This window comes from Impatiens glandulifera, chromosome 1 (assembly GCF_907164915.1).
Source record: "Impatiens glandulifera chromosome 1, dImpGla2.1, whole genome shotgun sequence".
Lineage (NCBI taxonomy): Eukaryota > Viridiplantae > Streptophyta > Magnoliopsida > Ericales > Balsaminaceae > Impatiens > Impatiens glandulifera.
In genome coordinates, this window is record NC_061862.1 from 130,028,559 (window position 1) to 130,100,647 (window position 72,089).

The 72,089-nt window shown below is 33.0% G+C and overlaps 3 protein-coding genes across 3 annotated transcripts; 2 read left to right on the forward strand and 1 right to left on the reverse strand.

The window, feature by feature from the left end:
- The first annotated feature begins 21,778 nt into the window (after positions 1-21,778).
- On the forward strand, positions 21,779-28,002 carry LOC124919771 (beta-carotene isomerase D27, chloroplastic). The gene is made up of 8 exons (XM_047460103.1): positions 21,779-22,061; positions 23,396-23,535; positions 23,707-23,799; positions 23,887-23,948; positions 24,849-24,955; positions 25,355-25,447; positions 25,549-25,636; positions 27,752-28,002. Exons 1-7 carry the CDS (start codon positions 21,833-21,835, stop codon positions 25,605-25,607), a joined length of 783 nt encoding a protein of 260 aa, XP_047316059.1. The 5' UTR covers positions 21,779-21,832; the 3' UTR covers positions 25,608-25,636; positions 27,752-28,002.
- A 6,869-nt stretch (positions 28,003-34,871) lies between these two features.
- LOC124919772 (2-methyl-6-phytyl-1,4-hydroquinone methyltransferase, chloroplastic-like) lies at positions 34,872-36,950 on the forward strand. The gene is made up of 4 exons (XM_047460104.1): positions 34,872-35,011; positions 35,092-35,757; positions 36,011-36,317; positions 36,623-36,950. Exons 2-4 carry the CDS (start codon positions 35,189-35,191, stop codon positions 36,776-36,778), a joined length of 1,032 nt encoding a protein of 343 aa, XP_047316060.1. The 5' UTR covers positions 34,872-35,011; positions 35,092-35,188; the 3' UTR covers positions 36,779-36,950.
- A 2,700-nt stretch (positions 36,951-39,650) lies between these two features.
- Positions 39,651-41,704, reverse strand: LOC124919774 (2-methyl-6-phytyl-1,4-hydroquinone methyltransferase, chloroplastic-like). The gene is made up of 3 exons (XM_047460105.1): positions 40,903-41,704; positions 40,352-40,658; positions 39,651-40,030 (listed from the first exon to the last, which is right to left on the reverse strand). Exons 1-3 carry the CDS (start codon positions 41,469-41,471, stop codon positions 39,875-39,877), a joined length of 1,032 nt encoding a protein of 343 aa, XP_047316061.1. The 5' UTR covers positions 41,472-41,704; the 3' UTR covers positions 39,651-39,874.
- Between the last annotated feature and the right edge of the window lie 30,385 nt (positions 41,705-72,089).

The following is a 72,089-nucleotide window of genomic DNA, read 5'->3' on the forward strand; positions in this document are numbered from 1 at the left end:
ATTTTTATAATATATATTTAATATTAAAGAAGAAAAAAAGGAAAAAATAATATTAATAATATAATATTATTAAATATAAAAAAAATGGAGGCCCTATAAAAGTGGGGGCTCTATGCAAGTGCATTGGTTGCCTTACCCTAGGGTCGGCCCTGTCTACAAGAGATGCACAACTTTGCTGGGATGGATCAGATACCCGACGAATCATGGATGAGATACAAACAGAGATACTTGTCAGGTTTAGGGTCGAATAATAATTTAAATATCGGGTTCGGGGATGGGTACTTCATTACCCGACGAGTAGGATACCCGTTGTCATCCCTAGACATAGTATTCTCAATGGTGATGAGTTGATGACATGTTGATCACTTCGCTGGGCTTTCTTACTAGTCACAATGATTCAGCTTTATTTGTCAAGCGTACAATGACATGACATATTCTTCTATCCTTGTATGTTGATAATATGATTATTACAGGTGATGATCATGATGGTATTGAATAATTGAAGTCTGAGTTGGCACATTCATTCGATAGGAAAGATTTAAACATGCTACGTTATGTTTTGGGAATTGAGGTAGCTTATTCTCCAAAAGGTTATCTCATATCTAAATCAAAGTACATTGCTAATTTGTTTGAGTGTTCTTGATTAACCAACAACCAAATTGTTGATATACCCCTTGAGACCAATGCTAGATACTCTCTGTCCGATGGCACTCCTTTGGAGGATTCTAGTTTTTATCGTACCATTGTTGACAATTTGGTTTATCTTACTATAACTCGCCCAAACATTGTGCATGCAGTTAATGTGGTTAATTAGTTTGTCATTGCCCCTACTATAGTTCATTGGGCTGTTGTTCTTTATATTCTTAGGTATCTTCGGGGCACTCAATTTCATAGTCTCATCTTTCCTTCCACGTCTTCATTAGAGCTACGCGCTTACTCTGATGCTGGTGATCCTACAGACCGCAAGTCGACCACTAGATATTGTATTATCCTTGGTGATTCACTTATTTCGTGGAAGAGGAAGAAACAAGATGTCATCTCTCGGTCTTCTACAGAAGTTGAGCATCTTGTTATGGCTTCGACTACCTATGAAATTGTTTGGTTACGTCGATTACTTACTGATATGAGTATTTCTCTTTCTCACCTACTCCGCTACATTGCGATAATCAGAGTGCTATTTAGATTGCATGAAATTCTTTTTTTCATGAGCGAACCAAACATAACGAGATTGATTGTCATGTTACTCGTCATCATCTACAGACTCACACCATCACTTTGTCATTCGTTACTTTGTCCTTGCAGATTGCTGATATATTTACAAAAGCGCACTCGACTTCGCACTTTCGTTTCTGACTAACAAACTCTCAATGTTTATTGTTGTTGCATCGTGAGTTTGAGAGAGGATGTTAGATATATTAATTTGATTATCTTTATTAGCACTTAAGGGTAATTTAGTCTATTAACACTTAAGGGTATTTCAGTTTAGTGTAATCACTAACTATATAAACTCTTTCATTACATTAAGTTTATTTTATGATTGCTGATAAGAAACTCTAATTTCTCTCTTTATGTTCGCACTTTGATTGTTGTTGCTTCGGTTTTCCAATGAAAAATCTCTCAAAATGGATATGAAAAATGTTTTCTTGAATGGTGACCTTCATGAAGAGGTTTATATGATGTCTCCTCCGGGTGTTCCTCGTCTTTTTGGTGAAGTTTGAAAACTTCGCAAAGTTCTTTAAGGTTCCTATTACTATTGTTAATATCGATTCCTTTCGAGATCTACTATTTGCGGGGTGTAACATGGATAAAGTCTTCAAAGTATCTGATTCAAAGAGTGTGGATGCAAGAAATAGGAAGGCAAAAGAAAAGGCAAAATAAGAGTGTGCATTCAAAAGTCAAAGAAAAGGGTCTCAGCTAATCACATTCAATTGTGACATCTACCGTGTTCTCAACAATTTGTAATTCATCACCTCCATGTAGTAAATGAATTACGTGAGATCTGTTTTTCTTTTTTTATGAGAATATATGCAACCTGGTTCCAATAAAATAAAAATAAAATCCAGAATAACATGAGGAAAAAAGCCCACTTAAATTATGGATATTTTTTTATTAAAATGAAAATAACTATTCTGAAATCCTATTTGAAATTATGAGCATTTTTATTAAAATAAAAATAACAATTCTAAAATCCTTCTTGATATTATGGATAGTTTTTATTAAATTAAAAACAAAAATTCCGAAACCCGAAATAAATTAGGGGAATTCTCATCAAATGAAAGTAACAATTCTAAAATCCTAATTAAAATTTGGAAACATTTTTATTAAAGTGAAAATGATGATTCCAAGACTCTAATTAAAATTAGGAAATAATTTTATTAAAATAAAAATGATGATTTCAATAATCCTAATTAAAATTAAGAAACATTATTTTAATAAAATAAAATGATGATTCTAAGAATCCTAATTAAAGTTAGGAAATAGTTTTATTATAATAAAAATAATGATTCCAAGAATCCTAATTAAAAATAGGAAATATTTATACTAAAAAATGAAAATGATATTCATTATCTCTAATTAAAATTATGGCCATTTTTATTAAAATAAAAATAACAATTTTTATTTATTCTCAGTACTTGAAATTAGGGATATTTTTATTCTAAAACCCTAATTAAAATTATGGATATTTTCATTTTCATTAAAAATTTGGAAATCCTAATTAAAAGTAAGGAGTTTTCATTCAAGTGAAAACAACAAATCCTAAATAAAATTAGGAAACATTCATATTAAAATAAAAATGATATTCTAAGAAATCATATATAAATTAGAAAATATTTTTATTAAAATAAAAATGATGATTCCAAGAATCTTCATTAAAATTAGGAAATATTTTATTAAAATGAAAATGATGATTCCAATAATCCTCATTAAAATTAAGAATATTTTTGTTAAAATAAAAATGATAGATTGCAAGAATCCTAATTAAAATTAGAAATATTTTTGTTAAAAATAGAAATATATTCCAATAACCATAATTAAAATTAGGAAACATTTTTGTTAAAATAAAAATTCTTTTCTTAAAATGGAAATGACAATTTTAAAACCCTAATTCAAATTAAGAGCATTTTTAGTAAAATAAAAATAACTAATTCAAAATCCAAGACTGTAATTAAAATTATGGGAATTTTCATTAAAATGAAAATAATAATTTTGAAATCCTATTTGAAATTAAAGATGTTTTTATTAAAATAAAAATAACGACTCTAAAATCTAATTAAAATTAGGGACATTTTTATTAAAATGAAAATAACAATTCTGAAATCCTACTTAAAATTAGTGATATTTTATTTTATCAAAATGACAGTTTCGAAACCCTATTTAAAAATTATGGACATTTTCATTAAAATAAAAATGACAATTTTTAAAACCCTGATTAAAATTAGGAACATTTTTTTATAAAAATTATAATTTTAAAACCCTAATTAAAATAATGAAAAAATAATTCTTAAGCCCTACTTAAATTATGGACATTTTTTATATATAAATGACAACATCAAAAACCCTACTTAAAACTAGGAGTTTTATTAAAATAAAAATGACAACACAAAGGCCCGGCATTAAAACTATGGATAGTTTTATCAAAATAAAAATGATAAGTTTGATTATGATCGCATTGAGACGAGTGCAGACCTTTTAATCCTTCTAGTGAAGAGTGGGTAAACAAAGAAACATAAAATGTGAAACGAGAATTTATAAAATAAGTAAGGATAATGAAATGTTAGTCAAAAGGACCCAAAACAATTCTTGAAATTCGATTAGAGTACTATACGATTGAGCTCACTCAAAAGTCTTACGAAGCATCCGAAAACTTATTAAAATGGGATCATGGAAAAGTTAAAACTCCCAAACTCGGAACCAATGTTGCCAACAGAGGTATTTGATCTCTAATGGAGATTATGTATGAGAACTCAAGGACTCTAAAAGGAGAAGATAAAAAGATAAGGACTTGCATCAAATAAGACTGTGTTGGTTGAGATATTGAAATCATCACTTGTTGTTAACCTTAGACTTTTGTCTTGTTTGTTAAATGCAAAACAAAAGAGTATCGATTCTATGAGATATAACTAAGTATGTTTAGAATGCAAAGGAAGGAAAAGAACTTCGAGGCCTAGAGTTTGAAGTACATAACTTCTAAGGAAGAAGTAGAATCTAACATCGTGGTATGTGGTTGAAAGATTAATCTTCACGCAAACTTCAATGTCCGAGCACAAAAAGATCCCTCAAGATAATTCGAAGCTATCGTCTATACTAGAGTTTGAATTCATAAGTGATAAACTCTATATCGAAAAAATGTACGTATAATTGGTCTCCTTCGGATACAATCAAAAGATGATATACATAACCAATTCTTCAAGATGTTTTGATCCAATGTCACCAAAAATGAATGGACAAAGACGCTAAATACTTGGAGGGTTAAGAATATCTAAATTTTGTTTCTCAAATGTGGTTGACTAGAAAAGTGATCAGAAAACGACAAAAACATACACTAAGGGCATTTTTATTAAAATAAAAATGACAAAAGAGTTTTCTATTTATTAGCTTGATTCAACAACTAACCGGAATTAAAATACTACACAGGAAACATTATCTCAGATAGTCATCGGCAATGTGTGACTGTTCAAAAATGATTAATAGTCATCCATGAATGTTAAAATATTGAGTATTTCGATAGTCATTGGCTATGTATGACTGCACGAAATGTTTCAAAATCACACGAGTATTTACTCAGAAGTAGCGCTTTAAAATACCGACAATCAAGTGAACCAAATGTATAACCATTGTGATCTGAGTTCTCCAATAAATGTCAAACATGCATCAAGTTAGAAATGTCATGAAAGCATCATCATGTTTTATATTTTAATTTCTTTCAATAATAAAAACAAGTTTGAGAAAAAATAATAAAATTGGGAGATTCAAATGAAGTGTCTATTAGTCAAGTTTGGATATGCATTTTACTAAAATGAAAATTCTCTCCAAATTTGTCTAAGAGGGGCATTTTATACACTCATATTCGATCTCCAAATTATAATTTTTAATAAGCAAATTCCAAGCCTATAAAAGTATTTTTATTTTTAAATCAAATATGGGCTTGTTGCACGGGAATTGGAAAATAAAATTATTTTATGAAATAATGTAGTATCGATTAGATCCCAAAATTGTTTTTATGAGGCCACTTTTAATAAAATAAAGTGTTACACATAAAAGAAATAACAATTTGATAAATAAGTAGAATTTAAATAATTTAATCTATTATTAATGTGTGTTATTTTGTAAAATAAAATAAATCAAAATAAATAATAAGTTGATAATTGGGTTATGCTTAAATGAATTATTATATTATTAATGTGTTATTATTTTGTTTTATAGGTATTGGAGAAAAAAATATATATTATAAGTTGAAGTTCGCCGGAAACTGTAGTGCACTATCGTGCACGACAGATGAAGCAACGTCGAGGACTGTGCTACTGGTAGACCCCGACAAAGCCACGACATCACCTAGACATAAAGGTATAGACGTACAACAACATCCAATCCCATGTGTGAAAGAGGCCCTGCAAAGGTTAAAGGATGCACTAGTAGATATAGAGTTTTTAATGACCAACATTAGCGACGACGAACATACGCCGTGATTGATAAATATTATTAGTGTCGGCGATGTAACACCGTGGTTAATAATATTTATCAGCCACGACTTTCGTTGTCGATATCGTGGCTAATATTTTGGATTTCCCGCCACTCTCCCGCCATTATTATCAGCCACAGTTTCATCATGAACGCTGTGGCTAAAAGTTAAGTTTCCCTGCCTTTTTCTCTTCATTTCTAAAAATATTATTAGTCACGGAGATAGCATAATTCTGTGGTTAATAATCGATAATATCAGCCACAACAATAACATAACGTCGTGGCTGATATTAAAAAACTATTAGCGACGATGATAGCATAATGTCGTGGCTAATAATATATATTATTATTAACGACATTAAATTATCGTCGTCCCTAATAATTGTATCAATGTCACACCGACGAATGTCGCTTCTGATATTCTTTTCCAAATAATTTTTAAGGTCTATAAATAGCACGCTCCTCTCTCTTTTCTTTCTTAAGGAATTTGAGATTGCCAAATAAGTAAAACTATTAATTTTCTTCTAACTAATATCAAATCGGGGTCCTTTCAATCTCTTCTAAGATATCTCTATCTTCAATTTGTTAAAAGGAAATTGAAGATTTCTCAAAACACCCCGATTGGATATTGGTTAGAAGCACATTGATTGAAGATCACAAGAGAATATTAAAATATTATTAACATCGACAGAATGAAAACTAATTTCCTTCTAACCTATATGCAATCGGGGTTCTTGTGAGATATCTCTATCTTCAATTTGTTAAAAGGAAAATGAAGATTTCTCAAAGGATCCCGATTGGATATTGGTTAGAAGCACATTGGTTTAAGATCATAGGAGAATATTAAAATATTATTAACGTCGACACAATGAAAACTGATTTCATTCTAACCAATATGCAATCGGGGTTCTTCTGAGATATCTTTATCTTCAATTTGTTAAAAGGAAATTGAAGATTCCTCAGAGGACCCCGATTGGATACTGGTTAAAAGCCCATTGGTTGTAGTTCACAAATATAATATTAAAACAATATTAACGTTGGCACAATGAAAATTGATTTCCTTTTAACCAATATGCAATCGGGGCTCTTCTAAGATATCTCTATATTCAATTTGTTAAAAGAAAATTGAAAATTTCTCAAAGGACCCCGATTGTATATTGGTTAGAAGCACATTGGTTGTAGTTCACAAATATAATATTAAAACAATATTAACGTCGACACAATGAAAACTAATTTCCTTCTAACCAATATGCAATGGGGGGTTCTTCTGAGATATCTCTATCTTCAATTTGTTAAAAGGAAATTGAAGATTTCTCAGAGGACCCCGATTGAATATTAGTTATAAGCACATTAGTTGTAGTTCACAAATATTAAAACAATATTAACGTCGGCACAATGAAAACGCAGACGTTGATTTGTCTTCGGTGCTCTATTAGGGACGACGTTAGCATAATGGTGTGGCTAATAACCTTTTTATTAACCATGACATTATGATAATGCCGTCCCTAATAATCAATATTCAGACTATTAACAACCCACCAACAAATGTCGTCGTTAATAGTCTTTGCCAAATAATTTTCAAGGCCTATAAATAGAACGATCCTCCTTCGTTTCTCTATAAGTAATTTGAGATTCTCCTAAACTACTGATTTTCTTCTGACCAATATGAAATTGAGGTTCTTTTGATATATCTCTATCTTCAATTTGTTAATGGGAAATTGAAGATTTCTTAGAAGACCTCGATTGTTTATTGATTAGAAGCACATTGTTTGAATATCACAAGAAGAAATCAATTCTTGTAGTCACTTAGCACGCTCCTTCTAAGGAATTTTCTCAATGATCATAAATCACATCTGAGATATCTCCATCTTCAGTTGTTTAAAAATAATTAAAGATGAAGATATCTCAGATGAGCTTGATTGTCTATTGTCTATTCAAGTCGTCCATCAAGTGTTTAATTATTATTCCAAAACAAATAATTGAGGATTGTGAGGTGTACTACTAACATTTGATCTTGATCATATTCAACAAAACTCTTCTATTTTTAATTTGAATAATCTATCATATTCAACAAAAATCTTATATTTTAAATTTGAAATATCTATAATATTCAACAAATAAGTGAGAATTGTCACAAAATTTCAATATTTAAAACAATTCCATTTTCATTAAATTTTAATAAACGAGAGTTACTGAAAATGAAACTTTGTTTTGGAGATGATTAGTAGCGTCGGCTTTACCTTATAGATGACATTAATTTATTATAATTTTTAACGTCGGATCTAGAGGAAAACTGACTTTAATAAATGATAGCTACTGGAAAATGAAACATGTTTTTTGTAGATAATTATAGCATCGACTTTACCCTATAGCCGACGTTAATAATTATATTTGTAACGACAATTTTACCCCTAAAAACGACGTTCGACACACGCTAATGTCGACTTTGATAACCTGTATAAATCAAATACGCTTCTTTTTTTCCTTCTTCTTTCTTCCTTCTCTACAGTCCTCATTCTCTCCTCTCTCTCTCAATTCTTATCCTTATTATGTCGTTCTTTCGTCGTCTGCGATTCAACCTTCTTTAGTCGTTCGTCCGCCACCCGCCGTTCAACCTTCTTTCTTCTTTTGTCGTTCGTTTGTCGCCCGTCGTTTGTCTGCTATCAGTTCTCTCAATAACCCAGCAACAATCCAACAATCAACATCAGGTATTGATCTTATATCTAGTTAGGTTAAATTGTAAATTGTCATATCTATTTAGTTTATTTGACATTGAAGCTTACTAGACATTCTACATGTATTGAATCATTAAATCATTGTTCAAAATGAAATATTGAAAGTTCTTAATGTATGATTTCATAATGAAATATAATATTATTTTTGCTTTTGAATACAAAGCAAAACATAGATATTATTGATTTAGGTTTGAATGTTTAATCTATTTGATATGTTTGTTGATTTTTGTTGATTTAGGTTGTTTTGATTTATGTTTGTTGATTGATTGCTATTGTTTTTTATTTTCAGTTTTACCGATTGGAATCAATTCAATATTCGATATTTACTCTTTGTCGGCATTCTCTATTTTGTAAGTTCTAAAAATTTGCCTATTTTTTATGATTAGGGTTGCATGTTTATAGAAATGACTTACTTGGATTGTTAGAGTTGCATGTTTAGAGAAATGACTTACTTAGATTATTAGGGTTGAATGTTTAGAGAAATGACTTTACTTGGATTGTTAGGGTTGCATGTTTAGAGAAATGACTTACTTGAATTATTAGGATTGCATGACTTATTTGGATTAGTATGTTGATTAATTGATTATAGGTAGATGATAATTTCATTATTAGTTATTCATTCTTAGTTAAAATGGAAGTCCCCGATAAAAATTGGATGACTCTACGCTGATATGATCCAAATTATATTCAAGGGTTGAAATGTTCATAGACTTCACGATTAGGTATACTAACATAAATTCAATTGCTTGTCTGTGTGTAAAATGTGCAAATCGAACCTATGAGAATAGAACAATGGTGAAATATTAATTGTGTTTGGAATCCTTCAAAATTAAAATTTTCGGTTCTGTCATGGAGAAACGAGATCTTCAAATGTAAGGGTCGACGATGATGAGGATGATGAATTAGATGACCTTAGAGATGAAAATCAGGGTGGAGTAGGAGATAATACCGTTAATGATGAAATGAACGAAGAAATTGATCAAGATAATGATCAATTTATGGAAGACATCATAAATAATTTGTATCCAACCATTGAAACCTCAAATAATGGATGCCTTTTTAACGATGCTAAGGCATTCTACAGGTTGTTGAATGATTCAAAACTTTCATTGTACGAAGAATCTCGAATTTCAAAAGCCTCCACCATACTTAAATTACTCCACATAAAAAATGTTGATCAATGGACCAACACTTCATTCGATTTGTTATTAAAATTTCTCAAAGAGGAAATATTACCACCTAATTCGGAGTTGCCAAGTTCATACTATGAGTGCAATAAATTTATTACAGATATCTGTTTAACGTATGACAAAATTGATGCTTGTAAAAATGATTGTATGCTATTCCGTAAAGAAGTTAAAGATTTGGAAGAGTGTAAAGTTTATGGTATGTCTAGATAGAAGATCAACCAATCAAGTGGTAGGCTTTGGGAAAAGGCGAATGGAAAGTTCATTCCAAATAAAATTTTGCGATATTTCTCACTTGCATCAAGGTTGTACATGTGCTCTAAAACTGCTCCTTAGATGACTTGGCATAAAGATAATATTAAAGTTGATGATAAAGTCTTAAGGAATCCATCTAATTCAATGACATGGACGTCCTTCAATGAAAAGTTTAAAGATTTCTCCTCCGAGTCTCGGCATGTAAGACTTTCTCTCGTAAGTGACAGGTTCCAATCTTTTGCAAATGGAAAGACTTTTTATAATATTTGGCTTGTTGTTATTATTCATTACAACGTTTTTCCTACAATTTGTATAGATAAAAATAACTTCATTCTTTCCATGTTAATTCTTGGGTCAAAAAGTCCCGAGGATTTGATTGACATGTTTCTCCATCCATTGAATGACGAGTTAAAATAGTTGTGGCATACTGGTGTTATGACTTACGACGTGATGCGTAAAAAATATTTCAATATGCGGACAACTATGTTGTGGACTATTAAAGATTTTCCGGCATATACAAATTTATCTAGATGGATTTCGAATGAAAAACTTGCATATCTGTGTTGTAATAAGGATACAACTTCACTGAGATTGGTACACTTCAAGAAATAGTGTTACATAAGTCATCGACGATTTCTTCCACCTACTCATCGTTAGGGCAGTGAAAAAGATTCTTTTGATGATAATACAGAGTTAAGACTGCCACATAATCTTTTATCTGGAACCGAATTAATAATGCATGCAAGAGATTTAAAAGGCATGTGTTTGACTAAATACCTTTCCAAGAAGGTAAAGATTAATCATTAATCTTGTGGTGATAATTGGAATAAACTCAACATATTTTTTGAACTACCATACTAAAAAACATTGTTATTAAGGCATAATTAGGATGTGATGCATATTGAGAAAAACATTTGTAATAGCGTGTTGGGAACTACAATGAATTTCAAAGAAAAAATGAAGGATGGACTCAAAGCTCGTAAACATTTAGAATTATTGAACATAAAGTATTCATTACATCTCGTTAAGGTCAATAGTGCTCTTCAATATCTGATAACCACATACACACTTTTCTCGGATCAGAATAAACAATTATGTAAGTTTCTTAAAGATATAAAAATGCTAGAAGGGTTCTGTTGCAATATTGGAGGGTGTGTAAACATAAGTGATAAGAAAATTTCCGGATTGAAGAGTCATGATGTCACATCCTATTATAGTATTTGATTCATTGCCACATGTGTTTTACTTTCGGATGATGTGTACGATTCTCTAGTGCACTTGTCTAGGTTCTTCTGATTTTTGTGGCAAAAATCCTTAAATCGAGATGAATTAAAAGAGTTGCAGGATGATATTGTTTTAACCCTTTGTAAATTGGAAAAAATATTTCCACCTTCATTCTTTGATATAATGGTATATTTCTCTGTACACTTGGCCTTTGAGGCTTTTCTAGGAGTCTGTCTAGTATCGATGGATGTATCCAATTGAAAAATATATGGGTACCTTGAAACCTTCAGAACAAAACTTTTTTGAAGGGTCAATTAGTGAGAGTTACCTTTTGCATGATAGTATGAGTTTATGTGCTCGATATTTAGAAGATCAAGAGTCAATAGAGACATCGATACAACCAACTTTAACACTTTCTATATTCTTCGCAATGAAAAATTTATCGATTGCAACACTTTACACATATGAACCAGTGATCGGGAGTGTGCTCACGTATGCATTTTTAGAAATTGTATCGAAGCCGAACAATATTACAAGTAAGAGTTAATAAGCTGATTAATGATTAAGTGTGAATTTTGTAATTCACAAATTACAATTAAATTTCATTATGTGCATCAAATTTACGCAAGAGTTGACCGATACAGGGCAACTCAATCTTTATAATCTTGAACGCGATAAAATTTACATAAGTTTTTTCAAGACGAAAGTGGCGCAATTGAATGATGAATTAGATCGAACTTTGATTTTAAAGATTCTTGGTAGTGATCTGATAATTATGCTAAGATGTATAACTCCTATAAAATAAACGGGTACAAGTTCAACACCGAGAAGAATGACGAAGGGTTAACCACGTAAAATAGTGGTGCTTATGTAATTGACAACAATGGGGCCAAAACGATATATTACTATAGAGTACTAATAGATATCATAGAACTTTAGTATTTTGGTGGTAACCGAGTAATTATTTTCAAGTATAGATGGTTTGATGTACATTCTAAAGACCGTGGTATAAATGTAGATAAATACGGGTTTCTAAGTGTTAATTTGAATAGGACAGTGAGAACTCAAAGTCATGATCCGTTTGTAATGGCAAATCAAGCACACCAGATTTTTTAGGCTACGAATATAGCATCTAGACATGGATGGAAAATTATCACAAAGATAAATCCCTATTATTCAAACATGTAGACATGTTTTATTTGTGTGAGTCAAATATGATGACTTATTTAAAATTTTAACTTTAGTTTTTTTGAAGATATCATGGAACCTAAACGGGTTACTATACAAGCACTATGGAGACATTTAGACGAACTCCGAGCTTGTACAGATGATGTAGAGTCCGATGATTTTATTCACTTTATGGGATCATAAATTCATGATATTGAGAGATAGGATAATCACGATTCTAGCATTCCCAAGTAGTCTGTCACCCTAGAGGTGGATTCTCCCATTCCTGAGACTACCGGTAGTTAATAATAACTTATACGTGATATTTAAATGATTATATAAGTTTTAATAAATGTCGTTTTAATATTATTTTGCGAGATCTTCATCGAGGAGGGGACGGGGGAATAATAAAAACACGGTTCTTGCGAAAGGAAAGCGAGGAGAAGATGAGGTTAGAGTTCAGGGACTTGGATGGAAAGCCTATATGCGATAACGCCTGTTATTAGTCTCGCATTGTCTCAAAAATTGGCAACGCTGTCCGGAAACCTAAGGTAGTTCCACACCATCTCAAAAATTGTCTGATCTGTCCCAATCTCAATAAACCATATATGGCAGTCCATCTCCGTGAGTTTGGTATTTTTTTTAATGTGTTATCTAATAATTTGACTTTCACAATCTTAAAATATGTTGTTATTTTTCAGGATCTTTCCGAGTCTTCAACAACCATTCCCATTGACTCCTATAAAAATAAGGTGATTCCACAAGAAAAGAAAGAATGAGATATGTGGAAATATACAAACAAGAGGGATTACATTAACCCATATATTGAGGACGAAGACAGAATTAGATTAAATCCTTGGGATTTTTTTTTCGAAAATTGGAATTATTTGCTTAACAATCATTACTTCAGGTCTAAATTTAAGGTATAATACGTAGTCATTTATATTTCATTATATTTTTTTCGACTATTAACTAACCGCTACTATCTTATAATTGCAGAAAAAAAGTAAGATTAACGTCGACAAGATAAAAAAAGAAATTGATATACCCCCCCCACCACATAGACAATTAACCATTTTCGCAGATGGAGCGGCATATGGTAAGTTTTAGTAAGATTATTAAATTTTAATAATATCTAATAGATAATATGTATGTTATTTATACATGAGAGGGAGATTGGACACCCTTATAGTCATGCAGACTTCTTCCTACACACGCATATTAGGAGAGTGACCATCGAGGATCCGACTTCCATGTCTTCTCCCCAAGTTTAGCATACTACCGTAAGTTGTAATCATTTCTATCGTTTTAGTTTGCATGTCTTATGAAGTTTAAATTACTAACATTAATGTTGTATATGATTGTAGCATGTGATGCGTGAGCGCTAAAATCAAACCCTAATATGTCGTCGCTTGAGGTCTATGAGGCTACTTTAGAACGACAAGGACATGGAGGGTGACCGGGATGGGATCGGGAATACGTCCAACTCATTTTAGACCCGATCAACGGAAAAGTTCTTTCTTGAGCGTCAACATCTCACGCGTGTCAGAACAAACATTGATCGAGGAAAATAGAATCCTACGAGAGGAGATGGAGAAGATGCGCGCACATTAGGAAACTCTAAAGGCGCAAATGCGCACACAGAAGGAAGCTGAGGCTCTAAGGGTAACACATTAGGAAGCACAGAAGGACATTATACGGGCGTAGATGCACGCACAACAAGAGGCTATAGAGGTGCTTATGTCTAGGATGCCCCCTCCTCCCCTAGTAGTACTAAATTGACATATGATTTGAGATTTTTGTATTACGATTTGAGATTTTTGTTGAAACTTGGATTATATCTTAATTTATGAATGGTCAATATATGAAACACGTTTAATAAAATTCAAAACAATTTCAAAAACCTGAGAGCAAGCATTATCAACGTCGGCGTTAAGGGAGTGTCGACGTTGATAAAGAACAATATTAACGTCGGCATTGGGGAATACTAACATTAATAAGAGAACTATTTAAGTTTCAAACAACCCAAGAGCAAGCATCATCAACGTTGATTTTAAGGTAAAACCGACGTTGATAAATAATGATATCAACGTCGACGTTACGGTAAAGCCGACGTTGATAAAAGAATGATATCAACGTAGGCGCTCTTAACGCCGATGTTAATATCATTATTTATCAACATCAGCTCTCCTCCCCTAACACCAATGTTAATAGTCGAATCAGAAAATATTATGAACACCGACTTTAGGAGAAAATCACCGTGGTTAAAAATTAAAAACTTTTAACGTCCAAATCTTTAACATCGACGGACAACGGTTTTAGTCGCCGACGTTAATAAGTATTAACGTCGGTATTAGAGATTTTAATGACGAGTTTTTTTGTCGCAAATTGTATAATTTCCACTAGTGGAGGAGGCCACGATGGAAGTCACTTGAATTTCCACTAGTAGGAAATAAAGCAATACTGGTACGAAGGTTGGTGAATCTGAAGTACATTGATAATAAATCAATTGTTGAGCACTTGAATGAATTTAAAAATATTTTGAATCAGCTGGGTAGTATAAAGATAAACTTTGATGATGAGGTGCAAGCACTTTTAGTCCTTGGATCTTTGCCTAAAAGTTGGGAGACACTTATTATCACTCTTAGAAACTCAGCACCAAATGGTAAAGTGAACATGACATTTGTCACCAGTTCCTTGCTTGATGAGGAATATCGAAAGGGGGATAAACCCTCTAAGTCTGATATGTTGGTGATTGATAGAGGAAGATCAAATTATAATAGAAGTGGTTCGAGTAGGGAAAAGTCTAGAAATAAGTCTAGAGCTTCAAAGAAGGATGGTGCTTGTCATTACTGTGGAAAAATGGGTCATTGGAAAAACGATTGCTGGAAATTTAAAAATGATAGAGTGAAGGGTACGGTGAAGCCCAAAGAAAAGAAAGAATAGAGTGTAGATACACCTACTTATGCTTCAGATGGTGAACTGACATATGCTTCTAACTGTTAAGACTCTTGTCTTAGTACATCTTCAAATGAAACAACATGAATTGTTGACACAGGTGCCTCATTCCATATTAGTCCACACAAAGGTTACTTCTAGTCCTACAAAGCTGGTGATTATGGTGAGGTTCGCATGGGTAACAATGGTGTATCCAAGATAGTTGGTCTTAGTGATGTTAGAATCAAGACAAACATGGGTTGTTTACTGACATTGAGAGATGTAAAACATGTTCTTGATTTGAGAATAAATTTGATTTCAGCAGGTAAGATCGATGATAGAGGCTACCATAATGTTTTTAGTGGTGGAGCATGGAATCTAAGCAAGGGTGCATTGTTTGTTGCATGAGGTAAGAAATGTTATTCCTTATACAAGACAAATTTGAAAATTGTCTATGATGCAGCATATTATGTCATGATGGAGTCATCCTCTGAATTGTGGCACAAGAGACTAGGTCACATTAGTGAAAATGGGCTGAATGTTTTGATCAAGAGGAATGAGTTGCCGAATCTCAAGGATGCTCATCTTGAAATTTGTGAGAATTGCTTGAAGGGTAAGTAAAATGGAGTCTCCTTCAGTAAGTCGAAAGTGGAACTGAAAAAGAATATCCTTAAACTGGTCCATACAAATGTTTGTGCTCTATGAAGATTAAATCCATAAGTGGTGTTTCCTATTTGGTAACCTTCATAGACGATGCATCTAGGAAGGTTTGTGCATATGCTATAAAGTCCAAGTATGAGGTTGTAACAAGGTTTGAGGTCTTTCACAAGCTGGTTGAAAGAGAGACACGAAGAAAACTAATGAGGGTGCAGTCAAATAATAGGGGAGAGTACATAGACTCATTTGATGATTATTGCAAAGAGCAGGGTATTCAACATGAACAGATTGTGCCCAAGAATCCAAAACAAAATGGAGTGGCAGAGAGGATGAACAAAACCATATTGGAATGGATGGGGAGTATGCTCTCTCATGCCAAGTTGGCTAAACATTTCTGGGATAAAGCCATGAGCACTATAGTGTATGTGATCAACCGTTCTCCCTCAAAGTCATTGAATAATAAGTGAGTAGAAAGCGTGTGGTCAGATAAAGATATTAATTATGAATATTTACGTGTTTTTGGTTATAGAGCTTTTATGCATGTTCCAAAAGACGAGAGGTCTAAGCTAGATGCAAAAACCAGGCAATGCATATTTTTGGGTTATGGTGATGAAAAGTGGGGATATAAGTGTTATGACCCAGTTGACAAGAAGGTTTTGAGAATCCGATATGTGGTATTCCTTAAAGATCAGAGTATTGAGTATTTTGAAGATGGTGAAAAGTTTGATGCATATATACATGATCTTTCTAGTATTGAGATGTCTCATGATGTTTATGAGACAAAGCCACATGTAGCTTCAGACTCAGATAATGATGATGATGTTCCTCAAGATCAAGCTGTAGGCCATGAAAATCATACAGAAACTGATTTTGGTGATAATATTGAGGCTAATTTTGAAGTTCAACAAGAAGATGAAAATCAACAGAATCAACAAATAGAGGTACTTAGGAGGTCTACTAGGGAGAAAAAATAAACTTCTATGTACCCTGCTACATAGTATGTCCTTTTAACTAATTGTGGGGAGCCTATTAGCTATAAGGAGGCTATTGAGGATGCTCATAAGGATGAATGGCTAGCTGCCATGGATGAAGAGATGAAGTCATTGCTGAAAAATGGCACATATGAACTGGTTGAAAGACCAAAGAACATGAAAGTATTACAAAATAAATGAGTATACAAGATCAAGCAAGAAGGTGTTGATAGAATTGTCAAAGGTTTTGGTCAAAGGCATGGAATCGATTATGATGAGATTTTCTCACTAGTAGTGAAGATGACTTCTATTTAGGTGGTGTTAGGTCTAGTTGCTTGTATGGATCTTGAGGTTGAACATCTTGATATCAAGACTTTATTTCTCCATGGTGATATGAATGAAGATATTTATATGGAGCAACATGAAGGTTACAATAAGAAAGGTGAGAAAAGCAATGTGTGCAAACTTGTCAAAAGTCTGTATGGTTTGAAGCAAGCACCAAGGTAGTGGTATCTTAAGTTTGAATCATTCATGAACATCCATGGGTACTTGAAGACGTCTACAGATCACTGTGTCTTTGTGCAAAAACTTTCTTCTAATGATTTTATTATACTTCTCCTATATGTTGATGACATGTTGATTGTAGGGAAAAACAAGCTCAAGATTGTCAAGTTGAAAAAAGATTTGGCTAAGTCTTTTGAGATGAAAGACTTGGGTCAAGCAAGACAAATTCTTGGAATGCAGGGCATTTGTGATTGGGTGAATAAAAGACTATGGTTGTCTCAAGAGAGATATATTGAGAAGATTCTAAAACGATTCTGTATGAACAAGGCAAAGCCAGTTGCTTGTCCATTGGTTACACACTTGAAAATAAATAAGACAATGTCTCCCAAGTATGAAGAGGAAAAACAAGAAATGTGTAGTGTTCCATATGCTTCAACAATGGGAAGTCTGATGTATGCAATGGTCTATATAAGACCGGATATAGCTCATGTGGTTGGAGTAATTAGTCGTTTCCTTTTAAATCCCAGTAAGACACTGGGAAGTGGTTAAGTGGCTAATGAGATATCTTCGAGGGAACTCCAAATACACTTTGTGTTATGGTACTGAAAGCCACATGTTAAAGGGTTTTCTAATTCATATATGAGTGGTGATATTGACACAATGAGATCAACATTAGGGTATTTGTTTACTTTTGGAGGAGGAGCTGTATCATGACAGTCTCGTCTACAAAAATGTGTTGCTTTGTTTACTACATAAGCTGAATATATTGCCATTACTGAATATTGTAAGGAAATGAGATGGATGAAGGAATTATTGAAGGAAACAGGTATGACATAAGACAAGTTCGTGGTGTTTAGTGACTCACAAAATGTTATACATGTGAGCAAGTTTCCATTCACGTTCAAAACACATCCAAAGAAGGTACCATTGGATCTGTGAAGTGCTCGAGAAGAAAGAGTTATACTTGGAGAAAGTGCATACAGATGAGAACGGATCAGATATGATGACAAGGGGATTTCCAAGATGCAAGCATGAGATATGTTGTGCCAAAGCCGAAATGGTTCTGGCAGGAGCGTCAAGTCTGATGTATGCAATGGTCTATATAAGACCGGATATAGCTCATGTGGTTGGAGTAATTAGTCGTTTACTTTTAAATCCCGGTAAGACACTAGGAAGTGGTTAAGTGGCTAATGAGATATCTTCGAGGGACCTCCAAATACACTTTGTGTTATGGTACTGAAAGCCACATGTTAAAGGGTTTTCTAATTCATATATGAGTGGTGATATTGACACAATGAGATCAACATTAGGGTATTTGTTTACTTTTGGAGGAGGAGCTGTATCATGACAGTCTCGTCTACAAAAATGTGTTGCTTTGTTTACTACAGAAGCTGAATATATTGCCATTAATGAATATTGTAAGGAAATGAGATGGATGAAGGAATTATTGAAGGAAATAGGTATGACATAAGACAAGTTCGTGGTGTTTAGTAACTCACAAAATGTTATACATGTGAGCAAGAATCCAAGTTTCTATTCACGTTCAAAACACATCCAAAGAAGGTACCATTGGATCTGTGAAGTGCTTGAGAAGAAGGAGTTATACTTGGAGAAAGTGTATACAGATGAGAACGGGTCAGATATGATGACAAAGGGATTGCCAATATGCAAGCATGAGATATGTTGTGCCAAAACCGAAATGGTTCTGGAAGGAGCGTCACGATGATGAATTTTATAGCAACATTCTCCTATAGCTCGGAAGGGGGAGAATTATTGAGGTGTTCCTTGCCATTGCGGGCAGGTTTTAAATTCCAGGTAAACGGGTCAGGGTTTTCTGTTATGAAAACGGGTTAGAGTATAAATATTTTTTTTGGATATTTTTCTCATAACATAGTAAGGTTGAGAGAGAGTGAACAGATCTAGGGTTTTCTGGTTTCCTTGTTGTTCTTTGGCTAATCTAGAAAGAAAGATTGGGGAAGTTGTTGATTTTGGAGTATTCCAATCATTCCTAGTGTAATCACTTCTTTCATTTGAGAGCATGACATGTTTGATTTCTAAAAGATCCGTAGTTTTGCTGTTACAAAACCCAACACTGAAAGCCTTCTAAAGCTTCAGATTTCGATTAAAAATCTATTGTAAGTTTGGTTTCGTTCTTTAATTCTACTTGTCGATTAAAATTGAAATTGTTTGAATCATTTTTGTGTTTATATTCAATTTATGTCTGAATCCTTAAACTATTTATGGAAGGAATTATCGAGACGAAGTCAATTACATATTTTTACTTATCACGTTAGTTGTCTCTACTACTGAGTTTTTAAGATTTGTGCCTAATTATTGATTCCTCACTTTCGATTAAGAACAAAGTCTTTATAGAACCAAATTTGGGTAAGTTGTTCTTGAGACTCAGTTCAAGAATGACGAACCCAAAATAGTGATATAACGCGTTAGGGACTTTAGGGAGTGACATGAGATCAATCCATGTTGAGTCTGGATGTTGTTTGGCGAAGTTCCCCTTTAAGCTTTCTTTAACTGTATTAATTATTAGAATTATGATGTTTTGGATTTGTTTATGGTTGGTCTATCATGAATCGAAATGGGATAGGGAAGGTTTCTTCTTAAGAAAAAAATATCGAATTTTGGTATAGTGCTTTGTGTTTTATTTATCCAGTCGAGGATTGTGTTTGTCTGGTGAGGCTCTGTCGGGGCTGTTGGGAAGTGTTCCTCATGTTGTGAGGAACATCTCTGTTTGTTTATAGACGAAGATGGATGTCTAAAAACGAGACCCCAATAGCCTTACTTAATTGGTGTTCTTTCTCTTAGAGCATCTTTATCAATAACCAATTTTTTTATCATGATTATAGTCATGATCATGAAAAGAGCTTTATGACCAAGATTTTGGTTATGGTGCTTATCCATGACCAAAAAAATCTTGATCATGAATTAAAAAATATTATTTTTATTTTTAAATTAAAAAATAATAAATAATAAATAATTTTTAAATATAATAATAATATTTAATTGTAAATAAAGGAGGATAATTAGTAAGAAATGGAGAAAATGGTGATTTTTTTGTGCTCCAAAATATTGCAAGAGTTGTCTCTATTTATAGATCTCGAAAAATTATGAATTTTGGTATATTTTATTTATTTCTTTAAATTATAAATAATGCTAAAATTGGGTTTTAAAGATAAGAGATAAAAAAAATTTGGGCAACCAATCAGAGGCCAACAAATGGCAGCATTTTATTGGATGAGTTTGGTTATGATTTTTGTCAAAATTTGACAAAAAGCAAGACGCAATGAACTGATTGTGGTTTGGTCAGGATAAACCCACACAATCAACGACAACCGGCATCATGACCCATTTTTGGGTCATAGATAGCCATGCTCTTATGGCGTTTGAAAGAAGGAAATGAAGGATTCGTCCTTGTTTCATGTCTGAAATCGCAACCTAAAAAGCTCACCCGCGACCCTGGCCTAGAATCAGGCCCATACCCGTGACCCATGTTTGGCTGACCCAATCCAACATCTGAAGACAGGACCCAAAATGAATTGACCAACATGCCAAAAGCCTAGGAACTGGTCAGGGTTGATTTGTTTATGTTTAAATTTTTAATTTGCCTTTATAGAATTTTTTTTTTAATTTTCATGTTAAAGATGCTAGATACATTAGACCGGTAGGAATTTATATGTCAACATGCTAAAATAAGTGTAAAATAATTTTAAAAAATAGTTAAAATATTAAAAGTAAATATCGTTTTTAACGAGCACGTGTAATATAGCATTGATGTCCTTTTCACATGTAATTAAGCACTTAACCCTAAGAAATCTCTTTTCAATTACATAATCGTTTTACACGTCAAAAAAAAAATATTCTGTGGCGACCTTTTAAGTCACAAACTAATTTTTAACAAATTTTTTGTTTTTATTTAATTTAATTTATTTCAAAGAGATTTATATATTTTGATATTTATTTTTAAAATTTAAAATTTGCAAATATTTTCTAACAGACTTTTTAAACGCCTATAACATTGCATATGTTATCCTCTTGCTATAGACAGTGTGTACTAAGTCCATATAGCAACTCATAACCCAACACTTAATGAGACCTTTTTTTAATTTAATTTAGGATTTGCAAATTAAAACTATATTACAACTATTAAAAGCTCAATTAAATGGTTAACACACTAAAAACTTTTGAATCTGTTAAAACAAATTATTTAGCCACAAAACATTACATGTTTCACTTTTCTATCTAAGACAACATAAAAGCATGACAAGAGAAATGAAATTGTGGACATAATCATACAATTTAAAATATAAATTATTATTTAATTATTTGGATTTTGTAAATATTATTTATAATTTAAAATATTAAAAAATGAAAAAAAAAAACCCAAAGTATGGCATCTTGAATAAATGATATACCCATTAGTATGGGACAAATAGATTTGTATAAATATGTGAGCATATAAGAATTGTGGACATTTCTCTCTCTCTCTAAGAAACATATCGATATGGAGGCCCAACTTATTCATGGCCAAGGAAGCCATTTCCTTAGTAGGAAAATAAAGAAAACCCGGATTCCAGTTCTTTGTGTATTGGCGAAGCCAAATGAAGGAGAAATAGCCATGGCAAGAACCTGCAACTCAAAGATAAACAACCATGGTAGAATTGTATACAAAGACAATTTCCTTGAACGTTTCGCCATTAACCATCTCTCTCTCTCCGTCCAGTCTGCAACAGGTCTCTCTCTTTCTCTCTTTCTTTCTATCTTGTATTCATAGAGATAACTTTCTAAATCATTTTAAATGGATGTCCATTTACTTTTATATATTTATTTACTTTTTTTTAAAGGAATTGGGTGTCTTTAATTTATGTTGGTTTTTCAAAACATTAAATATTAGTTATGGTTTAAAATCGTGGTTGAAGGGTGGATATCTCAGACTCCTTGAGAGGTTCTGGGTTTCCTAGCGTAGGGTGCTTGGCCTATTTCTTTTGTAGTAGAATCCCACTAAAGTGGGAGCAAGGGAGGGGAATCTGGTCGGTAAGTTCTGAATCTGGTTAAATGATTAAGTGTATTTGCGGGGTAGCCACATTTTTTTAAGCGTTTTAAGAAACTTTTTGAATTTGAAATACAGTGAGTTCATAAATAATAAATAAAATTTGTCATTAAATTGATAAGGCTATCGAGATTTAGCAACCACATAAATGTTACTCCATTAGGGATATTTATATGTTGAATATAAAGAAAAATTGCAACAAAATCCAACAACAGATTTATTCATTTTTAGAAGGAACATTAATTAGAACCACACAAATTATATGATTTTAGAGAGAAATTACCCTGTTATAGAATATTGAGTTTATTTCCTAAAAATAATATATTTTATTAAGTCATAAATCAAAACCTATTATAAAAAGTTATCAAAATTCCTTTTTTTATAGCTTGTTTTCAAAATTTATGTAAAGTTGGTCAAAACTTTCTATTTTAACAATTTAAAAAAGTAATTATAATTGTAATTGTTAATATCATTCTTATTTTATTGTAAGCTTGTCTGATATCATAATAAAATTTGAATCATTTTTTTTTAAATAACATTTTATTTTATTTTATCTAACAAATGATACTAGAAAATAAACATTTACTTATTCAAATTTTGGGCGGCTTATACCCGATAAAAATAAAAGTTTTTTTTTTGTTGCCCTAGGTATAATATTAAAAATTGATAAAAAAAATTATTTTTTGATAAGATTAAAATTTTATCTTAAACCACTCAACTAAAATATTTTATATTTAAAACCATATAAATTTATATAAATATCTTATCATCAAAAGTCTTATCCATGCTGACTTTATTCATACATTTTGATGTTGTATTTCTTTATAATTATTTAATAAAATTTAAAAATAACAAAAACTAATCAATACTAGATATTATAATAATATTAATTTTTATGTGAAGACTCAACACAAACTACATAAGTAATTTGCAAGTTATGAGTTCAATTTTTTATATCTTGGTAATTAAAATAAATAATAGATTAATATTTTGTATTCATATAAATGATTTAAGCAGGATTTAAAGTAAATAAAGAAGGATACGAAGGGCTTGTAGAGGCAGCCAAGACTACGTCGGTTAACTTCAACCCAACCCAACAACATGACCTGGTGTTAGATGCTCTTGATAAGGCGATTCCTAAATTTGTTACATTGATGGTAAGTTATTCTTTTATTTAAATGTAACAAATTTGATTATTATTTAAAACGTTTTAAGTTAAAGTAAATGTGATAACTTACTCTATTTAATCTAATTTTAAATTTAAAAACAAAAACATATAAATAATAAATCTTCGATTAAAATTAATTAATTTTTTATATTGATAACAGATAAGAACAGTTCTAAGAGATACCAAATTTTCAAGGGAACTATTTTCTGCCATTACAGCTGTTTGTTTCACTTGGCTAATAGGGCATTGTGAGGTAAGAACCAATAATTTTTTATTTTTTTATTTTTTAAAGTTCGTTATAAAAATAACAACTAAAAAATTATCATTTTTTTATGACAAGGTGAGAGAATCAGAGATGAACAATGGAAAAGAGAAGAATGTAGTCCACATTAAAAAGTGCAGGTATTGATTATTTTTATATAGAAATACTTATTTAAAACTAATTTAAACAAAAAGTAAGATGACTTTTATTTTATTTTTTAATGGGATAAATTTTCATTGACTTTATTTATTTTTCTATATAAAGGGTTTTTTAAGATGTAAAATTTTAGTAGATAAGAACAAAACAAAGATCTAGTTTAATTTGAATTATTCTTCATGTAATCTTGATAAAAACTAATCAAGTGACATGGGTAAGAAATTTGGGGAAGAGATCGAGAAAAGATGTGACATCGCCTCATTGGTTTGGTAGAAAAAAGAAAAAATTTTGAGTAAAGAGAGAGAAATTGTTTGTTTTTTTTTTACCAATTAGATTGCGATAAATTCCTCTCATATTTTTTTAGTCCAAATTTCCTCTCCCAATCATTTTTTCATTTATTAATTTAAAAAATATATATTTGTTTAACTTGCTCTAATTTTTATTATATTAAAAACTTATACTTTTGTATAATTATCTACTTATAGTACCAATGTAAACAAAATCTCTATATCATATTTTTAATTTTTTACTTAATTGGAGAAATTATTGAACAAAACGTAAAGATGAAAAAATAAAAAACTTTAACAACCCTAATACAAGTTTTTAAACACAAGAAATAATGTAAGCAAAATAAGAATCTGAAATTCGAAATAAGATGTGGATAATTGAAAATTGCATGAACCTTAAAGTAATGACCTCCATTTCAATTTTATGCGTATTTCTCCACTTCAACTTTATGCGTATTTTTATGAGAATCGAATATGTGATATTTGAATTCTTAGACATCGACTCTAACCAATAAAACTATTTTAATGAATTCTATCAATTTCTTTTTTCTTAACCAACTATGAGAATATTAAGGAATTACTATGATGACATTTCAGGTTCTTGGAGGAGTCTAATTGTGTGGGGATGTGCACAAACCTTTGTAAAATGCCAAGTCAAACATTCATCAAAGACTCATTCGGGTTGTCGGTAAATATGGTCCCAAGTAAGTTATCGAAACTCAACAACACCAACATAGACATATCATTCGAAATTCTTTCTTGACAATAAAGAACTAGTAACCGGAAACTGATTGAATAAAAGAAAGTAGTAATTAAGTAGTAGCAAGATTAACAGTGCCAACACTAAAACACAAAGAGCCTATGCCCATATATATTCTCAGTGGAGGGTCCCAAGTGGATCACTCAATTGAGAAAACTCTGCACTTTTTTAAGTACAATTTCATACTATCAATGAATGTGCTTCTTCACTCATAGTAATGGAAATAACTATACTGTGAGTGCTACAAAAACAAATAGGCAGCTTATTGGGATGCAAAAAGCAACAAGATTGCGTTTTGTGACATCTTTCTCAATTAACATATACTAATCATTGTCTTATGCAGACTTTGATGATATGAGTTGTCAAATGATATTTGGCCAGGAGCCTCCCTCAAGAATCGATGATCCTGCTTTTAAAGAACCGTGCTTCGCTCTCTGTAAGAACTCGGGTGACTTGTTGAAAATACTTGTAATTTAGTAAAGAAATTGATTGTTGAAAAGACATTCAAAAAATTTAATCTGCAAAGGTTTTGTGCAGGCAAAACAAAGCAAAAACACAGAATAACAACATGCCCTGCTTCAAATCTGTCAAACTGAGGAGAAGAAATTCAAGAATCAAAAGAAAGGTTACAAAATTGAATTCTTACGTTTCTATTGATTATTTTCTCTGTTTTTTCCTTAATGGTATAATTAAAGGGTGAAGAAATAGATTGATGAAAAAAGTCTTGCCTAAGAAATTAAAGGTCGCAAATTCGATTTCCACTATGAACATTATGTGTTCCATTCTAATTTCTTACATTCATTATTTTCTATGTGTGTATTTTTCTTTTTGGGACAATAGTTCTTGTCCTGACACAAAACTCCTGATAGAAACCACTATAGCATTGCAAGCTCAAAGAAGGCAACTTGCAACTTATAATGGGACTACATCAGCTATATAGATGTGGGGTAGACAAGTTATAATGGGAAATACAACTTTAGCATAATTAAATTGGACAAGCTAGAAATAGACATGTAAATGGTAGGTACATCGTACATGCATGAAATGCCCAGATAATTTATGAAAATGGAATTTTTGTTTGATGGACCAGTTGCCTCAATCGAAATATGAGAAATTTTGATAACAAGGTCCATCCTGCGAAGTTTATTGTGAGCTCTATTTATTTTTATCAGCAAACATCAAACTTCATTATTATAAGAAGAACAAAATAGAATTCTATTTATTTTTATCAGCAAACATCAAACTTCATTATTATAAAAGAACAAAATAGAATTCACTACCTCCAAGTGGCAAGAGTTATTACCTAAGAGACCAAGGTCACATCTTCGATACTGACTTAGAACACCTTAAGTTGAAGTAAAGATCATAACTGGGGAAAAAAGAGATAAAAAATAGATCAGAAAAACATTATAGCCGAAACTATTACAAACCATACATTTGAAAAACACCATAAACAATATTGGAAATCCATGTGCATTTTGGACCTACTTGAGTACCTCAAAATTTGGTAGTAGATAGATATCCCTTTTTAAATTTGGCCTTTTATTCGCTTAATTTGGCATTTGTATGCTATGGCTTTCCTGCTTTTGTTTTGTTGTTTTGGGTAAACGGGTCAATTTTATGTGCAACAACCTTAGTTAAAATAAAAAAGAAATGGCAGCAAATAATGATAGTGGCAACTTCTGAAAAGTTCTTGTAGAAAAAATAAATATCTCTGGGTCTCAAAATTAGATATTGATATTTATTAATAAAATAACATATACACTCTAATATGACCAAACCAATAACTTGTGTCATTTGGAGATTTTTTTCTTTGACTGAAAATAAAATATAGAGTTTAAGGTTGGAAATGGTGGACCTCTTGTGTCTCCCACTTTTCTGTGTTTCAAACTATAGATTATTGCCAATATGATGTAGTCATGGTGCATTTTGGCATTATTGAAAGACACTACAGAGTAACACCCACACAGTATGGGAGATAACCCACTCTAAGCCAAATGCAATTAGCTAATCTATGCAATAAAGAAGAAGGCTAGCTATATCTTAATCAAATTTTGGAAGTCAATAAGTTGATATGATGTGAGCATCTTGTCATGAATATTGAATCAAAATCATCAATTAGAAACACATAAGCATATCTCATATAGCATTCAAGCACTTTCTGTGTTCATATGCATTTTCACAATTCAAGACATACATCAACTCAATTGATTGCATTCAATGAAGCATCATTCATCAACATCATAATTTCTTCGAAATAACTGAACACATACTTCTTTGAATCCTCTTAAGCCTAGAAGGATTCATGAATATCATCTCGAAGCATGCAATTCACATTCTACTCATCAAGGCCATTTTCATGATACAATGTTCAACTATCAACTAAAGTATGGAAGCATTTCATCATTCAAGTTATTCATGCTTGAGCATCATTCCAGTCATCTTTATCGATTTATATCATCCTTCCAAAACATGTATTTCTTCATTCAATTTGCTGCTATTTAGAAACTACTATGAAGTTCAACTCAAATCAATTCAAGTGAAAGAAAGTTGAGGAAATCAAGTTTAGTCAAATGAGTCGACCTTATCGGTTTTTAGGCAATCATCTTGTTAAGGCACATTTGAATTCAAAATGTCAGTTTTGAAATCCAACTTTAAAATTCATTTTCTTTCATTTGGCCTGAAGTGACACTAAGAAAATTCCCTAACCTACATTTACGTCTTAACTATCATATGGTAGGTTTTCAGCTTCAAATGATAAAGGAAAGTTTGCTTTCAAGTTTTACAAGAGGATGCAGCAGGCTGCCATGAAAACAGAGGACTAGGGAAACCTACTGTTTTGGTGTTTTTGAATGTAATTTGTATTTCAAATGCAAATAAGGCCCAATCTAGGCTCATTAATCAATCTTAACATCAAGTAAAATGTTTACCATCTAGTTCAACAACAATATCAAGTTCTAATATAATACAATAAGACCATTTGATTTTCCAGATTTAACTTTCAGTCTTGCAGCATTTCAGAAAACATGTGATTTAAGCTTCCAGATAATTTCAAATGCAAAACTTTAAAACACGAAAGATGTCCAGAACATATCTTCCTTGAGAAGTTCATTTTGAGAGAAAAACGCAAATTACACAAGTATTTAAATTTGAAAAATTCCTGAACTGTCATATTTTAGGTTTCATCAAGTTAAAATTCAATTCAACTAGGTTTATGCAATTAATTTGACTCCATCGTTGTCATAATAATGAACTAAAACTTGGCAACATTTTAGCTCATTTCATGAAGAGAAAAACAGTTTGCAATCTATCGAAAGGGGAGTGAAAAGATACTGGAATTTTGAATTAAAAAATTTGTCTCGCTTGGAATTGATCTCAAAACGACCCTCAACTCATCTAGATCAACATCAATGAAGTTTACAAGATCTTAGACAAGGTACTCAACTATAATTTGGCAAATTCTTAGACCATTTAAATCATTAGATCACAAGTTATGTTCACATACTCATCTAATTTTCAGGAAATACTTATTGAAACTTGATTTAAACACTTCAAACTATTTCAACTAATATCAACTTCAAATCAAGAAATCTTCACTGCAAATTCAAACAATCATTTAATCAAACACCTCATATGCATAAACTCAATATCTACACACAATTCTCATCATTATTCAAACATTCAATCATCAATTAAAACATATTTTAACAATTTATGAACAAATCATCTCAAATCATTCAAATCAACTTGAATCAAACATGAATCATCAAATCAATCTGTAGAATTAACATCAACACTTCAAAAACTCAATTCATTATTATTTCAACAAATGTAAACCATTACAATAACTCAAGAACATTAAACCATCAATACACTTGAATTTATCACATTAAATGTAGAGAATTACATACTTGAGCTCCATTGAGCTTTGGAGACTATAAAATTGAAGAAAAAACCGTACGGTTGAGCTCTCGGCTGATCCAACTCCGGTCAGAGTTGTTTCCTCCTGAAAATGGTTCCAAAACGGTTATCAAGTCAAATTCCAGATTTTCCCTCAGATTCTTCAATGTCTTGTGCAGCATTACACGGATTTTCGCGCGATTTGGTGAACAATCGAGCCTCCCAGCGCCTCTCTCTGCCGCGGTCTGGAGTCTCGGGCTATAGCACCTATTTTTATTTCTTTCTAATTTTAGCCATTCAACTCTTTTGTGTTTTTAAATAGGTCCTGGACGTTTATTTCGTATAAGACCAGACCTGAAGTTTAAATTCCTCAATTTTCTTTTTATACAATTTATTTTTTAACGAAAGTTGAACATATGTTCTGTACTAGGGGTGCACTGAAACGACCCATAAATATTTTCTCGGGGGCCAAATACATAGTAATGTAGTAGTTTTTTGCGATCAAATAAATGCATTTTCTAATTAAAATTTTACTATGTAATTACATAAAAATACTAACCGGTTATACAATTATAAAATACTAACAAACACAATTATTAAATTATTCTTGTCCATGAGTCTGTACAAAAGAAGACAAATTTATTCTATGAGATTTCATTTGTTGAAAATATTACAATATAGACTCATTTTCAATTGTTGAGAAAATATCTTTTTCAACATATTCAACTAAACTATCATTTATCCATTCATCTCCCATTCGATTACGCAAATCAGTCTTGTAATAAAAATGCACAAATAACAAGTCGACAATGGAAAAACCTGTAATAAGCGTAAACTGTAGGGAAGCTTGAAGACTTGAAGCTGAAATGATGGTGGAAATAAAATGAAATGATGTTGGACTTCTTGTCGCTGGTGCCTAGAGAAGAAAGGGAGATCGATGTCCGCTGGAGCCTAGAGGAATGAAGGAATAGAGATTAAAGAGAATGAGAGATCAGATGGATAGGAATTAGGGCAGAGAGAAATAGAGAGAAGGAGAGATCAGAGATGGGCCATACGGTAGAGAGGAAAAGGTGGAGCCCAATTATTATATTAAAAAAAAATTAAGGTTGGGGGAGGCCCGGCCCTCCAAGGCCCCCCTAGTAGGTCCGCCACTGTAAGGGTGTACACGAGTCGAGGCACGCTCGAACTAGTCTTGGCTCGACTCGTTTTTTATTGTCTCGGTTCAAACTCGATCGAACTTTCAATATTAAGCTCGATCTTATAACCATAGGTTCGAGTTCGGCTCGAAATGCTCGAATTTAAATATATTTATATATTAATTTCTTATGTTAAAAAAACATAATGAAAGTCGAGAGTCCATTCATTGGACTGTACAATCCTCCACATATTTTTTTTATTTTACGCCCTATAACTCTTTCTTAGCAAGAACTTGGTTCACATAAGAATGCACATAGAATATCTAAGAACCTTCAATTAAGTCGTGTATTGTATTTGAGATGAACTTGAAAACACATTAGACTCTATTATGTTTATTTTGAAAAATAAAACACTTTATAGTGAAAAAAAATATTTTTATATCTTATAAAATATAATACATTGAGATTGCATATATTAAATAATATTACAGTATAATTATATTTTGATTTGATTTTCAAAAATTATGTTACTATAATTAAATTAATATCAAATTTATTTATTTTCTTATAACTAATGAGTATTATATAATATATATTTTTTAATTTATAAATATTATTTTGATATATCTTATAAAATTTTATAGTGAAATAAAAATAGTTTTATATCTTATAAAATATAATACATTGAGATTGCAGATATTAAATAATATTATAGTATATAATTATATTTTGATTTGACATTCCAAACAAACATGCAATCCCATTTTGTTCAAAATCTTCTTAATCTGAAAATACAACCAGGGAAATATTAATGAGATACTTTCCATTGGCTGATCTCGTCAGAGGAAATCAAATTAATTATTCAAAAATCTACTACAATTACAAAGATGAATGACTTCGACCAAGCATTTCAAAATCTTAATCCTACAAATTACTAAGACATGAAAATGGCGACAACAATCATTTGATGTGATTATGTGAATATCGCTGGATCGACAATGAAATGAGTTAACAACTTACATAAACCCTTCTAATCTATTCATTTCATCGCTGAGGTAGAATCCATAAAATTTTGATTGTGCGAGAAAGAAAGAGAGAACCTAGTAGTGTAGAGAGATGAGTGAAAGATCTAATGAGAGATTTTGGCTATTGAGTCTTACTAGGATAAAACCCTACAACCCACAAAAAAAAATGTCTATCTATAACGGCTTTTAAAGTACCGTTATAGACAGTAATGGAGTTTCTATAACGACATTGATTAGTGCGTTACTAATACCGTTCTTTCAAAAAAATTGGCAAAAAACTATGTTATCAGTAACGACTCTTAGAAGCACCGCCATAGATATATAATATCAGTAACGGCCTTATAATGTCGTTACTAATACTACATATCATTAACGACTTTATAAGGCCGTTACTGATACTCTATATCTGTAACGACTCTATAAAGCCGTTACTGAGATTCGTTACATACAATCTTTTTTCTACTAGTGTCGTTTCTGCAAGAAAGGTATCACTAAAATCAGGTAATGCCAAAATTGGTGGGATACACATTGTTGTTTTTAATTTGTCAAAAGCTTCTAGTGAGATTTCAGACCATACAAAACTATATTTTTTCAACAAAAATTAGTGCTCTAGCAATTAAACCGTAATTACATATAAATTTTATATAATAGTCAATACTCAATATTTCACTCATCGGTCGCTGGCTACTTATTTGTTCCGCCTTTCTTCTCTTCGTTCTTGCCTTCAAGGGCTCGTGGATTCAAACTTGGTTCTAGACTACAACGGTCAATACTCAATACTTCACCCATTGACCGCCGACTACTTATTTGTTCCGCCTTTCTTCTATTCGTTCTCGTCTTCAAAGGTTTGTGGATTCAAACTTGGTTCTAGTTCCCGAAGATTCACACTAAAAGTCTGAAACTTAATATTCTGTTAAATAACAGATTCATTTTCGAAATGGACTCCTCACAAAATCAAGGTATTAATTTGGATGTTGATGAATTTGAAAGTTCTAAGCATGATGAATGGTCATCTAAAAAGTCTAGGAAATATTCTGATATTTGGATGTATTTTAAGAAAATGAAGGGTATTGATAATATAGAAAAAGCTGAATGTAATGGATGAAAAAAGCAGTATAAATGTGGGGGTAAGCATTATGGGACTTCTACATTGTGGCGTCATGTTAAAACTTGCAACAAATTGAAGTTTCACGACGTAGGACAAATGATTCTTGATCAAGATGTAAAGATGAAGTCTAAGGAAATGGACCAAAAGATTTCACGTGAGCTAGACAAGACTCTTGTTTGGTGTGTATTATGACTATTTGATCATGTTCTTGAACTCTTGTTTACTAGAAATAATAATTATTTTTATTTGTAGTGAGACAACACGCGGGATGGCCCGCCTAACCCGCAACCCACCTTGGGTTGGAGATTTTCAGCCAATCGGGATGTGGGCCGACCCGTCGTCAACCCATCAAATGATGGGTTTTGGTGGGTAGGTCCGCCCCACCATGGGTTGGCCCGTCTGACCGCTTTAATAAGAGGTGTGTTATCAATTGGTAGTTGATTTATTGAAGTGGGGGTAAAAGATGTCGTCTAAGATTGATAGGTTATTTACCGAGGGATAAAGAGGCATATGAAAAATGTGAGTCACAAGATGAGAGTCAATTGGGGAATTAGTGGTTTGTTTGACGAGAGAATAAAAGGTATGTGATTGATTGGAATTGGTTGTTGATTTATTGAAGTGGGGGTAAAAGAGGTCGACTAAGATTGGTGTGTGGTTTGTCGATGGGGATCAAGAGGCATATGAACAAATGTGAGTCATAAAAGGTCGACTAAAATTTGGTGGGTGATTTGTCAAGTGGATAAAAATACTTATGAAAAAAGTGAGTCACAAGAGGTCGACTAAGATTGGTGGGTGGTTTGCCGAGAGAATAAGAGGTATGTGAGGTCACGAGATGAAATGTCAATTGGGGATTTATTGTTGATCTTCTTAACAAATTAGATATTACTTGTTAAAAATATATGAATAAGATGTTGATTGACCGAAGTGGTCGATTGGAGGATTGGTTATTGATTTGTTGAAGTGGGGGGTAAAAGAAGTCACGATAAGAGTAAATATGATGATATGGGAGGTGGGGATTTGTGGTTGATTTGTCGGGATAAGAAGCCGATAATAAAAGGAGATATCGACAGTTAAAAATATATAAATGAGATGTTGATTGACCAGAGTATAAATGTGTGTGTGAGGTCACGAGATTAGATGTCGAAATTAGGATGGGTGAGTAGTTTGTCGAGGGGATAAAGAGGCATATGAAAAAATGTGAGTCACAAGATGAGAGGTCGATTGGGGAGATTGATGTTTGATTTGACGAGAGATAATAGGTGTGTGAAATTGTGTGTGTGTAAGGTCATGAGATGAGATGTCGATTGAGATTTGGTGGTTGGTTTACCAAAGTGGGAGTAAAAAAGATGTCGCAGTAATATAAAAGAGGATGGTAATAAATGATATATTAGTGGTTAAAATATATGAATGAGATTTTGATTAATCGAATTGTAAAAGTGTGTGAGGTCACGAGATTAAATGTTGATTGAGATTTGTGGGTGATTTTCTGAGTGGATAAAGAAAAATATAAAAAGTGTGAGTTACAAGATAAGAGGTCTCTATTGGTGGTAAAAGAGGTCGCGATAAGGGTAAAATACATGTGATGAGAGGTGAGATTTGTGAGGATAAAGAGACTAGTAATAAATGAGATATTGGTGGTTAAAAATAATATGAATGAAATTTTGATTGACTGAAATGTGAAAATGTGTGAGCTCACGATACTAGAGGTCGATTGAGATTAATAGTATGTATATCGAGTGTGATAAGAGGCATGTGAAAAATGTGAGGTAATGATATGAGAGGTAGATCGAAATTTTGATGGTTGGTTTGACGAGAGATAATAGGTGTGTGTAAGTGTGTGAGGTCACGATATGAGATGTTGATTATGAGATTAGTGATTGGTTTGTCGAAGTGGTGGTAAAAAGTCGCGATAATGAATAAGTGGTTGGTAATAGTATAAAACACATTTAACATTACTTTATATAAGACCAAAATGTATGACACAACTTTAAGTAAAATATCTGATATAGTAAGTAAGAAAATAAATAGTTTAATTGACTTGATTTTTATTAAAAATAAATCTATCTTTCTTTTAACTATTTTTTAACTTTAATTATTTAATAATTTTGAAAATATATGTTAACATTAAATTTTAGATTAACTTAATTTTTACGAACTAAAATTAATTTTAAATTAATTAAATTTAAACAATATTAATTTTATTTAAAATATTTATAAATAAATAATATTTTATTTATATTTTTAAATAAGATTCCTATTTAGTTTGTGTAATTCTTCTACTTTTATATATATATTTAATGGAAAATGTATTTTTTTTGGTGAATCTCTACTAGTCCGAGGTATAATTTGTGGACAAGATATTTTTGGATAACTAGTAACAAATTCATCAGTGAATTGATTAGTGTGTCGTTCCGATTAAATTGTTCTTTTAATCGATGAAACCGACAGTTTAATTCAATTTAGTAAACCGATGACAAAGATTTGAATGTGCATTTCGGAGAATAAACTTATCAAATCGAATCATTTACAACCTTAAATCAAATCCTCAATCATTGCATCTAACATTTTTTTTCAACCATATCTTTATGGATGGAACCATAAATTAAAGTTAGGGGTTTTATATTAGTGTAAAAAAAATGAAAAATTTATTTGCATGAGTTACCTATTATGGTAAAGATGAAGGTAAAACATTTACAAATGCTGAAAAATGATGGACAAATTCAGCATTATTTTCAAAATAAATGAGAGATTACATAAACACGTGGTTCCCCAAATTCGGCATATAGGAGTAGTGGCAGTAGTCTCTGTCTCATCCTTCACGAGAGGAAGAGGTAAGCTCTCTCCATTTCCATTTGAGCTTTTGATTTCCTTTAGAAAGACTACACTTGCATGACCATCAATTCACTTCTAGATCGAGTTTATCAAAGGAAGAACAAATCCCACAAGCGCAAAGCAAATTTCTCGTCCAATTACGGTTCAACTTAGATATTCTGTCAGCTTCCGTTTCCATGGCTTCTTGCTTGCTTAATGGAATCGGAAACATAGGAGGGGTCAATAAGCTATCCCCCAAAGGCTTAGGCTTTGCTCGCTCCGATTTGCATGGCAAACATTTCCTTAGATTCAATTCTGTGAGCTGCCAGACTAGCATTAGGGCTAAAAGTTCCAAAACCCTAGGACCCAACTGCAGCGTTTCGTCATCCAGGCCGGCTTCTCAGCCTAGGTTCATTCAGCACAAACAAGAGGCGTTTTGGTTCTACAGATTTCTGTCAATCGTATACGACCATGTTATAAACCCTGGGCATTGGACGGAGGACATGAGGGATGAGGCTCTTGAGCCGGCTGATCTGAATAATAGGAATATGCTTGTGGTCGATGTGGGTGGGGGAACTGGGTTCACTACTTTGGGCATAGTTAAGCAGGTGGATGCCAAGAATGTCACCATTCTTGATCAGTCACCTCATCAGCTTGCTAAGGCTAAGGAAAAGGAGCCTCTCAAGGACTGCAAAATCATTGAGGGGGATGCAGAGGATCTCCCTTTCCCCACTGATTACGCAGATAGATATGTATCTGCTGGCAGGTGAGTATAATGTGCTTCTCAATTAGATGTACCAACATTTTGAGAAAATAGATCCAAATTATTGACTGTTTTGTTATAGGTTCTTTCTTTATGTTGATTTTGGTTGATAAATTGAGTGATTTTTAGAGTTGAGGGATTAATGTTTAATCTTGGGTTATTTGAATTATCTGCTATCTAATCAACCATGACTTGTTCAATTACATAATTCAAATCATCAACTAAGGAATTTTTCTTTGATTACATTTTTCATCAGCATTGAATACTGGCCAGATCCTCAAAGGGGAATCAGGGAATCGTATAGAGTGTTGAAACTGGGAGGGAAGGCATGCTTGATCGGCCCAGTGTATCCTACCTTCTGGTTATCTCAGTTTTTTGCAGATGTGTGGATGCTGTTCCCGAAGGAGGAAGAATACATTGAATGGTTTGAGAAGGCTGGATTTAAAGACATTAAGCTAAAGAGAATCGGCCCAAAGTGGTACCGTGGTGTTCGTCGTCATGGTCTCATCATGGGATGTTCAGTTACGGGCATTAAGCCTGCATCTGGTGACTCTCCTTTGCAGGTAAGAATAATATAATATTAATATGCTTCAAATTTGGAAACAGTTTTGTATCTAAATATGGAGTTTGGTATAAAACTTGTGTTTTGCTGGGATACATCATAAATTGCATAACCGTTTGATTACCATAAAATTGGATTGTTGGTAGATCTCTCCAAGTCAAACACTGCATTTGTCTGAACGAGGATTAGGCCAGAATAAGTTCGTAATACAAAAACCCATATGAAAAAACAGAATGAAATGAAGTCATTATTCATTAAAATGTCTCATCTTTTTTGATTGGGCTTTGTTGTTGTTGTTGCATGCAGCTTGGTCCTAAGGAAGAGGATGTGAGGAAGCCTGTGAATCCGATAGTGTTTTTGTATCGGCTCATCTTGGGTGCGATGGCGGGGGCATATTATGTTCTGGTTCCCATTTATATGTGGATCAAGGACCAAATTGTTCCCAAAGGTCAGCCAATTTGATTGAACCGAAAACCACCACCACCACCAAGGACTAGAGAAACAAAGAGAAAGTGGTTGTCCCTCCCTGGTTTATATCTCCTTAAATATCATATCCTAAAAGACTGTTAATGTTTTGTTTTTGTTGTATTGTTCATACTCAATCTAAATAGAGAAACTAGTTAATTGGGGCTTATATCTTCTTTACCAACCAACTGATGGGACTACTTTCATCATTCTCTAGTGACGTGTCACTCTCTCCTCCTTGCATGACTTAAATCTTTCACATTGTTTTAGAAAAGCAATAGATATCTACCTCAGTTAATTAAACTGAGGCCTGATTCACCTAGTAATTTACAAACTATTGATTGATGAAGTCAATTTAATCTTCAATGTCTTTTTCACATTCAGAAAGAAAAGACATACCAAGAAATATCGAAATCTACTTATTGTATGCGGATAATTGTAATGGATTTTGAATTATTATATTGAGTTCAAATTTTTAGTTTAAAATATCACATTTTTAAATATTAAATAGGTATTAAAGTTTGATATTTTCATTTTAAAAATAAATTTTAGTTAATATTTTTCTAATTAAGCTTGTAGGTATATATTGAGTTCAAGTTTAAATCAAACTAATAAATACTGAATTGATTTGAACTTGAGCTTGAGCTCTCATGACTCATTTGCAACCTTAAGCACGACATTTGAAAAGTTGTGTAAGAATTGATTTGAACTTGAGCTTGAGCTCTCATGACTCATTTGCAACTTTAAGAAGTTGTGTAAGAAGTTTGGGATATATAATATGTACCTCCCAATTTAGGGAAGGATAATGTTTAGTTTGTATTTAAAAAAACTTACCATCTACAAAAAGTTAGAGATTTGTCAAAGTTTTCTTTTTAATTAAAGGAAAACTAATTTTAATTAAAGGAAAATTAACATGACACCTCACAATTATGCCCGTTTAAACTCAAAGCGTTCTCTGTAACTTTTTGATCTCTTAAGCCGACTTCTATCAATGTACTACCTTGGTAAGGTTTAGTTGTCAACAATTTTAAAAATACTCATAATGACTTATCCTCTGTTGGATTTGTTGCATCCAAATTAGACACATTCATGTTCTTGTATCACAATTGTGGTATATATGTCTTCTTACTTATGTGGACCACATCTTTACTTATCTCACATCTTTATTTTATAACTCAATTATAAAATATGATCCCATCCATTGGTTTATATCTTAGCCATGCCAACTACATCTTAAAATTAAGCGTACAGATATGTACAATCAGGGCCGACTCTAGGATAAGCCCGAAAACTAACGTGCTAGGATAGCCTATTTAATAAAAATAATTAGGTGTTTAGATAAATTTATTAATTTTTTAACATAGGAGTGTGTAGTTTATTGGTGTAGGATGAAAAGTTCTAATTTTTATTTGGTTATGAATTCTAATCTCACTAAAAACAGTTTGTTTAACAACTTTTGTTAACAGAAATTAGAGCAAGCAAAAATTGATTTTTTTACGTTTTTCTACATGGGATCGGGTAACCCAATTCTCGACATTATGTACAATGTGAAACCTTTTATTCTGGTTGTTGTTGGGTCTTCTCTCTCCAAGTTGTTGTTAGCAAAGAGTCTCAATTTTGGGCTTTAGCTCATACGACCGCTGAACTTTGTCGGTTACATTCCCTTCTCAGCGAACTTCGATTTTCAATGTCTAAGACTCTGACACTATGGTGTGACAATATTGTAGTGTCTCTCAATCCAGTCTTTCATACCCGGACTAAACACATTGAAATCGACTTTTACTTTGTCCGTGAACGAATCGCTCAAAAAGGCTTTCACCATTAAGTACATCTCCGTTAAGGATCAGATTACTGATATTCTCACCAAAAACTTTCTTTTAAACATATTTCTCTACAGAAACTGAAGAGTACACGTAACATTTATTGTATTTGTTTCTCAAATATTTTATTGGTTATATAAATTTTTCGTATATATAACATAGTCCAAATAATCATTTCATTTGGTTCTCTTTTTTTTTTTTATCTCTATTTTACAAAAATTTTAATTGACAATGATGCAATTGTGTGATCAAGATTTGATGTCTCCAACTAAGTAGTGAGTCATGAAGGTTGTTTTTCATCAATCTTTGAAAGTTTAGTTTTAAAAACTTTTTGAACAACCTTCTTTTTTTTACGAGAGAAATTGAAAAATTACAATTCCATACATTGACAAGGAAAAGATAACACCACAAAAAAAACAAGATTTGGTGTATTTCACTCTAATTTTTGTCTTTCATCACGTTATAGTGAAAAGAGAAAGGGAGAGTATTGTTATACTAATATCTCTTCTACCCAGCATTATTTGTACCAGCATTTACATATGTTTTTTCCTACGTAAGTAATCCTATAAAGATCTAGCTTTATAATTAAAGCAAACCCCAAATTGTGGACTAATTAATAGATTAAATACTACATCTTGTAACATAAATATAATTTAACTCAAAACTATTTGTCAACTCAACTTATCACTAAACCCAAGTTATTTTTTTTTATAATTTACAAATATATTAGTATTATTTATGGGAAATCTTCATTTTGAAGAAAAGGATATAAATATATAGCAATGTATATATCATAGTTAAATATCTAAATTATTATTGATATATATATATACCAAATGTAAAATATTGTTTTTATTTCTAATTTTTTTATTCAACTTGTCCTAAGGAGGAGTATGAGAGAAGAGAATGTGAGGAGACAGACAGATACTGTGTGAAATGATTTTTATTTATTTATTTAGAAGTTATACTTAAAGTGTCAAAATATTGGCCTTGAAATTTTGACAGTTATTTTTCTCCATTAAAAAAAGGCCTTATTTTAAAATAAGTTGCACATTAAATACTTATATATTCATACATTAAAGGCAGATTTCAAATCTGCCCATAAAACTTGTCATTCAAAGTAGGAACATTCTCTGTTTAGATTGAGCATCAACAACACAACAAAAACAAAATATTAACCTTCTTTTAGGATATAATGTCTAAGGAAGGGACAACCTCTTTCTCTGGTCCTTCTATTTCTCATTCTCATTCTTCTGGTTCTCATGCGGTTCAATCAAATTGGCTGACCTTTGGGAACAATTTGGTCCTTGATCCACATATAAATAGGAACCAGAACATAATATGCCCCCGCCATCGCACCCAAGATGAGCCGATACAAAAACAGTATCGGATTCACAGGCTTCCTCACATCCTCTTCCTTAGGACCAAGCTGCATGCAACAACAACAAGCCCAATCAAAAAAGATTGACATTTTAATGAATAATGGCTTCATTTCATTTTAGAATACCATTACATTCTGTTTTCTCATATGGGTTTTTGGATTATGAACTTATTTTGGCCTAATTCTCTTTCAGTCAAATGCAGTGTTTGACTTGGAGGTATCTACCAACTATCCAAATTTAATGGTAATCAAATTGTAATGCAATTTGTGATGTATCCCAGCCAAACACATTGTTTTTTTTACCAAAATCCATATCCAGATACAAAACTGTTTCCAAATTTGAAGCATATTAATATATTTCATTATTACCTGCAAAGGAGAGTCACCGGATGCAGGCTTAACGCCCGTAACTGAACATCCCATGATGAGACCATGACGACGAACACCACGGTACCACTTTGGGCCGATTCTCTTTAGCTTAATGTCAGTAAATCCAGCCTTCTCAAACCATTCAATGTATTCTTCCTCCTTTGGGAAGAGCATCCACACATCTGCAAAAAACTGAGATAACCAGAAAGTAGGATGCACTGGCCCGATCAAGCATGCTTTCCCTCCCAGTTTCAACACTCTATACGATTCCCTGATTCCACGTTGAGGATCTGGCCAGTATTCAATGCTGATGACAATTGTAATCAAAGAAAGATTCCTTAGTTGATGATTTCAATTATGTTGATTAGATAGCAGATAGCTGACTAATTGAAAATAATCCAAACAAGATCAAACAATCCCTTAATACTCAAAATTACTCAATTTATCAACCAAAATCAACATAAAGAAAGAACCTATAACAAAACAGCCAATAATTTGGATCCATTTTCTCAAAAACTTGGTAGATCTAATTGAGAAGCACATATACGAACCTGCCAGCAGATACATATCTATCTGCGTAATCAGTGGGGAAAGGAAGATCTTCTGCATCCCCCTCAATGATTTTGCAGTCCTTGAGAGGCTCCTTCTCCTTAGCCTTAGCAAGCTGATGAGGTGACTGATCAAGAATGGTGACATTCTTTGCATCCACCTGCTTAACTATGCCCAAAGTAGTGAACCCAGTTCCCCCTCCCACATCGACCACAAGCATATTCCTATTATTCAGATCAGCCGGTTCAAGAGCTTCATCCCTCATGTCCTCCGTCCAATGCCCAGGGTTTATAACATGGTCGTACACGATTGACAGAAATCTGTAGAACCAAAACGCCTCTTGCTTATGCTGAATGAACCTAGGCTGAGAAGCCGGCCTGGATGCCGAAACACTGCACTTGGGTCCTAGGGTTTTGGAACTTTTAGCCCTAATGCTAGTCTGGTAGCTCACAGAATTGAATCTAAGGAAATGTTTGCCATGCAAATCGGAGCGAGCAAAGCCCAAGCCTTTGGGGGATAGCTTATTGACCCCTCCTATGTTTCCGATTCCATTAAGCAAGCAAGAAGCCATGGAAACGGAAGCTGGCAGAATATCTAAGTTGAACCGTAACTGGAGGAGAAATTTGCAAGGGGGTTTGTTTTGCGCTTGGGGGATTTGCTCTTCCTTTGATAAAGTCGATCTAAGGGAGAATTGATGATCATGCAAGTGTAGTGTTTGACATTTTGAAGCTCAAATGGAAATGGAGTCTGAGCTTACCTGTTCCTCTCCTCTCGTGAAGGATGAGACAGACTTGAGAGTAACAAGTGGAAACTACTGCCACTACTCCTATATGCCGAGTTCCCGACATTGGGCAACCACGTGTTTAAGTAATTTATTTTGCTCAAATCTCTAATATGATGCTCCAATTTGACTGATTTTTATAATATTAATATCAAATTTTGAATTTGATATATTCTTATTTTAAAGTATTTAATTTTTTTATTACATTTATAAAATATCAATTTTTTTTAAGTTGGGTTTCGCAACTCCGTTGAAGTGCGACTAATCCATGCTGAAGTGCGACTAATCCATGCTGGGTTAAACATATGAAGGTTCTAAACATATAACCTGCAGACACAATCAACTTATTTAATGCGATTTGTCATTTGACAGGCTCGAACCCAGAATCTCAAGGAATATGGTTATATTCACGTCTTGTTCAAGTATGACCGACATGGGAAAACCTTATCTTAATCCTTGATCGAGTATGATCGGTTTAAATTAAACATAACCTGCATCTTGGTAAAGTATGATCGACATAGGAAAACCTCATATTAAACCTTGATCAAGTTCGATCGGTTTAAAGAAAACCTCAACTTACGTTCTGGTCAAGTTTCGATCGACGTAGAAAACTTTATCTTAATCGGGAGAGGATCTGCTGTATCACAGCATGGACCCCTCTCCTGTACCACAAGGTAAAAATCTTCAAAGTGTCAAGGTTGAGAGAAGATTTTTGCCTTGTGGTACATGAGAGGGTCCATGCAGGCCGGCCCCGAGGGAGGCCCAATGCAAATTCAAATGTTGTGACCCCCAAAAATAAAATAAATATAATAGTTGTACATTTTATCAAAAACATATTAAATATACAAATTAAAAAATATATAACTAGATTAATGATTTAAAAAAAGAAAAAAATATGTATGGTGGTAGGTATTGATATGCTTTTGATGATTTTGAAGTCTTCTTTAATAATATTTGTGATATATTGTGTATGATGTTTCTATAATAAAAAAAATATTATAGATATTTTAAAATGAGAAAAGATGATGAAGATAAACATAAGAATAAGAATAAATAAAAAAACAAATTTAAAAGCATGAAAAATGTAATGATAAAAAACTTTAAAATATTAGAGATGGAAATACGGACACAATATAAATAATATAATTATAATTAGTGAGGTAAAAGAGTTATAATAGAGATAGATAGAAAATAAGTATAATATTAAGGATAAAAAAATGCTATAAAAATAATAAAATCTGTTTAAGATAATTACTCGAAAAAATTAATATATTATAATATTAGATATAATATGTAGAGAAGGAAAAAATTAATATATAATTATATTATATATGATATATAGAGAAATCAGTTATATATTATTATATAATATGGAAATAGAAAAAAAATATTTTTATATATAATATAGAAAAAGAAAGTTAGAGTATTATAAAGAAATAAATATATAAAATAGATACTTTATAATATATAATTAATAATATTATATATTAAAAATTAAAAATTTTGGGGCTCTTACAAAATGGGGCCCTATAATTACATTGCCCTTGGACCGGCCTGAGTCCATGTTGTACCACAACAGATTCCCTCCCATCTTAACCATTAATCAAGTATGATCCACTTTGGAAAATATTATCTTACACTTTGATCCTGTGTGATTGGTTTAAAAGACACTGTCTTAAGTATTGATGTGATCAACTTGAGGATTGTTGCCTTAAATGATATTCAACACCGAGTGTTGATATTATTGTTTATAAGCTTGACTGCCTTGCTCGGAAGCGTCTATGTAAGGAGACGATAAGCTTGTTCATCGGAATTCGATATGTTATTATTGGAAGGTTCCAAACACACATGTTGAAAGAGGCATGCGCATGACGAGGATGAAGTTAAGTCCGCAAAGAGACTACTGACCGAATTTGAAATGTGAAGAATTTTTATACGAGTCTCCCGATATACTCGTCATGTTTGCTCTCTTTTCCTTAAACAAGTCCGAAAGAAACTATAAATTGAGAATTTCAAATGTAGTGCATATTTCTCAAGATTGAACATGTGTTCTACTAAATCGAGTGTTCCCGGGACATAATGTAGACTTATTTTTTACTTCTCAATTATATAGTTTATATATTTTAATAAATCCCTCGGTTATTGTTATATAAAATGCATATACGAGTTTATTGCACAAATTATTAAATAAATAATTATTTTTGTACCCATTTTCCTGTCGATCGAACTACAAAAATAATTAATTTTGGACAAAAAATAAATAATAATATATATAATGAGTTAGATTTGAACAATTTAACTCATAATAGATATATCAATTTTTTTAGTAAATAAATAATAATTTTTGAATCTCTAGTCGTGTCGACTAGACTCTAAAAAATTAATTTCGAGTAAAATAAACCAAAATATATAAGATAAGTAATATGTTGATATATAGATCAATTTTGATCAATTTTGATGAATTTATTTGATATTAATATGATTTTATTTGTCTTGTAGGTATTTTTGAAAAAACAATTTTGGTCGAAGATTGCCGAAAAAGTCGTCGGCCGACAAGGGTTCCGATAGAGCCACTAGCGAACTTCCGAAAGATCCCATCGGACCAGGTCAATAGGATGGCCGAAGATCAAAACCTAAATGTGCCAGGGGTTGATCATGGAAACTAGGGCAATAACGATGAAGGAATTTGAGCGCTGATGTAACTAACAGGAACCTGAATACTCGATTCATTAAGGTCGTCGGACTAGCGGGCCAGTCAACGACCGTGCCACAAGCTCAATAGCCAGCCTAGAAACGTGGCCTGAATTTCAACCAAGAAAAATAGGTCGGTCTGGTCTTCGACCGAGGGCCTGACCGAAGACCCGACCCAAAAATGCAGTATAGACTATGGCATGTTTTTTTACCAAGGGCCTGACCGAGAGCTCAACCGAGGAAGCCCATAAGCGTGTTCTTTAATATTATTTAGTATTCTTCAATTAATTTCCAAAAACTAGCGAGCATCCTCGTGGAAACTTCAACAGTTTTTTAACCCATGTTTTTCTCCCTTGTTAAAACTTCGAAAAATTCAACAGCAATTTCAATTAATGAAGAACAACAATTCCACCAATAAAGTTGGAACCAACTATGGTCACGTAGAGCTTTTTTCGATAATTTGAGCTCTATACTTTGAATTTTCAGCTGAAACTTTTAGGAAAGTTTATAAATACTATTTACAACTGCCCTAAAAAGAAACTCAGATCTCCTAGAATCCTTAAAACCAAATTTCCAAGCAAGAACATCAATTTGGTCTTTTCGGTACTCTAAAATAAGTTTTTCTTGTGAAATTCAATGTGCTGTCTCATATGGATCTCTATAAGCTTTATAAGGAATCATTTCCCTTTAATTCATTGTTTACATTTTTAATTTTCAATAAATCCATCTTTTGCTATTTTTGAATTATTTTTGCGTGATTGTTAGATTGTGAAATTGATTGTATATTATTCAAATTAAAGTAGTTTAAAAACTTTTTATTCTTGACAAAATTAAGTATTCAGTCAAGAATAAAAACGTCTTTAAATACTAAAATCTACAAACCCAATTTATAAAATTAAAAAAATTATTTAGTTTTAAATAAATAAAATAAAAAATAATTAACCCAAATGCCAAAATCTAATTAAATTTTTTATTAGATTATTTATTGTGATAATTAGAATCTAATTAATTAAGGAAAGTGGCCAAAGCAAAAAAAATAAAAATTATTTGGGATAAATATTTTACTCAACTTACCTTAAAATAATTTTAGAAAAATTAAGGGATAAAAATAAATAATTTATGATGAAATGAGATACTTATGTTATCCCAAAAATTAATTATTTAACCCAAAATATATATAATTTTTTTTTTAAAAATTGGTAAAATATTTGTCATATTTATTTTTAATATTTTTGTATTTTAAAAGAAAAAATTTAAAGCCAAACAGATGAAAGAAAGATCAATTTCAAACAAACCCTTAAGGTTTTAAATAAAAAATAAAATTTGTGATCGGGTGTAGCCAAAATTTTATGAAATGGCTACAGCCGAAACCACGATCATTAGATGAACATTAGATTTTCATCCAACGCCCATCAGCAGCCCGCTGCAACGAAGGAAGCGTGCGCCCACGCCACACAGGATCAGCTAACAACCCGTTAGCTGAAACGTGGACAGAATGCACAAAACGCAACAAAACCGAGACAGAACATCAATGAACCACTTAGTGTCCGCATTCTCGCCCGAAATGACGTCGTTTCTCAACCCTTTTGGTTGATTCGAAAGGTGACATGATCACCCTACTCCGGTGATTATTTCCCCTATATTTCTAGGCATAATCACTGCGTATTCCGACAAGTTGATCTAAGAACAACCAAAATATTATTAATGACTTTTGGCTGATTTGATCCACTTGAAGCTAGAAACCAACTCCGAGAGACTATAAATAGACTCCTTCAACAATTCTGAAGCCAAGAGAATCCATCTCTAACTTCCAATCAAAGAATTTCGAAAATCCGTCATTAAAGCTAAAAACTTATGTTTTTTCGAAATTTTTGTATAAGACTTTAAAGCTTGAATCCATGCATCCCAAAAGTTTCCCTAAGATCTAAGGAGTGTTCTTCAATCATTGGTATGCTTCCAATAACCCTTTAATTCATACTTCCAGTTTAAATTTGAAATTTTTATATTTCAATATTCACAAGTTTGTATATTGTCTGGTTGTTGAATTTTAAGATTGGAAATCGATCCAAAGATAATTTTTAAGCTTTATGTTTAGGTTAGAATCATCAATCAACCTTAAACAAAAAACCCAAATTTAAATTTTAAAAATCTAAAATCGGATTTTTTGTTATTGGGTTAATCCTCAAGAACAACAGTTCAAAAAACTTCCAAACATGTTTCCAATAATGTTGGACAACTATTTGGATCATGTTTGATCCATCCCGACCATGTTTGATCAAAATCAAAAATTTCAAAATAATTAAAATTTTTGAGTCCTTAATTTGGTCCAAATGAACAACAAGTGTTCATATTTTGGTACAAATCAAGTATATGAAGTATAAGAAAGTTATTGTCAAACTCCTTACACTTCAAAACAACTTTAAAATCAAAAACCCAACATTGGCCATAAATTGTTTTGAATGAATAGATCATCATCAAGGTCGATTGATACATTGGGATGATGTTATAAATATTCCTAAAAGCTTTTTGAAGCTACCGAACCCCTTGGATTAAATAATCGAAGCCTCCAACAAAATTGAAAAACTTGCAATTTTGATGTTCTTGTGGACCAACAGGTCTGACCTAGGACCGAGTGGTCCAACCGAAAAATTAACTTAGGACTGACAGGTCCGACCAATGTTCTTCATCTAAGACTGATATGTCCGACCAATGATTTTTCCATCCAACCGAAAAGTTAGACCTAAGACAGAGGAGTCTCGCACCCGATCGAGAACTCTTAAACCTAAGACTAGTGACTTCCACCCAGAATTGAGAGGTTCGACCGAGAAGTCACACTCAAGACCGAGGAGTCTCGCACTCGACTAAGAACTCATGAATCTAGAAACGATGACTTCCACCTAGGACCGAGAGGTTCAATCGAGAATTATGACATCCGCCCGAGAGTACAAGCCGATGACCGAGAGGACTTAACACCCCGACCGAGGGAATCCTACATCTCAACCGAGGATCCTGAACCTAGACTGAGGGGTTTCCATCCCAAGACCAAGGGCTCTTAGTCCTCGATCGATAAAACGAACTCAGGACCTAGGACATCGGTCCTAAGGCCTATTTGGTTCCCATTTTAAAACTCCAAAATTATTTTTGTAATTTTAGAACCCCAAATCATTTTAAAAAATCCCGAAAAATTAGAAAATGATTTCAAAAAATATTTTTGGGATATTTCCACAAAAAAATATTTTGACAAAGGCCTATTTAGGATTTATTTTTAAACCCTAATGCGTTTTAAACTAATGTTCTTCATATATTTTCCTCCTTAGTCAACGTCATCCACAACAGCTACCATCATTTAAATATTTGTTGTTACAATTATTTAAATAACGCACCAATCTATGCATTTTTAGGACCTGAAGAATAATCAGTTAAAATACGTTAAACAACCGATTTTAAAAGCCAAATTTATAAGTAGAGACTATTTTCAAAACGGGTATAGAGGATGAAGCACAAAAGTTTTTTCTCAAGTATCACAAAATTACGAACTAAAAAGAAACTCTAGCTAAAAATATGTTTGTACACGTATACTATTTTTATTGATTTTCAAAAAATTAATTGGCGACTCTATCCATAATATTTTAAATTAATTATGTTTAATTAATTTAAACAAAGGATTTCTAAAAAAATCAAATTGTAATTTGATTATAGTAAATCTCTAGATTATTCAAATTTGAATCCAAATTAATTATTTTTAATTAATTTGAAAAGTTGTCAGGAATTATTTAAAACCTTTTAAAATAATATTTTATTTTAAAAAAAATTCCTGACATGTAAACTGAGGTTAAAATTCACGAACCTTGAGCTTGCCACGAAACCAAAAATGATTTTTTCGAGGGTTACAACGTCCAATTTGACAAAAGGTTTTTAATTTGATAAAATAATGTATTTGGGCCTTTGTTCGATGACAAAATCTCAAGAATATGTGTATTATTGTATATTAAATGAATTGGGAGTTTACATTCTCAAAAAATATTGTTTAGATTAAACTAAAAAAAATTAAAAAATATATTCAAGTGATTTCCATGATTTTCTTTAATTTAATTAATGTTATGGATATGATTTTGATGATGGATTGTTGTTACTATAATGTAAACTCTAACATTTGAGTACATAATAATTTCAATTTTGGATTGTTTTTGGGCACTCTTTGTTCTTGATGTAGTGTACATTTTTTTTTTGTTTAGGTTGTCCGACTAGTCGTGTCCTGGTTTCTGATCGAGGGTTGAAACCTCTGGCATTATTTTCGATTGAGGAAATGATCGAGGATCACCCAAGGCTAGAAAAACTAGTCACTGATCGAGAATTTTGGATATGGCCTGATTCTTTACCGAGAATATTAGCCACAACCTGGTTTCTTACCGCATTTTTGAAGTAGCGACCATGTTTTTCAGCCTAACTCGCCTTCGATTGTGTTTTCCATATTGTGATCGAGAAATCCATGCTGAGACCGTATTTTCTAGCCACGCCTGACTTTCGACTGAGTTTTTTTTAATAACAACCTAGTTTTCGACTAAGAAAATACACGATAAAAAATCAGGCCAACAAATGATAAACGCTTGGCCGATTTTCCAGTTTGCCTAAACCCAATCTAGACCATTATACACATTGCTCTATGCCCTTCCAATTGCAGATTGACTATCATAGTGTATACAAATAGCTGACACTCGTTATACCCAATCATGACATCTTCTAAGAAAAGAAGAAGTCATTTTGCCACTTCATCACATTTATCGAAAGCAATAAATTCAAATTCCGTGGATCTGGCTATTATAGTTTATTTAGACGATTTCTAGGCAAATATTGCACCTCTTAGACTGAATATAAATCCACTTGTTGATTTTGAATTATTCATATCAGATATCCAATTAGTTGCTTCCAAACTATGGACTGCACTATGGACTGACTCAGAACTAATCCTTCCAAAGTTCGATGTATTTTAATTCCAAGGATGGCATCGACAAAACTCATATCTTTCATGTCAAATTTTGAGTTCGAAAGTGCCTTAGTGAATTTAATCATCCTATCATTGTGTTAGGCTTTAAACTATAACCGGGCCTTTCAAGTTCTTTAATTCAAGAAACAAGTTCTTGATTGTAGGGACCAGAGACGAAATTCAATTCTCAAACGCAGCGGACATAGAGTGAGGAAAGAATTCGAGGTTAAGAGAGAAGAAATTGGGGTGAGAAGAGAAATACCACTAGATTACACCTAGCGGTCCAAGAAGGGAGAGGAGGGCCGGAAGATAACTTAGAGCTCCAAGTTCCACAATATTCAATTCATAGCCCCAAAAAGTGGGGTGGGCATCACCATTTAAAGAGGCTGGTTTACCCAAAAGTATTCGGTTACAACTACTTCCAACATAACAGAATTCGGTTTCAAGAGAGATAAGAGAGAAAGTAAACAAAACAAAATTATTCCATAAAAAACATAAACTGGCCCATATAAACACTTGGGCCAAGAGACGGGTGCATAAAATATTTTTGGACCGAGGTTTTTGATGAGCAGCCCGTAACATAATCTCCCCCTTCGAGGTTCATCGCCCTCGACGAAAAGAACGTGGACTGGTCAGCCTCTAATACGCATCTTCAACTTTAAAACTATTGCTTCGGTCGGGCTTCGGCACATTCAGCAAGGGTCGCAGCATAAGACCGTATTTTCTCAAAAAACTTTCGGCAGAATCGCTTCAGCTTTAGTAGTGGAACTGGCCTGGTCCTTGCGGTCTTTTGCGCTGTCGGGTCGCTAGCCACTCCGCCCATGTGAGGAATTTCTGTGCTCCTAAGGTCGAGTTTTTTAGTGTTTAGAGCTGGCCTTGGTTGCTGCAATGTCCCCAGCGCCTGGTGCAAAAATAATTTCTTCCAACTTCGATTAAACTCCATACTTGGCTCCAAAATCCAGGCCAAGTCTTTTTACCGAACCAGCATAACAGCAACATCAAAGGAGCCATAACTTTTAATTAGATCGTTAAGAATATCTCCAAGGTCATTGCCACGAGTGAAACAGTTTGGCCTTCGGGCTTACTCTTTATTTGCATTTTGACAGCAACACTATATTCATCTAAGGTCTTTTCCAGCTGGTCTCCATGCATCAAACTGGCCTGCGATCGAGGAATCCCCTTTAGGACCGTAGTTCTGTCTTGCTTCTCATAGGATAGGGTCAGCTTTTCAAAGTCCTAAGAAGACGGGCCTAGAGTAATCCGCCATTCAATTCCCAGCACAATATCATATCCGTCCATGGAAATTACATTCATTTCTGTTTGATATTCATTGCCTTCCATCGACCACTTCAAGTCCTTGCAAACACTAGAACATAACACATTAGACCCATCGACCACTCTAACCGATTGCACCCTGGTTGTTATGCTTTTGTGGTTTATTTTTTCCAAAATCCTGCTAATGATAAAATTGTGGGTGCTGCCTGTATCAATCAGGATCACCACCAATAGGTTCCCAACTTTGCCAAGAATCTGGAACGTTTGGAAAGCTTTAGACCCGGTCAAGGCATGTAAGGATATGGCTGGTTCATCCCTTGGGTCGAGCAATGAAGGTAGATCATCCAAAAAAAGTTCTTGGTCAGGTTCTTGATCTTCTTGATTGGCCGAGACCATGAATAACTTTGATTTAGACCTATGGTTTGGTTGCCATTTTTCATTGCAAGAGTAGCATAGACCCTTCTTTCGCTTTTCATCCATTGAGGCTGGGTCTAATTGCTTAACATAGCCCTGGTTTGCATTTGAAGAGGACCCATATGATGAATTCTTGAAGTCGTTATTGGTGCTCGGCCCGGCTGTGTTGATATTGGATGGCGTGGGCAACAACGGTGCTTCAACGCTGTACAAGTTACCACTACTCATTAAGGACCGATATGTTGCTTCTTGGACTTTAGCCATGGCCATGTCTTCGTTTAAAGAATTTGGGAATCGCAACCTGATGCAGTTCGCAATCTCTTCCCTTAGACCGGACAAGTAACAATCAATGACGTAGTCCCTTGGCACATGTAATAACTTTTGAGAGATCGACATGTACCGGAGATTATATTCTTGAACCGACCCAACCTGTTTTAAATTCATCAGCTGTCTCATTGGTGTGTCATGTATAGAGGGCCCGAATTGACTCATAAGGTCTCTCTTGAACACGTCCCAAGATAAGACTTCCATGTGATTTCGGTTTTGAAGATATGACCCGTACCACATTCTTGCTTCGCCAGAAAAATGAATGGGGGCGATTTCTAATTTAGTGGCATCCTTAGTTTTGTCCACCCTGAAAAATTGCTCGGCAGATATTAGCCAGCTCTCGACATCCGACCCATCAAACCGAGGAAAATCGACCTTGGTTAGCCGAGTAGGAGGAGCATAGAGCTCGTTTGATGAATGGGTTATTTGGATAAATCCTGGTTTTTTCCAAATAACCCTTATTTGATAAAATAGGTTAAAAATCTAGGTTTTTAAATTTTGTTCCTATTTTACCCTTTCTTTTATTTCATATCTCTCTTTTCTCACACCTCCTCTCTCTCTCTCTCTATATATATATTTTATGATTAATAATATTTTTTTAAATGAAATAATTTAATTTATATTAAATAAAATTTTAAAATATAAATAAATATTAAAAAACTATAAATATATTAATATTAACTTTTATTAATATATATAAATAAAAATTTTATAAATAATTACTATTATAATTTAAATATTACATTAAATAATATAGTATATTATAATCTTATTTATATTGTGTATTTATTTTTATTTAATATAATTAATATAAATTTTTTACATGAAATTAATGTTATAAGATAATAACTAAAATTCAAATAAATTTATTAGAATATTTATTTAGAATAATAATTTAAAGTTAGTTTATATTAAAGAAAATTAAATATTTTTTTTATAAATATTTAATTTAAATGAAATATATTTATAAATTAATTAATATTTTTATTTAAATATATTTCATTTTATTTTCTAATATAATTATTTATTTAAACTATTTAAAATTTAAATGGTATTTTAGATAATATAGTAGGTTATAATTTTATTTATATTTAATATAATTTTTTAAATGAAATAATTTATTAATTTAATTTATATGAAAATAAAATTTATAATATAATAAAATAATATAAGATATATATATATATATATATATTATTTATTAATATAAAATAAAATATTTAAGTAAGGGTAATTTAGGTATTTTGATTAATAAAAGGATTCATTTGATTTATGATGGGATTGTTTGGTTTTGAGATAAAACCTGGGTTTTATCCCAAAAACCTAAAGATCAAACGAGGCCATAGTGTTGGTCGCGGTTCTGGCCAGGGTGCGGGGGCCTAAATGGTGAAGGACCGTAGCAAGAATTATCATCATAGAATCTGTGGCGGGGTTCTTGCACATTTCCAGATGCCCCGCTCTCAAAGGCTGCCATTCTTTCTTCAGCCGCATCAAATCTTCGGTCTATGGCAGCTTGCATCGCAGCTGTTTGTTGGGACAGGTTTTCAATGAGGGCCTTGAGCGCATCCATTTCTGATTGCTGGCGAGTTTCTATCATGTTGAGAATCGGCCAGCTCTAATACCAAGATGTTAGGCTTTAAACTATAACTGGGCCTTTCAAGTTCTTTAATTCAAGAAACAAGTTCTTGATTGTAGGGACCAGGGACGGAATTCAATTCTCAAACGCAGCGGACATAGAGTGAGGAAAGAATTCGAGGTTAAGAGAGAAGAAATTGGGGTGAGAAGAGAAATACCACTAGATTACACCTAGCGGTCCAAGAAGGGGGAGGAGGGCCGAGAGATAACTTAGAGCACCAAGTTCCACAGTATTCAATTCATAGTCCCAAAAAGTGGGGTGGGCATCACCATTTAAAGAGGCTGGTTTACCCAAAAGTATTCGGTTACAACTACTTCCAACATAACAGAATTCGGTTTCAAGAGAGATAAGAGAAAAAGTAAACAAAACAGAATTATTCCATAAAAAACATAAACTAGCCCATATAGACACTTGGGCCGAGAGACGGGTGCATAAAATATTTTTGGACCGAGGTTTTTGATGAGCAGCCCGTAACACATTGCTACCAATAATTAACATGTCATCTACACAAAGACACAAAATGACATAACAATTTTCTATGCTCTTAACGTAAATACATTTGTCACATTCATTGACCTTAAATCCACTTTATAACTTGAATTTATCAAAATTTTCATGTCACTGTTTTGGTGCTTGTTTCAAGCCATACAAAGACCTTACTAAATTAAAAACTTTGTTTTTCTTCCCAGGTGTAGAAAACCCTCAAGTTGTTCCATGTAAATTTCTTCTTCTAAATCTCCATTTAGAGAAGCGGTCTTTACATCCATTTGGTGTACTACAAGATTCCGCAAAGCGGTAATTGTGAGTATCACACAGATATAAGTTATTCTCGACACATGAGAGTACGTGTCAGAATAATCAAGCTTTTCACGTTGACGATAACCCTTAATGGTCAGTCTGGCTTTATATTTGTCAATAGTTCCATCTAACTTCATTTTCCTTTAGCAAAATCCACTTATAACCTAGTGGTTTACTACCTGGAGGAAGATCCACCCGTTCCCATGTATAATTTTCAAAATGGAGTCTATTTTTTAATTTATAACCTCTTTTCATTGAAGTCCCTCAAAGGATTTCACAACTTCTTGAAAGCTTTAAGGTTCACTTTCTATCATGAAAGTGATGAAATCTGGACCAAAGGATTTTTTAGTTCTAACTCTTTTGCTACGTCTGAGTTCAACCTCATGTTCAGTCTCATGATTGATTTCTTGTTCCAAAGTCTCAAAAGTTCTCTTGGATGAACTCGGTTTATTTGCAGATTTGCATAGAAACACATGTTCAAAGAACAGTGCATTTCTTGATTCCATTATTGTATTCTTATGAATATCAGGAATTTAGTATTCATATACAAGGAAGCGATACACACTACTGTTTTGAGAATATCCAATAAAAATGAAATCAATAGTTTTAGTCCAATCTTGAACTTTTTCGGTGTAGGTACTGCTACCTTAGCAAGACACCCCTACACTCGCAAGTATTGGTAAGAAAGGGTTCTTTCTTTTCATAATTCATATGAACGTTTTTCTAGTTTCTTATGGGGTACCTTATTTAAAATGTAATTAGTTGTTAGAACAAATTCCCCGCACATGTTTTGTGACAAATCAGAACTAAGCAACAATGCATTCATCATTTCTTTCAATGTACAATTTTTCCTCTCTGCAATACCATTTCGTTGAGGAGAATAAAGGACTGTTCTTTCATGTTGAGCACGAGCTCAGCAAATGGTGATTCATATTAACTCCAAGATCTCTTCTTAATACTTTGATTTTCTTATTAAGTTGATTTTCAACTTCATTTTTGTAGTGGATAAAATTTTCAATTGCCTCGTCTTTATTTTTGAGAAGATATACATAACAATATCTTGTACTATCATCAATAAAAGTAATAAAATATTTATTTCCACCACATGTCTGCACTCCATTTAGATCACATAAATCAGTGTGAATAACATCATGCGATTCACGGTTTCTTTGAATAGATTGAAAAGCCGATCTCATGAGATTTGCCTCAACAAATGTTTTACATTTGTGTAGTTTATCAATTTGGAATGTAATAATGAATTTCAAGTGAATTAATTTACGAATAGTATCATAATTAACATGTCCAAGTCTACAATGCCATAAATTTGAAGATTCAAGCAAGTAAGCTGGATAATTTATTTTATTCATAGTAGGCTTAGTTGCCATTACACTTAGTTTGAACAAATCATTTCTTACATAGCGTTTCCTTATAAACATTTCATTCTTAGAAAAAACAATTTTATCTGTCTCGTTAACCATGCGAAAACCATGACGGCTCAAAAGTGAACTATACACAAGATTCTTTCGCACCTCTGGCACATACAACACATTGTTGAGAGTCATCTCTTTCCCCGAAGTCACCCTTAAAATCACTTTCCCTTGTCCTTTGGTGTCTGAGGTAGCATAATTACCCACAAACAACTTTTCACCATTAACTGATTATTTGAGGGTTGCAAACATCTCTTTGTCATTACAGACATGACGAGTGGCTCCGGTATTAAACTACCACCCCCTTGGATAAGATCTAACAAGATTGATTTGAGAAATAACAGCACAAAGATTCATATTTGAAACCTCTTGAGATATGTTCTCCACCATATTTACTTCCTGAATTTTCTTTGGCTTCTTGCATTCGGTTGCATTGTCTCCAGTACCATTACATTTGTAGCATTTTCCCAATAATTTCCTCTTTGAAATGTCTGCCCTTGGTCCGAGCTTTGTCCTTTCACTAGCATGATTAAAGTTTCTCCTTTTAGAGCTTTAATCATGCTCAACAATGTTTACCTAAGCAGTATATGGAGAATTTATTTTTTTCTCAGACTTCTTGTTATCTTCCTCAATACGAAGTCTAACAATAAGTTCTTCCACATTATTTTCCTTGTGCTTTTGTTTCAAGTAATTCTTGAAATATCTCCATCCACGTGGTAACTTCTCAATAATAGCAGCTACCTGAAAAGACTCACTTAGAGTCATTCCGTCAGCGTGAATCTCATGAAGAATCACTTGGATTTCTTGAGTTTGACTCCAATTGAATTTATAATCCACCATCTTAAAATTAAGGAAGCGGACCACAAGAAATTTCCTGGCCTGACATCCTTAATTTTTTATTTCTTATCGAGGTAGATCCAAAGTTGTTTAGCCGTATTCCATTCATAATACACATTGTACAATAAACTGGCTAGTCCATTCAATACGTAATTTCGACATAAGAAATCAAAATGTTTCCATGCATCTAACACACTAACGGTTCAACACTACTCTCACCCTCCTGGAGCATTGGAGCATCCTTAGTGAGAAATCTAGCCAAGTTTAGAGTCGTCAAATAGAACATCATCTTTTGTTGCCACCTCATAAAATCCACACCGGAGAACTTTTCGGTTTTTCACCATGGGTGTTATGCGTAGGAATCACAGCAGAATGTGAGACGATATTAGTTTCCTCTTGAACGCTAACATCATTTGGTTTAGTATCCATAACTGAAAAACAATAGCACGTAATGAGTATAAGAAAGTGAAAATATTTTAAGACGGTTAGAAATCTATGCCAATAAACTCAAAACGTGAACATAAAATTCCAAACCGATGCATGTACAAAGTACAGTTTCTTTAAAATAGATTCGTCCCCTCCGGTTGTACTTCGAAGATTAAACGAACATCTATTTCCCAAGATACAACGAGGAAACCCAGTAATTACTTAGAACAAAAGTATTACTCAAGCGAACTGAATATATACCTAAAACTAATATCGATAAGGATCAAAATGATCGAAAAACAAAGAGAAGATATGAGATAGAACAAAAGGAATGTTCTTTTCAAATGGGTGTCTTTTATAATCCTATTTTTGGCAAAAATGACTTAAGCGTCATTTCATTAAAAATTCCCAAAAAAGGAAAAAAAAGACCCACGAGTTTTAAGGGATTATTCTAGATAGGCCTAGAATGATTTTGAGTTCGTAATAGTTTCTGAATAAAAGCTAAAAAGAAAAGAACGTGAACGTATTATCTCATTACAATACTTTCAATTCTAGTGATTTTCGTAATAGGTAGATTTTAACTTCTGCATATGTTCCAATTCTGCTCCATATTTGGAATTCTCCTCCATGTTCCCGCGAGGGCGTCACAATCTGAGACGATATCTCTCCATAGCTTTTCGATGCTCCTGCAGGTTCTACCATAAACTCTTGCATTCCGCTCCTGCCAGATATTGTATACAACTGCTCCAAAGCCGCACTTGAATACGTTTGTTACGAATCTGTTTCCTTTGGCTTTAATCATTGATATCTCTTTAATTTCTTTCCATTCTTTCGGGAAAATAAATAGCTTCAGGCTCTTTGCAAATATATTCCAAAGTTTCGATGCGATACTGCATCTCCCAAACAGATGATCAATGGTTTCTTTGTTTCCGTTGCATAAAAGACAACTCATGTCTGGGACGCTCATATACTTGTTAATGCGGTCTCGAGTGCCGTGTCTTTCCTAGAAGGCGAGCCATAGGATGAACTGGTGTTGTAGAATGATCTTGGTTGACCATACAAGAAGAGACTTTTCTACTTTCTATGCTTTTCTTGCGTTGCCTCCCATATTCTCTTTAAAACCAGCTTATTGTCTTCGGCTTTCCACTCATGAACGTTGGGTCTATCGTGAAGTTGTTTGTTGCTTATGTGATCCAATATCCTCTGTCCCTTTAGAACTCTTCTCAGGAGCGAGTCCCAATTCCCGTCTTTGATGTCTCTAATATTTTCCACTACACAGTCCCTTCTGATGCGAGTATTTTTGAACTCCTCCTTATGAATGATTGACTGGTTTTCGAACCAAGGGTCGTGCCAGAACAAAGTTCATTTCCCGTTCCCTAGTCGAATGTCATATAGATCTACAATATCGTTTCTCAGTTAAAGAATTTTTTTCAGAGACCAACTCATACCTTCGTTGATTCTACAAGTCCAGATACTGGTTTTGTGCTTCATAAATCTCGTGTGTATGCATTTGAATCATAGTGATTCCTAGTTGCGTTCCAATGCCCACAAATGTTTGAAGGTAAGAGTTTTATTCCACTCGACACAGTTCTTAAGACTGATGCCTCCCTCCTCCTTCGGTTTGTAGAGAGTGGTCCATTTGACTTTCTTTCTTCCTCTTCTGCTACTGCCCTATATGAAGTTCCTCATCAGCGTATCAAGCTCATTCATTACTTTCTTCGGAATGACCATCTGCTGCGCCTAGTAACCAAATATGTCCATGACTACACTCTTGATAAGCTCAATCCTCCCTATAAGAAAGATTCTTCGATGTCTAGCCAGATATCGTGTTTTTTACTTTTTCAATCAGCGGTCTGCAGTGTGATATCTCAATCTGTTTAGCGATTAACAGAATGCCTAAATACATTACAGGAAAACTGCATTTCGCTATGCCCATGATGTTGAAGATGTCCTACTTTGTTTCGTCGTTCACACCTCCATAAAATGTCACACTTTTGCTTTCGTTAATAGTAAGACCTGTAACCTTAGAAAAAAACGTTAGTGCAACCCTAATAATTTTAATGGAATCAACGTCAGCGTGCGCTAGGATGAAAAAATCGTTAGAAAAGCATAAATGGGTTACCTCCTCTACCTCACAAAAAGGGGGAAAGATGTATGAACGACTCTTTCGGAACATCGCGAAGATGCTCTCAAAGATTGCCATGATAGATACGAAAAGTAAGAAGAGAGGGGTCCCCATACCTCACCCCGTTTTCATCCTTGAAGTAGCCTCCGTGGACTCCATTGACGCTAACAACAAAATAGGTTGAAGAAACACATTGCATAATCCAATCAATAAAAATCATAGGAAAAGCAGAAACAATCAGAAAATCCCAAATAGCTTCCCATCCAATAGAGTCGAAAAGTTTCTTGATGTTTATTTTGAAAGCCACTCTCGGGGATATTTTCTTTTTCCCGTAGCCTTTGAGAAGGCTCTGCATGAGAAGAATATTATGGGATATTGTTCTAATGGGGATGAATGCAGACTGAAAGATTTATAATTTTTCCTATGACATTTTTAAAACGTTTAGAAATAATTTTTGAAATTATTTTATAAACCAAATTGCAACAGAAAATTGGTCTGAAATCTTGTACTTTCCCGGGCACCGTAGTTTTGGGGATCAAGGTCAGGACAACCGTATTCCATTGCTTCAGCATCTTTCTGTTCTTGAAAAACTCCATAACCCCGTCAGTAACATCATTATTCATTACTAACCAATTGTCCTTGAAGAACTGTGCATTGAACCCATCCAGACCCGAGCTCTTGTTCCCATCGATACTAAATAGAGTCTCTTTAACCTCAACTCTTGTGACAACCCTTATTAACTCGCGACTGTCTTCGACAGAGATTTTTCTGTCGATAATCTGATACAGGGTATTCAGGTGACTTTGATGTTACTTTCTAGTACCCATTAACTGCTTATATAACTTAATAGCCAAATCATGCACACATTTCTAACCCTAAACGTACTCGCCATCGTCGTTCTTCAGCCTATACACATTGTTTCTCATATTTCTGGTCTTGCATTTTCTATAGAAGAAAGTCATATTTTTATTCCCAGCGAGAGCTAGTTCTGTCTTGACTTCTGTCTAACAAAGTTCTCTTCAAGGAGACTCAGCTTTCTGAAGTTTTCGAGTGAATCCCTCTCTTCCTCATTGAGTTGTTCATCGTTGTCCTCCTTTAATAATCTTTTCTGAACCTCATCCAGTTTATCCATTGCAACTAGAACCCTGTAAAATATATTGCTGAACTTTTTCTTGTCGAAGCTTTGGAGATGATTCTTGAAGAGCCTTAGTTTCTCGAAAACTCTATACATATTAGAACCTCTGATTTGTTCATACTAGACACTTTCAAGAATATCCTTAAATTTGTTATTTTCCATCAAGAAATTGAAAATTTTGAAGGGCCTCTTTAACATTTCCTCCTTCTCCCAGAACAATTTAATCGGGCAATGATCAAAGATTCCTGGATTCATAATGTGAATTTGGCTCCTGGGAAATTGGTTAATCCATTTCTCGTTGACTAGGCATCTGTCAATCCTACTTTTCTTGATATGCTCATCACCTCGCGTAGAAGACCAGGTGAAGAAGATCCCAAAATTAGTAGACTCAATACAACCCATATCTCTGATGTAGTCATTGAAATCGATCATATCCTAAGTGATTTCAAATCCTAAGTGATTTCAAATTCTAGGCTACGATCAATTTCATTTCTAGTTACGTTGTAGTCACCGAGGATGGCCCAAAGCTTATCACCACCAATCCAGTTCCTAAGGAAGCTCCAAAGCAGCCTTTTTTCAATGCTTGAGTTGCTAGCATACACAATAGCAAGATGGAACTCAATTATAGTGATTATGACTTTGACCTCGACCAGAATGGTTTGATCATTAGAGAAGAGAGGCTTGACCTTAGCGACTTTATTATCCTAGGTAACCCAGATTCTGCCCGTTTTGTCATTTGAATTGTGTATAAGTTCCTAGCTGTCTATACACAACATGTAAACCTTGTTAACGTTCCGACTTTTGACTTTTGTTTCATGAATACCCATTATCGTAATCTTCTGGTTCTCAATGAGCCTCCTGATTTCTCTGCATTTCAGAGGGTCATTGAGACCTCTTATGTTCCTTGTTACTATATTTATGAATGGATATAGGTCTTCGATTCCTAATTTTCAAGGTTGTCTTAAACCTCGTCATCGGAGAAGTCTTTCAAAATGTTTGAACTCACCTATTTATAGGTCTCCAAGAGGGAAGCTGGTAATCCAAAGGTCTTGGACATGTGGAAAGCCCAATGCCTTCCACATTCATTACCAATGAATGTGGAAGGACTTTTCTGCCTTCCACATTTATTACCAAGGTATGTGGAAGGACTTTTCTCAATTTGCAAATCGGGCTCTTGATTTGCATCCCTTCCAATTTTTTCAGCCAACTAACTTTATTGCCCAATTGTCCATTCAACTAATTAATTCCAACACTTTTTGACTGAATTTGTCGACTTCTCACATCGAACCTCATATAATGTTAGGAGGATAGCATTGTGAAGGGTCCACAATGGTTGTTTGAGATTATTGAAGGTACTACGATTTCTCTCAAATCAAATTACCCATCAAAAAATAATGGGGATATAACCTCATTGTTTTAGGGAAGACTTGATATTTTTGTAAACCAACTAGACTAGACAAATCCAATCCATATTTGCTTATGATCATATTAACCCAGAGACTTCCCTATTCCGAACTAAAACGAGCACACCACTTTGATAATAAAGCCTTATTAAAAGAACATAGGTCACGAAAACTCAAACCTCCTTCATCTTTGGACATTTTATTTTGTCCCAACTAACAAGATGTGAAAACGAAGACTCGAAAGACCCCCATAAAAATTTACACATCAACCTCTTCATTTTACTGCAACGCTTTTAAGAATCACAAATAATGACATCATGTAAGAAGACATAGATTTCAACGCGCTCTTGATGAGAACCATACAACCTCCTTTATAGATCAACTTATTTTTCCAGATACATAATTTTTTTTCATCGTAGAGATAGTGAGATCCTAAGAGACTTTAGATTGAGTCTTTGCACATAGTGGAAGACCAAGATATGTAACCGGAAAACATCCAATTTTAAATCTCAAAATACCCGCCAAACGAAATCTTCTTCTAGCCGACATAAAATTAGAGAAGAATATTCCAGACTTGCCAAGATTAACACGAAGTTCCGAGCAAATGCCAAATATATCCTTTATTCATTTTTATTACATCTGTGTTTTCAAATAATGTTATGATGTTCAATCATCTTCTTTCCTCTCTTAAAATCTAATATTTTCCTGGTTATCTCTGTCATTTTAAAACATGAATTTTTACCTAAAAATTGTTTTCATTAACTAAGAGTTGAAATTTGAGTTTTAGATATTTTACTTGAAATATAACCTTCATTTCATTCATGATGTTTTATACATTAATCCCAACAAACTGTTTTTTATTTTAAATTTATCATACAAATTTTAAAAAATAAACCAATTTACCCTAAAAAACTTTAAGAGCTGAATATATATATATTAGAAAGAAACTTACTAGGTGGAGCCAGAGACAAGACACTGCCATTGGGATGTTAGAGCTCTTAAATATAATTCTTTTTATTTTATAAATGGACCATCTACCTTTAAAGACATAAATTTCTTAGTTTCACCAACAAAAGCGACTTAAAATTTGAAATTAATTTGGATTAAAAATACTATATTGATAATAAAATCAATAATCCTATCCCTTAATTATATGTATATATAATATTTGTGGGCCACTACTGACGTATAAGAAGTATGTAGGCTCTTAAACATAAATTTATCAATAAAATGTTAACATCACCGGATCAAGTCAACTATTCTCTGTCTTTTCTGCCAGCAAGATGTTGGATATATAATAAGCTTTCAAAATAAATAATAATAAAAAAATTTTAAAAAATCTACTTGACCTGTAATATTATAGTGAAATAGTGAATATTTTGTCGAGAAATTGGAAACCCAATTCACCCTTACAGTTCAATTTTTAAAAGAAATAAGATATTAGGTTAATAAGGAAAATTTTGAGCAAGGTTAATGATATTGATGAGCTCGATATAAAGGAAATGGTTGTAATCCTAATTAAAATGAAGAAATATATCAAAAATATTAATTTGATACAACAACGTGTCATCACGACATACATTTTATTAGTTAGTTGTTGAAAAAGCTCCAAAAACGACTGAAATAACACCGAACTGCCCAAACCGATGTTTTGAGATGTTTTATAAATATATAACCTTACCAACATTGTTTTGAAGTAATTTTCAAATACAGAAACGTGAAGCCTTCAACCTTCTCTTAACTAGGTCCATATAGGGACCGGACTAGCTCTCAAATGTGATTTAATAGGTCTATCAAATTTTAAGACAAGAATAAGTAAAAATACTTATTATAAAGAAGATTTATGTGAAGATACACTGTAAATTATCTGATCATAATAAAAATTGTACTTGATTTTTAAATAAAAAGTAACTACTCCTTGGTTTATTGTTTATTTAACTTATATTGCCCTGTTTTAGATTTTTTTTAATAGTTTAAATTAAATTATTAAATAATTAAAATAAATGGTTCAATAGTACATGCATATAATTTATAAATATGAATAAGCTATTTATTTACATTATTATTTATTTCCAATTAGCCATTAATAAAACCTGACTAATACATTTATTTTCCAATTCTTGAAAAAGAGATTTTTTTTTCATCTTCCTTAGCCATCTTTGTTTTTTGAGTTATTTGATTAGTTAATTGTTTTTATTGTCCAAAGTTATTTTATGAGAAATTTATTAATAAAAATGTTAACTTTATAAAAATTATATATTTTTGTTATCCCTAATTAAACCTAAGGATAATCATATCCTATAATCATGTATTTCAATTCAATTTAGACGAATTTAGTGAAAATCGAATTTCTGATATTAAGTCTTACCTAAACTATTCTTACTTGCTAATTAAAGTATATCATGATAGATTTATAAGAAAACATAATTATTTATAATTATTTAAACCAAATATACAAGTAGCATTTACATTTTGGAAAAATAAGTACAAATTGGTAGGCACCACAGCTGGAAGAATAGTCTCTATCGCAATTAACAGCCAAGACTTGCAGGTCCAACAATCTCATACCACTTCTTAATTTCGCTTTCATGATTTGTTTTCACCAGCTCTATTATAGACTTTATTTTTACATTTCAAATTCTCAATTATTTTGGCTTCTCAAAAAAAAAAAAATATATAAATTCTTGCTTATTTTGACTTCCCAACAAAACAAAAATCAAGGGCACAGTTTTGGTTTCAAGCTATATGTGATTATAATATAATTTGATATTTATTTTTATTTATTATTGAAATCAATTGGTTTGGATTATACTTGGAACTATCTAGAAGATTTAGCCCCCACCCCCAAAATGAAAATTAAACAAATTAGTTGATTTTTATTGCAATTGATGCATCAATAAATGAATGTGATATCTCATCATCAATATTAAAATTGATGAACAAATAGATATGTAGTAAAATATCATTATGTCACAATCTTTACTTCATTCAAAGTGTTACCATTAAAAATTAAATCCTTGAACTTTTAGTCTGTTATGTTTAATGGTCAATTTTTTAAAATATTTAATAAAAAAATTATAATAATATCAAATATAAGTTGTAATTTTATTATTCTAATTAATTAATAATTTTTTTTATATCTAAAAAATGAAATATTTAATTAATAATATTAATTTTGTGTAGAAAAATGATACACATTGGTGGGGTCCTTTAATAAATAAGTATTGGTGTTCCAGAAGTGAATATATTATGGTTGTTATGGTGTCATTAAATAGGAAAGACAGTTTTAATCCAATACATTGTTCACATGTCACTCTTGTTTAGTAGTTATATGTTAAATCGTAATTAATAAACTAACATTTAGCCTATGCATTTTTACAAGTAAAAATATAAAAAATCGTGAAAAAAATTACGGATAACATTTTTAATTTTATTTTTAACCGTTTTAAGTTTATGAGTGGGTCAACCAACAATCCGACCCAAGTATTCATTTACTCAACATCATTATATATTAGTTAGTTAAAAAGTTAAATTTATATTAATATTAAAACGTCCCGCGTTTATCAAATTTGGTGTTAAATTTAAAATATAAAGTCTTTGTAGCTTAGTTGTTAAAGAGTTGTACTTGTTTTGTTAGGTTGCAAGTTCGAAACATACCTCTAGCATTTTTAATTTTATTTTTAACCGTTTTAAATTTAAAAACGGGTCAACCCACAATCCGACCCAAGTATCCAAATTAACCACAACTCTCGACCCGACAATCCGGACACTTTAAAAATTAAGCATCATTATATATAGAGTTAGACGTGGACGTTTAACTCCTTTAGACGAAGTCTAAAGGGAAACGTAGTTAGACGTGGTAGTCTAACTCCTTTAGACGAATTCTAAAGGGAAACGTAGTTAGACGTGGTAGTCTAACTCCTTTAGACGAAGTCTAAAGGGAAACTTAGTTAGACGTGGTAGTGTAACTCCTTTAGACGAAGTCTTAAAGACGTAGTTAGACGTGGTAGTCTAACTCCTTTAGACGAAGTCTAAAAGGAAGCGTAGTTAGACGTAGTAGTCTAACTCTTTTAGACGATGTCTAAAGGGAAACGTAGTTAGACGAGGTCGTTTAACTCCTTTAGACGAGGTCTAAAGGGATGCGTAGTTAGACGAGGACGTCTAACTCCTTTAGATGAGGTCTAAAGGTTGCGTAGTTAGACGAGGACGTCTAACTCCTTTAGACGAGGTCTAAAGGGATGCGTAGTTAGACAAGGTCGTCTAACTCCTTTAGACAATGTCTAAAGGGATGCATAATTAGACGAGGTCTAACGGAGCACGTCTAATGCTTTGCTTCAGCAGCCGTCTGGAGAAAGCATACGTCTAACCACGATCAACTAGCTCTTTCCACTCACTTCTGTACAGTCTGACAAGCCAGCTAATTGTATCAAATGAACGAACGCCACGTACGCAAATATCCTTTCAACTGTATGTCTAGTACAAGACAATATCAGAGGATATTCGGCGCACTACCAGTTCGGTACGGTCACGATCAATTTGCTCAAAGTCTGCTGTATTCTGGTACTATGGGCGGCCTTCCAACGGACACTTTCCACGAAGAAGATTCGACCGTTGATGTCCTTCTACTACAAATATATTCTCAAGGATAACGGATGAATCTCTCGATCTCTTGGTTATGGAATTCACAAGTTTACTCTTGCTCTTACTAACTTCTAATTTCTATCATCATTTAAGATTAAGAGAGAAAATCAATTACTGTCTAGCTGTGAGAATATTGTAAGTTGAACAGAGGTTGTTCTGTTTAACAGAGAGTTTGCTAGTTCAGTAAGTTGTATTCGATTCAAGTATTTAGTGGATATCCTTTCGGTTGTGAAAGAAGGGGTGACGTAGGAGTTTTATCTCCGAACATCAATAAAACTCCCTGTGTTCTTTTACTTTCTGTCATTTACATTCAGTTGTTCAAAGCTTTAAATCCGACGAACATATATTAATCCCTCACAAGATTACTATCGAATCGTTTATCATTAGATGTTATTAATAGTCAGACCCTAGTCTCTATTGTTAGCACTGATTCTATCACAAACACACTTAACCATTTAACTAGGCGCAAAACTTGCCACCTGACGGGTTCAAATTCAAAAACTTAGGATTAGTATCTGTTATGGTCTACGCATCAAGGCCTCGGTCCTAGAATATTTCCGGCACCCTTTTCTCGGTCCTATGGTGCACATGGGCCTGATTATGTTTTTTGTTTAATAATTCTGTTTTGTTTCCCTTCTCTTATATTTCTCTCAAACCGAATTCTGTTATTTTGAAAGTTGTTGTAACAAGTTGTAACCGAATACTCTTGGGTAATTCAGCCGCTTTAAATGCTGATGCCCACCCCACTTTTTGGGCTATGAATTGAAGCTTGTGAAAGTTGTTACTCTAAGTTATTCTCTCGGCCTTGAACCTCTTTCTTGGACTACTAGGTGTATTCTAGTAGTATTCTCTTCTCACCCCGGTTTCTTCTCTCTTTAACCTCGAATTCTCTTATCACATTACATCCGCTGCGCTTGATTAAAGAATTATATACTCGGCCCCATCAATCAAGAACACGTTTCTTGAATCAAGAATTTGGATAGTTAAGTTATAGTATCAAGTATAACATATTTATATCAGAGTTGGTCGATTCTCAACATGGTAGAAACTCACCAGCAGTCAGAAATGGATACGCTCAGTGCCCTTATTGAAAATATGTCCCAACAAACAGCTGTGATGCAAGCTGCTATAGACCGAAGATTGGATGCGGCTGAAGAACGAATGGAAGCCTTTGAGAACGGGGCATCTGGAAATGTGCAAGAACCCCTCCATAGACCCTACGATGATAATTCTTTCCACGGTCCTTCCCCATTTAGGCCCCAACACCCTGGCCAGAACCGCGACCAACACTATGTTCCTCCCACTCGGCTAACCAATGTCGATTTTCCTCGGTTTGATGGGTCGGATGTCAAGGGCTGGCTAATATCCGCCGAGCAATTCTCCAGGGTGGACAAAACTAGGGATGCCACGAAACTAGAAATTGCACTCATTCACTTTTCTGGCGAAGCAAGAATGTGGTATGGGTCTTATCTCCAAAATCGCAACCATATGGAGGCTTTATCTTGGGACGTGTTCAAGAGATACCTTATGACACAATTCGGAACGTCTATACACGACACACCAATGAGACAGTTGATGAATTTGAAACAGGTTGGATCGGTTCAAGAATATAATCTGCGATACATGTCGATCTCTCAAAACTTTATAGCATGCTAATGAAATACGCCATAGATTGCTACTTGTCCGGTCTAAGGGAGGAGATTGCAAACTGCATCAAGTTGCGATTCCCGGATTCTCTAAACGAAGCCATTGCCATGGCTAAAGTCCAAGAAGCAACGTATCGGTCCTTAATGAGCAATGGGAACTTGTACAGCGCTGAAGCACCGTTGCTGCGCACGCCATCCAATATTAATACAGCTTGGCCGAGCACCAATACCGACATCAAGAATTCATCATATGAGTCCTCTTCAAGTGAAAACCAAGGCCACATTAAGCAACTAGATCCGATCTCAATGGATGAAAAGAGAAAGAAGGGCCTATGCTACTCTTGCAATGAAAAATGGCAACCAAACAATAGGTGTAAATCAAAGTTATTCATGGTCTCGACCAATCATCAAGAAGACCAAGAACCCGTTCAAGAACCTATTTTTGATGATCTACCTTCGTTGCTCGGGCCAAGGGAAGAACCAACCATATCCTTACATGCATTGACCGATTCTAAATCTTTTCAAACGCTCTAGATTCTTGGCAAAGTTGGGAACCTGCCGGTAGTGATCTTGATCGATACAGGTAGCACCCACAATTTTATCAATAGCAGAATTTTGGAGAAAATAGACTATAAAAGCATAGCAACCCGGGTGCAATCGGTTAGAGTGGTTGATGGGTCCAATGTTTTATGCTCTAGTGTTTGCAAAGACTTGAAATGGTCGATGGAAGACAATGACTATCAAACAGAAATGAAGGTAATTTCCATGGACGAATATGATATTGTGCTGGGCATTGAATGGCTGATTACTTTAGGTCCCTCATCTTGGAACTTCGAAAAGCTGACCCTATCTTATGAGAAGCAAGGCATAACCACGGTCCTAAAGGGGATTCCTCCGTCGCGGGTCACCTTGATGCATGGAAACCAACTGGAAAAGACTTCGGAAGAATGTAGTGTTGCTGCCAAAGTGCAAATAAAAAGTAAGTCTGAAGGCCAAACTGTTTCCCTCACGGCAATGACCTTGGAAGATATTCCTGAAGATTTCCAGCAACTATTTGAAGTGTTCAATGCTCTATTCCAGCAACCTGAACACCGACCACAAGTTAGGAGAATAATTAGAAGCTATGGCTCTTTCGCTTCCCTTGTTATGCTGGTTCGGGAAAAAGACTTGGCCTGGATTTTTGATAACACCATAGAGTATAATCGAAGCTGGAAGAAGTTTTTTTTTATATTTGCTCCAAGTCTTGGCGACATTGCAGCAACAAAGATCAGCTCTAAACAATAAAAAACTCGACCTGGAGTGCACAGAAGTTCCTTACATGGGTGAAGAGGCGAGTGACCCGACAACGCAAAAGACCGCGAGGACCCGACCAGCTCCACTATTGAAACGATTCTACTGAAAGATTTTTAAGAAGTCTGGTCCTATGTTGCGACCCTTGCTGAATTTGCTGAAGCCTAATCGAAGCAATAGTCTTTTTTGAAGTTTTGAGGATGCGCATTAGAGGCTGACCAGTCCACGTTCTTTTCGTCGAGGGCGACGAACTTTGAAGGGGGAGATAATGTTATGGTCTACGCATCAAGGCCTCGGTCCTAGAATATTTTTGGCACCCTTTTCTCGGTCCTATGGTGCGCATGGGCCATATTATGTTTTTTTGTTGAATAATTCTGTTTTGTTTCTCTTATATTTCTCTCAAACCGAATTCTGTTATTTTGAAAGTTGTTGTAACAAGTTGTAACCGAATACTCTTGGGTAATTCAGTCGCTTTAAATGCTAATGCCCACCCCACTTTTTGGGCTATGAATTGAAGCTTGTGAAAGTTGTTACTCTAAGTTATTCTCTCGGCCTTGAACCTCTTTTTTGGACTACTAGGTGTATTCTAGTAGTATTCTTTTCTCACCCCGGTTTCTTCTCTCTTTAACCTCAAATTCTCTTATCACATTACATCCGCTGCGCTTGATTAAAGAATTCTATACTCGGCCCCATCAATCAAGAACACGTTTCTTGAATCAAGAACTCGGAAAGTTAAATTATAGTTTCAAGCATAATAGTATCCACTTCTTACAAACTTTTAAATCTTACATATATTTGTTTAGAATGTTTCTTAGTCACATTTTTTTTATAAAATTTTTGTAGTTAACACCGCTCATAGTTATCTATCATACCGTCTTTTATAATCAAAATAATACATATAAGAAGCAAAGCATTGTTGCAAACCAAACACACAACGGGCAAAATTAAAACAAACAAATAATAACACAAGACAATAATCATTTAGAGTTGTTGGACCAAAATACCTAATGATATCAAGACTAGGTTATGACTTCTCTCAATAAGACTCACATGTTTTTACAAGATGGAACACACAAATTCCCAAGATGAACTCTCAACTTAGCACCTTTAAGGACTCACAAGTTTTTGGCTCTTTGGATGGAATTGTTCTCATAGTGTATATGCTCTCTCAATTTAAGTGTGTAATCATAATGCAACATTTCTTCTATTTATAGAGACCATAAAGGGAGAAGAGGAGAACCCCTTATAACAAAAGAAAACTTGACAATATACTTTAAAATGAAGTTACAACTCAACTAATATTATAATGTTCATACAAGGTTTGTCTAAATAAATAATTGTACTCCAATCATATGAATCACTTTCTCAACAATCTCCCCCTTTTATTAATATGAGATACCATCTTGATCATCTCCATTCTTCTTCACTCATAGAAGTCTAAACACTCCTCTATGTTGGCAAGCTTCATCCAATGTTGATGTTTTGATATAAGAACACTCTTTGCTAGCATATCAGCTAATATACTTTCTTAACTAATTTACTTTTCAAACTCAAATACCTTAATTTATTTTATAATTTAATATTTTATTAATATTATGACTTAATATTAAATATATTCTAGATTTAATTATTTAAAAATGTAAATGTATAACTTAAATGGTTACTTTATATAATATGATATAATATATAATATAATTATTATCATAACTTTAATTTTAATTTCTCAACTTTTATATTTTAATTTTTAACATTTGTAAAAATTTAAATATATAATCTAAAATTTTTAAATGTCTTTTTTTTAGCTTCTGATATTGATGAACAAATTCTCTTGTAATTCTCCTAAATATAAAATTTAATCATTTCACCCATGACTCGTTGCTTGTTAAATTAAATATAAGGGAACAAATGTTAAAACAAGTAAGATGAGATAAATGAGAACAAATGTTAAATCAAGTAAGATGAGAAAAATGGTTGGTTACGACTAGAGAAAAAAAAATCTAGTAAGTCACATATAAACAACTCAAGTTCTAAAGATAATAAAAGTCCAATTATTGTTTTATATTATATTAAGAAGAAAGAAATCCAGTTATTTGTAAATCTGTTACTTTCCATCCTTCAATTTTGTTGCAACAATGGAATTACAGATAAAAGAATTCTGCAAAAGAATATTTTAATTCGGGTTAGTTTACCAATGTTTTCAAGTTGAAAAATATCATCAATGTTGAGCCCAATAATGGATCTAGATCATGACGGTTAAAATTTCGAGTTTACTCTTAAAATCTTACGATTTTACGATTTCTCATAAGACTAACGAGTCTGATTTAAGTAAACTCTTAAATATGTAAATTTTTACGATTTTAAATTTACGATAATAAGATTTTACGATTTTACGATTTTACGAGTTTATAAATAATTTCGATTTTACGATTTTATACGATTTTACTTTTATAAAAACAAATTTATATTAAGTAAATTAAAAATTAATTAATTATAGTGTTATTTATTTTTTATTATTTTTTATTAAATTAATAAAAAAGTTATTATTTATTTAAATTAATTAATTAATATAATTAATTTTGTAAATATAATTTTTATAGTGTTATTTATTTATTATTATTTATTATTTAATTTTATATTAAAATATATAATTTCTTAAAATTAACTAAATACAAAATATTTAATTATATTTATAAATAATAATACATAACTATTATTTTTTCAAATTAAATTCTTACGATTTCACGTACACTCTAGATTTTACGAGTATATGACTTACTAACGATTTTATTCAAACTCTCGATTTTAACCGCCTTGATCTAGATTCTAGAAATTGAAGTTGGAGGTAGATTTGAAAAAACATTAGGGTGGACTTACATTTTGTTTGGAGAATTATGAATAAAACGAGTAGATCAACGTATATTTTTTTTTCCAATTTCGTAGAATTAGATAAACAAATGGTTATTAAATTTAAAAAATAGAAAATTAGGATTATATCATATTTTTGAACAAACAATTTTTTTTTTTTGGGTGGACTTGAGTTACCTCCGCCTTATCCTAATGTAGATACGCCTCTGCTTAAGCCTCTATAAATTTTGCAAAAATTCAGCTATGATGGGACTTGAATTTCAATTAGTATTTACACCAGAAGAACTTATTTTAGATTGTCTTTTATGATGGATTTCATTAAGATGATTATGCTAGGACAAATCTAGAAAATAGAGTTAAGGACGAGTTTAAAAATATTTAAAGTGTGTTTGAAGAAAATTTTGGAGAAATATTTAAAGTGTGTTTGAAGAAAATTTTGGAGAAATTATAAATGATCAATGATTTTTCCTTTTTTTACAAATCATATA

Coding starts and splice junctions, on each gene's coding strand:
- LOC124919771 (XM_047460103.1), top strand. CDS start 21,833: ATGGAGGCCCAACTTATTCATGGCCAAGGAAGCCATTTCCTTAGTAGG. Junction 23,949..24,848: donor GTCCACATTAAAAAGTGCAG/GTATTGATTATT, acceptor ATGACATTTCAG/GTTCTTGGAGGAGTCTAATT. Junction 24,956..25,354: donor GTCGGTAAATATGGTCCCAA/GTAAGTTATCGA, acceptor TGTCTTATGCAG/ACTTTGATGATATGAGTTGT.
- LOC124919772 (XM_047460104.1), top strand. CDS start 35,189: ATGGCTTCTTGCTTGCTTAATGGAATCGGAAACATAGGAGGGGTCAAT. Junction 35,758..36,010: donor AGATATGTATCTGCTGGCAG/GTGAGTATAATG, acceptor ATTTTTCATCAG/CATTGAATACTGGCCAGATC. Junction 36,318..36,622: donor CTGGTGACTCTCCTTTGCAG/GTAAGAATAATA, acceptor TGTTGCATGCAG/CTTGGTCCTAAGGAAGAGGA.
- LOC124919774 (XM_047460105.1), bottom strand. CDS start 41,471: ATGGCTTCTTGCTTGCTTAATGGAATCGGAAACATAGGAGGGGTCAAT. Junction 40,659..40,902: donor AGATATGTATCTGCTGGCAG/GTTCGTATATGT, acceptor AATTGTCATCAG/CATTGAATACTGGCCAGATC. Junction 40,031..40,351: donor CCGGTGACTCTCCTTTGCAG/GTAATAATGAAA, acceptor TGTTGCATGCAG/CTTGGTCCTAAGGAAGAGGA.